Here is a 72,089-nt window from a genome sequence, read left to right on the forward strand (position 1 = left end):
GTGGTCTGCCTACACAATTTTTCCCTTCTACCTGTACTTCAAATATTAAAGCGACTATTCCAGGATGCCTTAGTATGTGACCTATAAGTCTGTTTCTTCTTTTAACTATATTTTTCCAAATGCTTCTTTCTTCATCTATTTGTCGCAATACCTCTTCATTTGTCACTTTATTCACAGCACCACATTTCAAAAGCTTCTAATCTTTTCTTCTCAGATACTCCGATCGTCCAAGTATCACTTCCATATAAAGCGACACTCCAAACATACACTTTCAAAAATCTTTTCCTGAGATTTAAATTAATTTTTGATGTAAACAAATTATATTTCTTACTGAAGGCTCGTTTAGCTTGTGCTATTCGGCATTTTATATCGCTATACTGTTGCTGTTTGGTTCCTGTACATGTTAGCAATTGTTCTTCTATCTCTGTATTTGAACCCCAATTTTTTTTAAATGCTGAACATTTTATTCCAGTCTACGTTATCGAATGCCTTTTCTAGGTCTGTAAACGCCAAGTATGTTGGTTTGTTTTTCTTTAATCTTCCTTCTACTATTAATCTGAGGCCTAAAATTGCTTCTCTTGTCCCTATACTTTTCCTGAAACCAAATTGGTCTTCTCCTAACACTTCCTCCACTCTCGTCTCAATTCTTCTGTATAGAATTCTACTTAGGATTTTTGATGCATGACTTAAACTAATTGTTCTGTATTCTTCACATTTATATGCACCTGCTTTCTTTGGTATCATGACTATAACACTTTTTTTGAAATCTGACGGAAATTCCCCTTTTTCATAAATATTACACACCAGTTTGTATAATCTACCAATCGCTTCCTCACCTGCACTGCGCAGTAATTTTACAGGTATTCCGTCTACTCCTGGAGCCTTTCTGCCATTTAAATCTTTTTTTAAATAATTAAAAAATATAATTCTATATTGGTTTGAAAAACAATGACATGCTGCAATATAAAAATAACTAATGTTTTGCCTAAAAAGGATGTTTTCACTAAAAGAATGTTTCTTATTAGTCGAGTGCGTTTGATTTACTTACTGTGATAACGTAAAGAACCTTGGTTTGATTAAGGAACAAAAAATTTGTTCTATAATATTCAATTATAATAAAAATGTAGTAATTACCTGTTTGTTATCTGAATCGTTAACCTGAAAATCTAAGAATGGTCCTTATATATTAAAATTAGATCTCTTAAATCCCTTAGCTTTTTATACCAAAGGTATTATGAAAAAAGTTTTGTTATACAAAAAGTGTTATGATAGTAACTGAGACCTCAAATTTTATTTTATCGGGTGTATTTTTTAATTACGAGCAACAATTAGATTTTACTACAACATTATAAAAACTTAAATATACATTTAAACTATTTAAATTAAACACGATAAGTAACCTAACATAAAAATAGTTACAAACATTTTGATTCTTTCTATGTAATCAGCGTTCCAGATGTGATAATTTTCTTGGAATAAACTTGAATCTCACTGTAATGTCTATTAATTTAAGTCAAAAGCTGTTCTAGAAGTGTACATTTTCTGGGATGAAGTGGTGTCCTATTTGAATGATCCTTTTTAAATGCGGTGCTATAGGAGACTGTTAAAAATCAGATGGGTGGATAAAGTGACAAATGAAGAGGTGTTGCGGCAAATACATGAAAAAAGAAACATTTGGAAAAATTTAGCTAAAATAAGAGACAGACTTTATAGGCCACATATTAAGGCATCCTGGAATAGTTGCTTTAATATTGGAGGAAAAGGTAGAAGGAAAAAATTGTGTAGGCAGGCAACGTTTGGAATATGTAAAAAAAAAATAGTTAGGGATGTAGGATTTAGGAGGTATACCGAAATGAAACGACTAGCACTAGATAGGGAATCTTGGAGAGCTGCATCAAACCAGTCAAATGACTGAAGATAAAAAAAATTGAATGATCTGCTTATGTTAAAACTGAAGGTTACTATAAAATTTATTTCCTCGATGATCGATTCTAAATATTGAGACTACACGATGCCATTTCTTATACGATTTAATTCCCTGTAGTTGAAGATCACTGTAGCTAAATGTTAAATGTGTGTCTTACGGTAACTAAATGAAGATTTCCACCTTGAATAAAAATGAACAAATGAAACTAGATTTTAGTTAGCAGGATATTTAAATATGGACTACATTTATATTATAATCGCCCGGCTAGCTTAGTCGGACTACATTTATAACAAATTTAACATCGATTTAAAAAAATTGGATTATATACTCGATTTCGTATTTTTCCTGAATAATAATTAAAATATTCTATTGAATAGTATACTGTTTAATATATATATTCTGAATAATATACTACTATATAATATTATTATCAGTATTTTCGGAAACCAAACTGAGGCAAACCTATAAGCAGTTTTATCTATTGAATAAAATTTCGACAATTATTTTCAGAATAAGGTAACCAAGCGTGCCACTATCATAAAGTCAACAGCCTTCAGATTAAATGATAGATCAGATAAGACTAATCCTTACAAAACCACGTCTCGTTGATCTTTATTTATAAAACGGCCTTAATTTCAATTGCATCATTAAAATTACTTTTAACCAATAAGCTGTAAGTATAGCGGTATAACTGTTAAAACTTCTAAAAAATTGATATAAGTAACAATGGGAAACTATTGCATTGATAATTTTTCAATACAATAACCTATATTAAAATGATTTTTTCATATAGGAGTAAACTTTTTTTAAATTATAAGAGCTTACTAGAAAAAAAATTACCATTCATTTTAAATACATTTATTTTTAAACAATAATGCAATGACTTAATCATTTCGACTTTATTCAGGTCATTATTTCGTAAATAGATTTAATAGCAGTACTATTTATGCCCGCCTACTTTCCCTTTTACAATATAAAGTTCTTAACAAATATCATCACCATTTATATAGTAAAGAACATCTGTTATATTTTCTTATCAGACATATCTATTTAAGAAAGATTTATTACTGGTACCTAAAAAAATAATTGTTTTTTACGTTTCAAGTCTGTTAAAAATGAACGGTACTCTTTTCGCACAGTTGATTAATTATTCAGATTCTCTTACTGATTATAAGAATCGCCTGGAATTATTTAATTTAAAATAAACTCTTCTACTTCTTAGCCATTAACATTGACGATTAGGGAGATATATACTATATTCCATTAGTTATCCCAATCTACAGGACTATTAGGTAACAACCTGCTCAAAGTCATCATTTAATAGGTAAAAATAATACAGTATACGTTTATGTTTTTGTTTGTGCACTTGGAAAAGCTTACAGCAAGCAGTTTTGTGTAGGTTATTTATATAATGTATATTGTTGGTAACCTTACGAAAAACATAATAGTAAATTACATATTGTCAAGGTATAACTCTCTCTCTCACTCTCTCTCTCTCTCTCTCTCTCTCTGTGTGTGTGTGTGTGTGTGTGTGTGTGTGTGTGTGTGTGTTCTTTTAAGTGTATTCTTTTATTCTTTCATTTTTTAACATAATTTTTACATCAATGTTTTGTATTTTTTTAGTCAGTTATATAGCGTTTCATTTTAATCGCTCCAGGCTATTTCTCGTAAACTACGCACAATACAAAAAAAATGAGCTAAACAAAAGTTCTCAGATCGGATGGAGACACCTCATGGTAACCATGGATTTGAATTTAACCTTGACCGTTATTTCAAGGTTAATACAATTTTTTCAAATGGAATTCCCTTTTCTGACCCCACAAATGAAAAGAGCAGAAAATTTGACATTGGAATATTTAGTTACAAATATAACCTTTGACCATTTTGAAGGTCATACCATCAGAGATAATTATACGATAGCGTAAAGTAATTTTTATGCTTTTTTTCATAGTTCGCGAGATAAAAATGGCCTGGAATATAAATATTTCCCCATGCGGAATTTAGCCGTCTCTCATCGGTCGTCTCCCGAGGTGGTGGATAGGGAAATGCTCACCAGATATGGTGGATACCAACCCACCGGATTGGTCTAGTGGTTAACGCGTCTTCCCAAATCAGCTGATTTGGAAGTCGAGAGTTACAGCGTTCAAGTCCTAGTAAAGCCAGATATTTTTACATGGATTTGAATACTAGATCGTGGATACCGGTGTTCTTTGGTGTTCTTTGGGTTTCAATTAACCACACATCTCAGGAATGGTCGAACTGAGAATGTAAAAACACTACACTTCATTTACACATACATATCATCCTCATTCATCCTCTGAAGAATTATCTAAACGGTAGTTACCGGAGGCTAAACATAAAAGAGAGAGAGAGAGAGAGAGATATGGTGGATACCGGGTGATCGAATACCCATGGCAGAACAAAACCGACAACAGGTCAAAGGCCTCTACAGCCGAAGAGAAGGAATTTCCCAACGGTGAAGGAGTGGAAGAATGTAGGAGAGTAAACCCTGAATGAAAATCCTGTACGTTTAGAAGCAGAGAAGTTGCAGCCCCGATACCAGTCTTGTGAAATATATGCATATATAAATAAACTTTTGAGCTGACGGTGGATTCGAGGTCTGCGGGTGTAATACGCGAAGATATGTCGAAATTTTCCGGAAGTCAAATTAATAATAATTAATAATTCAATACCTAAAATGTCTAATTCTTTAATTAATTAGATTTCTATAATTGCGTTCTTACGCTACCCGATATCAGGTTGGACTTAATTTATTTTAGAAGTTTAACTACGAACAATTTGATAATTTTAAGCTTAATTTATTATTATAAAAGGCTAATTTCTGTGTAATCTAATTTATAGATTTTGGAATAGTCTGTCAATTTATTATCCATTAGATCTGCTGTGGAACCAGTATTCGATTCCTGGTGTAGTTGTATTTTGTCCAGTATAATTTAATTAATTTTTTATTATATATGAATTACATTCCTAATAAAAACTCTTTAGACATTTTTTTTTAGAAATTCTCCCAAATAATAAAGAAATAGATAAAAGTCTAACGTATTAATAAAATTAAAAATTTGTTTAGTATATTTGTAAAAATTAGCTATTAAATATGATCTGTGATGAAGCAGGTCACGATTCTAAATAACGTTAATGATCAGAAAATTATATAGGCTTTCTTAAATCGTTAACATTAATTAGATGTAATCACTGTTTAAGGAATAACTGAAATTAATAGGAATTTAACCGTACATCTTCTGTGAGATTATAAATATAAAGTTAAACAGTTTAATCTCAAAATAAAGGAATAAAAAAAAAATCAATAAATAAAGAAGTGGTTTAGTAAATAATTATATTATAGGTTTAATTTTTTCAAAATTTGATCAATTTTGACATTTTTTAGTTAAAAAAATTTATATACAGTATTTTTTACTAGCTTATCAATTTTTCAAATTTTATAAAAGTTATTTGACATAGTAAGGTAATTGTTTTTTTTTTTCTATTTTATGTAACTTTTTTTAAGTTACGTAAAAAGTAGCCTTTTATGGTTGGTGAGATTTCGTAAAGTCATTGTTCTAGACATTGATAAAGTGAAATTTTTTCAGTGCAATAGAAATAAGTATAAACCAAGCTTTTATTTAATCATACTATATTCCGATAACATGGGAATATTTAAAAATAAAGAGAATTATTATTAAAAAAATAAATATCGGAAAAAATTTTAGTGTGTTTTCATGAAAAAACCTTTATAATACTTTAGTTTATAAAAACATAAAAATGTGAGAGGTTGTGATGTATTGTAAAATAATAAGTTATATATATATTATTGTACTGTATTTATAAAGTCCATAAACTTTAATTGTGCACTTTCTATTAAAAAAATATATATATATCCATTTTCGTCAACATAATAATCTTGTTTATAAGTCGTAGAATGAATAAAGCAACATTTTTTCATGAAGAAGAAATAGCAGTTGATGCTGATAATTCAATAACTAATGACCGAAAGCCTACGGAAATAGTAAATGGAAACGTTTGTCAAGCACGAGTTCTTCATTACAATGCTACTGTGTTGTCAAACACTTCCATCACAAACCTTACGATGTATACATCATATTAATAAGAAAAACGTATTAAAATAAATAAATAATAATTGTTATTAATTACGTAATTATGAATAATCATTGTAAATATTGTATTACTTTTATTTAAAATTTTGAGTTTATGTAAATACGTTTACTTATTTATATAAATTTTATAAGTGTTAATTGACTGATGAATAATATTTAATAAATAAATCAAAAAATATTGTTACAATACATTTAAATTTAAGAATGTATTTCATACTTAATAGTGAGGTAAACTATGTAATACATGTTATCTGCTATTTTTATGCTCATTTTTATCTTGCCTAATTTAAATGTAAATATTACGTTTAGATTCTACAAATAGAATACAAAAATAATTAATTTACTTTAAAAAGATTGTCTAAGATTATTCTTTATTGTGTTAATCATAATTTTTTTTTTGTTTTTCAATTAATGCAACAATTTTTTTTTTACTTATTTAAAAAATATATAAGTAATAAAATAAATAGATGATTTGATTAATTTCTTCAATTATAATTAAAAAGAGAAATGTATTTTATGCAAATTATGTTTACAATAAACTATCTTCATCACAATTTCGTCTGACACCTAATCAAATTTGTAACGTTCACAAAGTATTTGAAAATCATCCTTGAACAGTTTCGTTGATACATTCTTTTGCAGATTTATTACATTAACGATGACGTTATCACCAACTTTATATTGCTTCATATTAGCAGTTGATTTCAAATGAAGGAAATAGATAAACACTAGTTTTGCCTATTCGGATGCTGTAGTGACCTCACATAAATTGTCCCATACAAAGTAATTTTTTACCAATCTGAATAAATATATTGGTAACGGTTTTAAAAACATTTTTTTAATAAATAAATTTTTATACCTCATCGAAAAGTTTGATGATATTTCCTAAACAGGTTATATCACCTACAATTTAGAACACGGTCAACGACTACGAAATAATCAATGGACGGCTACTACGAAAGATATAAAAACTAATGTAAATGACATTTATGAAAATTATCATACAAATCATAAAACGTGATAATTGAAAAAAACTCTATAATATAAAATTATTCCTTTGTGGAAAAACTACAATATTGGTAAAATTTGTTGACGCATGAAAAAAATCGATAAATGAAATTAATTAAGTTTCATAAAAATTTGTTTTTTTTTGTCTTCAGTCATTTGACTGGTTTGATGCAGCTCTCCAAGATTCCCTATCTAGTTCTAGTCGTTTCATTTCAGTATACCCTCTACATCCTACATCCCTAACAATTTGTTTTACATATTCCAAACGTGGCCTGCCTACACAATTTTTTCCTTCTACCTGTCCTTCCAATATTAAAGCGACTATTCCAGAATGCCTTAGTATGTGACCTATAAGTCTGTCTCTTCTTTTAACTATATTTTTTCAAATGCTTCTTTCTTCATCTATTTGCCGCAATACCTCTTCATTTGTCACTTTATCCACCCATCTGATTTTTAACATTCTCCTATAGCACCGCATTTCAAAAGCTTCTAATCTTTTCTTCTCAGATACTCCGATCGTCCAAGTTTCACTTCCATATAAAGCGATACTCCAAACAAACACTTTCAAAAATCTTTTCCTGACATTTAAATTAATTTTTGATGTAAACAAATTATATTTTTTACTGATGGCTCGTTTAGCTTGTGCTATTCGGCATTTTATATAGCTCCTGCTTCGTCCATCTTTAGTAATTCTACTTCCCAAATAACAAAATTCTTCTACCTCCATAATCTTTTCTCCTCCTATTTTCACATTCAGTGGTCCATCTTTGTTATTTCTACTGCATTTCATTACTTTTGTTTCTTGTTGTAGGACTTCATCTATGCCGTTCATTGTTTCTTCTAAATCCTTTTTACTCTCGGCTAGAATTACTATATCATCAGCAAATCGTAGCATCTTTATCTTTTCACCTTGTACTGTTACTCCGAATCTAAATTGTTCTTTAACATCATTAACTGCTAGTTCCATGTAAAGATTAAAAAGTAACGGAGATTGGGAACATCCTTGTCGGACTCCCTTTCTTATTACGGCTTCTTTCTTATGTCCTTCAATTGTTACTATTGCTGTTTGGTTCTTGTACATGTTAGCAATTGTTCTTCTATCTCTGTATTTGAACCCTAATTTTTTTAAAATGCTGAACATTTTATTCCAGTCTACGTTATCGAATGCCTTTTCTAGGTCTATAAACGCCAAGTATGTCGGTTTGTTTTTCTTTAATCTTCCTTCTACTATTAATCTGAGGCGTAAAATTGCTTCCCTTGTCCCTATACTTTTCCTGAAACCAAATTGGTCTTCTCCTAACACTTCTTCCATACATATTTAAATAAATGGAAATTATAAAAATATATATAGAAATCAGCCCGATTTCTCTCTCTTTTAATTGTTCTATCGCCGCCATTTATTGCTACAAAAAATATATGTTTTATCGTGCTCTCTAGAGATATCATTATGTAATTTTATTCGGCTAAACGAAAGTATGCGGATAATAAATTCCTCCTTTTAGAAACACTTGCTAGAAAACTATATTGTTGATAAATAACTTACTTCTATTCAACTAGAATTATTAGACCGTTTCCATTACGATCTTACTAAGCATCAATTATTATCTTAATTCATGATCAGATGGAGTTATTTTTTTTCATTTTAGAGGAAAAATTATTATTTAAAATAAAAAATTACTCGTTCATCTTCTATCTGATTTACTTATTCCCTTATATATCTAACTTTCATAGTTTTAAATTTATTTTACTCTTTGTTAAATAACAGGATTTATTTCTGGTAACCTTTAAACTAAACTCTACATCATTAATTTGTCTAGGAATTACTCTTTAGTATTATTTATGCTTTTTATAAAATCAGTGTATTGTTCATCTTTAGATATCTCAATTGATTACCATATTATATGCATACGGTTATTCCTGTCATGCTATGTATAACTTACAATTAAAAAAAAAGAAGTGAAATGAATTGTTTATATACAATTTATCTTGCGTGCATACATTTTTTATAAAATTTTTAGCCGTACATTTTAAAAATGATCCTAACGTTTACACGATTTGAAAACCAAAACTAACCGTGAGATATTGTTTGATAAATCTCGAATGTTCTTAAATGTTTAAATTAAAAAAAATACGATGATTTTTTTTGTACTCCAGTTAGTCGACAGATAAAATTTCTGTTGCTCAAGTAATTCCAATTCTAGCCACGAGATAGCAGCCGTTATCGGTTTCTATTTTAGAAGACATTCGCCTACAATTTTCAAAGTTAGTTCCAAATTTATTCGTCGCATTCATTCTTACTAGTAATGGTTTTATTCATTAAGGAAACATCGTGTTGCGAGCTAAAAGTTAATCCATCGTTAAAGAAAATATATATATGTTTATATATAGTATATGTAAGTGTTTTATATAAAAGCTTTCTTCAAGATAAAATATTCTGCTGTTAGTTTATAATTATCATATAAATTAAAATTATAATTTAGCTTTCCTATAATATAATATTCAAATATTATGCTCGCATTGATATTGGTTTCGATTTTAGAATTAATTTTTCTTCTTTGTGCTTAATCTTAATATTTTATTTAGTTTTTATAAATATATAAAGAAATTTTATGACTCGATAGCAAACTTTTTTTATCCTAAATAATTGAAATTTAATTTTATTATTTATCATTAAGTATAGTTGTATTTTAATGGAGGTGTATTATTTGGACAAAATAAATAATAGTTAAAATAAATGTAATGAATGTGAATGAGATACGTTGAAACTTGAGATAGATATTTGGAACGCAACTGATGTAAATTTTTTTTTTTATCTTTGCACGTAAAAAATTAGGATAGGTTTTTTTAAGCGGAATTTTCCTATTGCTCCTGGTGAGATCGTTTTACATACATGTATAGATAAATTATATTAAAAGAAATTTTAATCAAATGCATTTTATTAAATATTTTGTTTTTCATTTTCAATCTAGTCAGGATAATTAAAAAATGAATTTTGTCCGGATAGCGTGTCAAAACAATTACTAAGGTTTACATTATTGTAGTCCACAACTATATCATCATCCATGCAATTAAAATAATTACATTTATTGCTAAAATATGAACTTGAATTATAAAACAGTTACATTCCAAATTTATACTGTGGTATTTTATAATTGGAATCTTCCATTTTAATTGAAAGTAAAGAAAAATAACATTATTGTGAATTTTTAGATTATAAAATCATACTTGATTTGTAACAAATTACTTTTTAAAAGTTCATACAAACGTATGTCCGAAAATTCTTTATTATCGAGTTACGGCAAGCGAAAAATTCCTCCCGGATTTTAAATTTACTCCGTGAAATGAAGTCATACTGAAATTTTTAAGAAATTATATAAATGCAAACTTTAACATCATGTTATGTTTTTGACTTGAGAATTGAATAAAACATGTCCCGAATGTGTATCTTTAATATTTGTTATGATATCCAAAGTAAAGCAGAAAATTTCGGTGATTAAATACAGGTTTTTTTTTGGGTTTGAAGTACATCTTTGTTAAATGACTTATACGTGTGGATATTTTATTATTAAAAATAAAGAATTTAATTCTGAGAAAATTGATCTGATAAAATTCATGAAAAACAAAAAATAAATATCAATTCTCATTATTAAAAACTAAATAAAACAAAACTTAACAGAAAACTATTTTGAATTTGTAAAAATTAAAAACAGCTGTTTTTAGTATAATAGATTTAAACCTTGAAAAAATTATGTTGGCAACACTAACTCTACGCTTCGAAATTAATTTGAATACTACTCTGGTTATGATAATTGTGGTTAAAAATAAACGTTATGAGGTTTAGTAGTTTTTAACGTAACTTTCATTGTGGTTGATTATCTTTGAGAATCAAGTTATGTAGTGGTCTTGTATTTGCTTTACTCTAAACTGTAGCTACATTTTTCCAGTTGAATCTGAATTTAAAAGAGTATAATTCCGTTTTGAATTTTTTTGTTTTGGAAAACTTCGCGTTTATTCACTAATACAGAATATGCTTCTTTTTTTCTTTTTTTTTCCACTCTACTCCCCTGGGCCGGTCCGACTGGTTGGTATTGCGCCACCCAGGAGAGTGTCTGGTAAACTCTAACGAGCCTCCCCGCCTACCGGCTGATCGTCCGGCATTTTTTGCCCATTTGGTAACCACGACACACCTCGAATAGCCGTAACGTGGCACCGGTTCTTTTCTTACTCTTCTTCTTCATCAGAACCAATCTAAACCTGGAGTCCTCAGTGGATCATTGAGAACGACACACCTCAGCGTGCCGTCTCTCACCACTGAGGCTGTCCACCCTACCCTATTCTACACTAGTAACCTAGTCGCCTTTCATCTATATCCTTTTTTGTTAATACTGCTACTATAAATTCCGTAACCTTCTTCCAGTTTATTTCGCTCCTCAACATGTGCTCTAGGACCTCTGCTGGGCTCATACCTATTATGCCACAGTTCCTCCTTTTAATTGCCCACCTCTCGCAGCAGAAAAATGTGTGTTCTGCATTGTCAATTCTCTCACAGTACATACATTCTGGACCTGGCCTTCTTCCAACACGATGGAGGTACTCATTGAAATTGCATGACCTGTAAAAAACTGCGTGATATGATAATTTAACTCACCATGTTTCCTGTCTAACCATAGTGCCAGATCTGGAATCAGCTCCTTCGTGCGTCTGGCTGGTCCATCCTCCTGCCATCTATTTTGCCATCTATGTCCTAAGTCTATCTTTTGCTTCATTTGCTTCGAGACCTTGCGCCCTCTCGACTCTATTTAGGGCCATTATGTCTATTGGTGGCACCCCAAACAACACGCACAACGCCTCATAGGAGACCGTCCTGTAAGTTGAAACAACTCCCATCAACAGCTTCCTATGAGTACTAACCAGTCTGTTCAAATTTCTTTTAACCCTGACTGAGTACCACCACACTGGTATTGCATATAACATCATGGATGTCACTGTGGACGCTATCGCTCTTCGCTTAGAGGGTCTTGGAGCTCTCTGCGAAGACATTATTATATTACAGAATATGCTGAAATGATTTTTGTATACGGCTTTGTTGGGATGGAAGTTCTCCAGCTGTGTTGGAAGAATACTGACGTAGGTGTCATGGAAAAGTAGTTCCAAACTGTTAAGAATTTTGCAGATTGTTTACTAATCTTTATGAGAATGGTACACTTCGGCAGCATTCATGTTTCATCTATATATCAAGCGGTACAAGATGATGAAAGGGAAAAAATTCTTCAGCTGGTACAGTTTAGTCCTACAACGAGCACGCTAAGAATTTCTACACAACTTAACATCCCAGAAAGTACAATATAGAGGATAATAAATACTCGCAGACTACGGCCTTATCATGTTCAGAAAGTTCACCATCTTCAGCTTGGTGACCATGCCACACGATTGCAGTTTTGTCAATTGATTAACGATAATTCGTTCATGATATTTTCAAACAAAGTTGCTATTACCTTAATGGTGTAAAAAACACACAGAATTCACATCGGAGGTTTAAGGATAACTCACATGCTTTGCTAAATCAATCTTCCACCAACGATTTTCGGAGAAAGTTTTGTGTAATATAATCGATTCCTTGCATACTAGAACAACGTGTTACGGGGAGAAATTATTTGGAATTTTTAAACAATGAATTTCTTGCAATGCTTGAAAATATCTCATTGGCGAAACGAGTTGAAATGTACTTTCAATTTCACGGAGGACCAACACATTTCACGAAGGAACTCAGACAATTCTTAGATGAAAAATTTACTGTTAAATTGATCGGACGTAGAGGGCTGGTAAATTGGCGGCCGAAGCATAATTCCTTAGATTACTGTTTATAAGAATGGATGATATACAAGGAAAAAGTAGGTTCACACGATGAATTGATCGCTCGCATTCTCATGATGCTGTCCACATCAAGGAACACGAAGACATTTGATTGCCGACAGAAAATCTAAAAAAGAAGTTGAAAAGTGAATCAATGTCAATTTTTGAACATTTATCTTTAATCAATGTGTATAAATCGCAGTGAGTATTTTTTTTAAAGTAAATTAAAATCATTTTAATTTTTCAACGGTCTCAATTAATTATACTAAAAGAGCTTTTTTATGTTTAGAAATTAATAATATTTTTCTGTTGAGTTTTGTTCTGCTTAGATTTTAATAATTATGTTGATTTTTTCTTCTAAAATTATATCAATTTTCTCAGAATTAAATTTTCTACAAGTTTTAATAATGAAATTTACGCATGTATAAGTCATTAAACAAATTTTTTGTACTTGAAACCAAAAAACCTGTATTTCGTCACCGAAATTCTCTGCTTTACATTGGATATCATAATAAATATTAGAGATACATTTCTGGGACTTGTTTTGTTCGCTTTTTCGAGTCAAAAAATATAACACTCATGTTTAAGTTTGCCTTTATATAATGCCTTAAAAATTTCAGTATGACTTCATTTCACCGGGGGAACTGAAATCCGGGTGGAATTTTTCGCTTGCCGTAACTCGATAAAAACGGATTTTCGGACATAAAATTTTTTGAACTTTTCTCCTTATTTCAAGCTGTAGGACCAGTTTCCAAATTATTTCACTTTTCTCCTGAATCACTCATGTATATTTTTAAATTAAGTAATTTTTTTACTTAAAAATAATTTACTTAACCACAGGCACCATAAGGAAGGGATTACATCACTAGACAACTGTGCAAATATATATATATCACGTCAAGAAAACTTACGAATGACATAAAATATGAGTAAATTTATTTATTTCTCTCTTATAAACTAATGTTTTCCATCGGCCATTGACTCATTGAAATATTGAATCAATATTGACTCAATATTTTAAAAATACAAGCAAATGTGTCACTCTAAATTATCAGGCTGATATATTTAGGAATACACGCAAACTGAGACATTACCAGAAATCACTCTAAATTATAAATTATATTTTGGAATACAAGCCGAATGAGACATACTCATTATTCTAGGACTATCTTAACTACTCTTTAGAAAACTTATAACAGTTATTACGTCTTATAGAGTAAACATTTATTAACTAGCGATCAGAAACGTTTAAAAAAAATTTTTAAATTAAACATCTGATAAATAGTAGGATTTTCTATTACTCGTACACAAAAAGAAATTTCTTCAGTATTTTTCTGCAAGTATTAAGTGAATTTAATCACAACGGCATTATAAAAAGTGTAAAATAAATGTACAAAAAATGAGAGATATTTATAGGCCGTTATATATTGTAAGTAAAACAAGTAGCACGATTGATGAATTATGTAAAAATAATAATAGAGGTAATCGTTTAAAACATATTAATAATAGAAGAAAAATGTAACTGCGTTGATTTTCAAACACTTACATCAAATAAAAAAAATTATTTAAATATTTACGTACATGTTAAACAATTAATCACAAAAGTCTTGTTATCTAAAAAGTATACTATATATCTGACCACCTGCACAATACACTTTCACTAAAACGAAACTTTTTGGTTTGATTTCTAATAAAATCTTTCGAAAGACGTTTTAGATCGTTACTTAATTTATTATAAATAGAAACTGAGTCATAGTACTTCTGTTTGTTTGACTGAAGTATATACTAGTGGTTCCCAAACTTTTCCGAGTCGCGACGCCCTTTTTCAATTAAAATTTTTCCATGGCGCCCTACCCTAAGTAAAAGTATGACTACTCGGAAGTAAAAGATAAAAATAAATAAAACTCGTGTATCGTCAATATTATTTTTTTTTTTATTACTTTATTAACATTAAATTAATAATTAAAAATGTTTTGGTCCAATTAATTAATTATAAAGCTTTTTTTCACAATATTTCGCTCCTGTGAACTGGCCGCGGCCCCCAGGGAGCGCACAGTTTGAGAATCACTGGTATTGTCGGGTTAGGTAGAACTGAAGATTTGTACATTTCTGATTATATTTATTAATAAATTTTAATACTGTTTAAGTAAAAATTCTTGAAAATATTAGATTATTAATTTTATAAAACTTGGCCTAGTCTATGAGATATAACTGGCAAAATATTTATCCTGACAGCTGATTTTTGTCTATACTCGACTCATTCTGTTTTTTGTGAAGTAACCTCAAAATATTTTAGTAATAAATTCATATAAATAATTTATTTTATAATGCTTAATCAAGCTTTGCGATTTGTTAAGAGGAAACAATATTATGATTTGATCTTGGAAAATAAATTAATTCATCATATAGAAATATTACTTTTTCACAATATAAATAACAGAAAACACAGTATAAATATAACTATCATTAATGAACATTTACAGAAAATTTAGTCAAGAAGATAAAGTTCTATTACAGCTATTTGCATTTAGAATCTAAATTGTTTTGTCAGAAAAAAATTTACGATAGTGAAAATTGCAATTATAATTTTTTTTTTTTTTATTGTGAATAAACGATGTACTAATCGTGATTTAATTATAAAAATATAAAATCTTTATAGAGCTAATTGAATTTTTTAACATCGTATTTTTTTTTTCTGTGATAATAAAAATTTCCGTTTCTTTTATCACTTCTCAAAAAAAAAAAAAAAAAAATTAAATAAAAAAGGAATAATTTTTTTTTTTAATGTTTAGTCATATTGCGTGTCAATAAAAGGTTTTTAAAAAATAAATATTAAATTATTCGTATTATTAAAAAGATAAAATTGTTTTGTTAATCAAAAAATTGATATGTTGAATTATTAAAATAATTTAATGTAAATTAATTTAAAAAAAGTTATCTATTATGTAAGTAAAATCTGTATACTCGTGCATACAAAAAGTATAGTTATTTAAATTTATTGTAATATTTTATCTTGCTAATAAAATATGAAAATAGATAATAACCTGCGTAATTTTTTTTTAAATACATTCACTGCAATCATAGTGTAAATGTGTGTGTGTGTGTGTGTGTGTGTGTGTGTGTGTGTGTGTGTGTGTGTGTGTATGTGTGTTTGCGTAAATATATTGCTTTTTTTTGTCTTCAGTCATTTGACTGGTTTGATGCAGCTCTCCAAGATTCCCTATCTAGTGCTAGTCGTTTCATTTCAGTATACCCTCTACATCGTACATCCCGAATAATTTGTTTTACATATTCCAAACGTGGCCTGCCTACACAATTTTTCCCTTCTACCTGTCCTTCCAATATTAAAGCGACTATTCCAGGATGCCTTAGTATGTGGCCTATAAGTCTGTCTCTTCTTTTAACTATATTTTTCCAAATGCTTCTTTCTTCTTCTAAACGTGGCCTACCTACACAATTTTTCCCTTCTACCTGTCCTTCCAATATTAAAGCGACTATTCCAGGATGCCTTAGTATGTGGCCTATAAGTCTGTCTCTTCTTTTAACTACATTTTTCCAAATGCTTCTTTCTTCATCTATTTGCCGCAATACTTCATTTGTCACTTTATCCACCCATCTGATTTTTAACATTCTCCTACAGCACCGCATTTGAAAAGCTTCTAATCCTTTCTTCTTAGATACTCCGATCGTCCAAGTTTCACTTCCATATAAAGCGACACTCCAAACATATACTTTCAAAAATCTTTTCCTGACATTTAAATTAATTTTTGATGTAAACAAATTATATTTCTTACTGAAGGCTCGTTTCGCTTGTGCTATTCGGCATTTTATATCGCTCCTGCTTCGTACATCTTTAGTAATTCTACTTCCCAAATAACAAAATTCTTCTACCTCAATAATCTTTTCTCTTCCTATTTTCACATTCAGTGGTCCATCATGCTACATTTCATTACTTTTGTTTTGTTCTTGTTTATTTTCATGCGTTAGTTCTTGCGTAGGACTTCATCTATGCCGTTCATTGTTTCTTCTAAATCCTTTTTACTCTCAGCTAGAATTACTATATCATCAGCAAATCGTAGCATCTTTATCTTTTCGCCCTGTACTGTTAATCCGAATCTAAATTGTTCTTTAACATCATTAACCGCTAGTTCCATGTAAAGATTAAAAAGTAACGGAGATAGGGAACATCCTTGTCGGACTCCCTTTCTTATTACGGCTTTTTTCTTATGTTCTTCAATTGTTACTGTTGCTGTTTGGTTCCTGTACATGTTAGCAATTGTTCTTCTATCTCTGTATTTGAACCCTATTTTTTTTTAAAATGCTGAACATTTTATTCCAGTCTACTTTATCGAATGCCTTTTCTAGGTCTATAAAAAAATATATTGCATTTAATAAAAAATTTTAATTAATAAAATTACCTGTAATTATGCGACTAATCTAGGAGGATCTGGTTGCGCAATAACAAACAGTCGGACCGGCCCAGGGAAGTAGAATTAATATCTAGGAGGAGGTAATATTTTTGAGTGCTATGTTTAAGCATATGTTTGTTTTTGCCTTTCTTAATTAATGACTACTCCAATTTACATAAAATAAAAGTCATACATTTCATCCGAATTACGCAACTAATAATGAATAAAAGGCGATTTAAATAAAAAATAAAAATTGAATTGAAAAAATTATGATTAGTACATGTCATATTTTTTTACTTGAAAAAAAATCAAAGTTTTATGAAAACGTAGATGTATCTCAATCAGAATAATGTAGAGATTTGTGGAATAAAGAACTTTATGGTAGATAAAAATTATGTAATATTACAGAACAGTCCGTAGGGATGAAAGAATTAAATAAGCATGAAATAAAATTAACACTTACTTTGCTTTTCAAATTTACTTGGCTATCGCAAAGTTAAAACAACCTAAAAAATAAAATAATTGTTTTAATAACACCCTATGGATGGCAACTATTAATTTACGATGTATTTTCACATTTGAGAAAACAATATGCCTCAACAGTGAGTCCCTTACCGAACTCAAGCATTCAGTTAATTAATACAAAACGTTCCAATTACCTTCTAATTATATTAGATGAGAAAAATTTCCTAAAAAAAGAAATCGCATACTGAAGGACATCTGATAGCCATATAACCTTTGCGGGATGACTTAATTTCTAAAAAGAAATGTAAGCAGTAACTAATAGTCTCGTCCCCAATTGTTTCAGCTAAAACAATGAGATGTTTCATGGGATAAATTTTCATCGCGAAGAAAAACCGAATTTGTGTCCTTTTTGAAGCAGTAGGAATCTATGAAAACTATAGTCGTAATTTTAAAAAAACAGAGCAGTTTAAGTCATTTTGCTGATATTACACAGCGCGCTAAGTATCAGTGATTATAGTAAAAGGTGAGGATTATTCATAGCGTAGTAAAGTTTTACATCCATAACCATAACAAGTCGAGTGTGGATACTCAGTCAGAGTGGTTGCAGTATACTAGCTCTGCGTTTAACTGGTTTTTTATACGGGTTTTTCGGATAATTATAAAAGGAAAAGTAGGACAGGTTTTTGTGGTAAGGATAGTGGACAAGTGTACGAAATTTTAAGATTTTTGGACAGCGGACTAAAATTTTACAGTGTTTTTTCTTAATTGTGTGCCTTCTGGCCTACAAACTGTAATAGGTTTTGAAAAAGTGAATCTTGGGCTGGTTTTTTACGAAATAAATTTTGGACGTGGACAGATTTACATTTCTGAGGGAACATGGAATAGGTATGTTAAATTTTGTAGATTTTGGTACACGGATAATTTAAATATTTAAATTTTTAAGGTTATACATATTGTATTGCTGTATGTAAAATATTTGTGAATATCCTAAATCGATACACAGGATTTAGCAAGACCGTTTGTTGAAGTAAACAACAACTTAGAATAATTTCGCTGAAGACTGTTGGGCACAAGAGAGAGAATTTTCCAAAGTCCTGCAGATCGTTTTATAGGAAAAACTTTGATCCCCCATAACTTTTGTCTGGGTGGGCCTACAGGAGAATCCTCCCGGATCTAGGCGAATTGTGGGTCTGCGCATCTTTTGGCGTCAAAAAATAATTTTCCAAAATTGGGAATTTTTTCAGTCATAGCCTCTAGTATTTTGGGAAACTTTAACTTAAAATAACTTTTGACTGGGTGAGCCTAGACCAAAACCCTTTTGGATCTGGGCGAATCAAGACACCTACTTTTTATACCCAAATTTTGGGTCATTGGGTCATTTTGGGCTCCCCCCACGAGTGGGGTGTCGTTGGACTCGAGCCCTGAGTCCAATACAGCATCATGCGTTGACGTGGATCGCTTCCACAAGAGGACAGGCCATCGCAAACACCTACAACATCAAGAGGGACTAATGTAAAGAAAGAGACCACAACAGCAGAGTCAGCTCCCATGGAAACTGGTAACGTCGAACCTGGAAGTTCGCAAGACAAGAAAAATTAGAAGCAAGTTGAGGGGAGAGTGGCAAAACGTGCGAGGCCGGGCACCTCTGAGGAGGAGGAAGAAGCCCCCCCAACACTCAAAGAAGTGTCATACAAACTTGGACAGATAATATCAAAACTTAGACATAACTTAGGAAAGACCAGTGCGATTGCCATGAAGGCTCATGAAAGGGACTTAACACAGATACACAAAGACCTACAGAGGATAAGTGAGGAGATTATAGATACGAACGACATCGGAACTCAGACTGAAGGGCACTATCGAGACGAAATGACTGACATACTTGGTCAAGATTTAACTGATGAGCAACTGTTAGACAGACTTCCTGCCAGGTTAGTACAGTGAAACCTTAAGAGGACAACCGTTATTTCGTGGACCTTGCAAATATAAAAGCAAACAGCCAATTTGCAGAGGCTAGTCCTGGAGCGATGGTGCTCCAAGACTCAACAATACTGGAGGATAAGAAGATTACAACTACGGGAACGAAATACACAGTGTTGTATGACTCCAGTAAAGGAGATAGGGCTATACCAACTCATATTTTAAGAGCTTTAAGGAAGGTTGTGGGGAAATCGGATTCATTGGTCTTCGTAGCCCCCACGGGTCCAGCTAGAATAATAATCAGGAAGATTATATATACAATGAGGAAGGGGAAGACCGTGCCTAGGGTGTTTCTGCCCAATCCGACGGAACAGCCAAGGGCGAGGTCTAGATCGACCTCGACAAGAAGAGGGACTCCACCTGTTATAGATAGCAAGACTGTAGTGGTTAAAGAACAAGGCATAACATATGCGGATCTGGTGAGGACTTTGAAGGAAAAAGTCAGTATGGAAGAGGTAGGTGAGGTCCTTTCCATAAGGAAGGGTAGAAATCAGGAGATGGAGTTACGAATCAAGGGATCACAAAAAGCGGGGAAGTTCACCTCACTGCTTAAAAACAGAGCTGAGGACCTGCATGTAGATGTGCGTACTAGAGGCGACCGCAGAACTGTATTGCATATCAATGACATGGAATATGATACTACTGAGCAAGACCTAAAAGCGGCACTTGAGAAAGTACTAGGATTAGAGGAGAGCTACCAAATTACATCGATTAGAGACCCAGCAGGCTACAATAAAAATGCTACTGTTATAACCACCCATAGGGGGGCAATAAAACTAGTGTCCTCGCGGCTTAAAGTGGGTTGGGTTAACTGTAGAACGTACGGAAATCGAGAAGTGTCTCAGATGCTGGAGGACTGGACATGGCAGACGGGAAAGCACGGGACCAGATAGATCCTATCTGTGTTTTAACTGCGGGGAAGAAGGCCACATTATAAAAGACTGCCGTAAAGCCTCAATGTGCCTTGATTGCAACAGCCAGACTCATCGAACCGGAAGTCCTAGCTGCAACAAGAATGATTCAGAGCACAGAACCGGAAGTCCTAATTGTAAGCAATGATCAGGTTCCTACTGGTTAACAACAATAGGAGCCTCCTTTCAAATGATTTAGTAGAGGAATTTGCCGGTAGACATGGGTTTGATTTCGTGGTGGCTACTGAGCCGAATGTTTATGCTGCTGCTCGAAGGCAGTGAATATCAGACACGGCAGGAACAGTAGCAATTAGAAGAGCCACTGGAAGCAGAGGATATGGGCTCTTTTGCAGAGCTGAAGGAGTCGTAGCTGACGAGCTGGATAACTATGTATTGTTCGGGGTTTACATCAGCCCCAACATAACCGTAGTGGAATATCAAAACAAAATAATACTACTACAACGTCTGGTTATGCAGTCCCCCAAAAAAGTCATTATTTTGGGAGATTTTAATTGCAAGACTGTGGCTGCTGGCGCACATACCAGCAATGCGAGGGGCAATGTTCTGGAGGACTTTCTGGTGACTACTAATACCACATGCCTAAATGACGAGACCCCGACTTTCAGTGTGAGGGGCCATGAGTCCGTTCTGGACTTAATCATCTTGGACGGGAGAATGGCTCTGAACCTAGCGTAGATAAAGGTGCTGGATCAAGAGATCGGAAGTGATCATCGTGCAGTCTCACTGGTCTTAAAAGAACATATGGTGACTCCTGCCGTGTCAGAACCATTTACCGAGAGGCAAATCCAAAGGATCGCTGATGGTGCGGCGCACAAGATCATGAACAATGGAAGGCTGGATCCTGAATCCCTGCAGGAAATCATCAAAGGAGAGATCGCTAATATACCAGCTTCCGCTTATAAGTACCACCCTGTTTATTGGTGGAACCAAGACATAGCCAACCAAAGGACTGAGCTTCAGAGGCATAAAAGAACGACCCGAAGACTGAGGGCTAGAGTAGGGAACACCGTGGAAAGTGTACAAGCAATGAGAGCATATAGGGCGGCGTGTAAAAGACTAAACTACCTGATTAAAAGCGCAAAAAAAACAAGTGGAAAGAGCTGTGCTGCGAGTTAGACGCAGACCCATGGGGGCATGCTTTCTAGATTATCACCAAGCGACTGGGAAGACCTTGCCCACACTAAATGGAGAGGAGATTGCTCGACAGATGTCGATGCTTTTCCTACGGGAGGAAGGGGAAAGACGGGAGGTTGTCTTGTGCGAACGTGGCAGGTTCGCACAAAACGAGGTGATAGCCGCAGTAGACAAATTAAATAACAAAAAGAGTCCCGGACCAGACGGAATCCCGGCAGCAGTGATAAAAGGCCTGATCAGACTCGTCTCGTGGGTAATTAATTTTTTACATAAAAAATTAATTTAAATGTCAGGAAAAGATTTTTGAAAGTACATGTTTGGAGCGTCGCTTTATATGGAAGTGAAACTTGGACGATCGGAGTATCTGAGAAGAAAAGATTAGAAACTTTTGAAATGCGGTGCTATAGGAGAATGTTAAAAATCAGATGGGTGGATAAAGTGACAGATGAAGAAGTGTTGCGGCAAATAGATGAAGAAAGAAGCATTTGGAAAAATATAGTTAAAAGAAGAGACAGACTTATAGGCCCAATATTAAGGCATCCTGCCCAATCAATAGTCGCTTTAATATTAGAGGGTTAGGTAGAAGGAAAAAATTGTGTAGGCAGGCAAAGTTTGGAATATGTAAAACAAATTGTTAGGGATGTGGGATGTGGGGGGTACACCGAAATGAAACGACTAGCAATAGATAGGGAATCGTGGAGAGCTGCATCAAACCAGTCAAATGACTGAAGACAAAAAAAAATGAAAAATTTTATAATTTAAATTGTGAAAACATTGTTAAAATAAATATTTGTAAATTTTAGGTTGGTTCATTTTATTTTTAGACACCCATAATTTGTTACAAAATTAAAAATCCATCAGTATAATTTGAATATTAAAGAATAGATGAAAAATTATAAAAATACGAGTATATAAAGATAAAGCTGTTGGCAGATAGTGTGATTTTTCTAGGTAAGTCTCTCTCCATTATACACTGGAAACCATAAAATCAGCCACAAAACTGAGCGATGGATGTGGTTTTATAAATCGATCGAAACTGGAGAAGGAAAAAATTCGTTATGTTTGTTCCAATTAACGAATTATATAAATAGACTGTTTATCCAGACCTATATAAACGTAGGGCTGTGTGCTCTCTTTTTAAAAACCTTTGCTTTGTAATAAGGGATATAGGATATTTCTAAGTAACAGGAACCATCGACGTATCAATTTTCTTTAGAGCTAAGAGAATTACTTGGGTTACAATGAAATTGTGAAATATTTCAGAAACGTGGTATTGCAAGAAAACATAAATTTTTAAAATGCGTCAGTAATATCAGTGAGAAAAGTTTGTTTTCACGGCAATAAAGTCTCACTTTTCATGCCAAAAGTAAAGTAGGAACCTTTACAGAACAATGTAATGAATTTAATCGAAATTTTCAATAAAAATTTGGATGGAATCCTTATTTGAATCTACCTAAACCTCACCTCTTGGCTATTTTAAGAAATAAATTAAGATTCTGATAACTTTAGAACATATTGGTTACTCATGTTCTCAGAACACTTTATAGGACATCTCGCATTACTATGACAAAAAGTGAGTCATTAATATTTTATAATTCTTAATAAGTTTCATATTTTATAAAAAAATACTGTTTGTAAAGAAAAGTCTGGATGCATTTAAGTTATTAGATGGAAAACTGGACCTTAAATGTGAAATAACTTGCTAATGTCTCGGTATAATAAGTAAAATAGGGTATATAAAAATAAATTAACTTTCATTTATTTGTTTATTGTTTTTATTTTAATTTTATAACGTTTATTTTTATAACGTATTATTTTTCTCCAAATTATCTTACTTTCATGTTCTAATAATTTAACTCTTTTCTCCTCGCATTTTTGTGAATGGTTACTGGCGGTTGAATTTCATTCATAATGCCACTTTACTACTGAATTTTGTTTTTTATTCAAATTTTATAAAGTTTCAGTTTTTTTTTTTAACACAGTATAATTGTAATAAAATGTAATGCTAGCAATGATAGTACATGAAACGGTTTTGTACTCATCGTTAAGTTAATGTCTTTTGTTTTTATTATAGATATTTTGGGACATATGTAGTAAAGCTCTATAAAAAGTTATAAAGTTTTATTATATACATCATACTGTTTTTGCATTTACATATTCTTTTAAGGAATAATTTTTTTTGTTTTTATATACAACTATATATTTCGATATTTTTTCATCGGTTTAATTTCCTCCTTTTCATATTAAGTAACACGCGTATTTTATCACATTTTTATAAGTAAAAATCCTAATTCTAATAGTTAAATCTAATTTTAACACATACGAGTCAAAATATAGTTAAAAGTTGTTTAAACAAAAATTGGCTCCCGATTTTTTGAAGATTGGCCAAGACATTTGAATAGAGCTTAAAATGTATTACTTCCTAGGGTGATGTTTAAAAATATTACTATACTTTGCTGTATTATACTACCCTCTTTTTTTCTTTTTCCTGTTTATCCTCCGCTAATTACCTTTCAGATAGACTTCAGAGGATGAATGAGGATGATATGTATGAGTGTAAATGAAGTGTAGTCTTGTACAGTTTCAGTTCGACCATTCCTGAGAAGTGTGGTTAATTGAAACCCAACCGCCAAAGAACACCGGTATCCAGGATCTAATATTCAAATCCGTGTAAAAATAACTGACTTCCAAATCAAAAACTAACTCTCGACTTTCAAATCAGCTGATTTGGGGAGACGCGTTCACCACTAGATCAACCTGGTGGTTTGCACGGTAAAGCTACTGGAAGGTAACCCTCTGCTGTACTATAATCCTGGCATGGATAACAATAGCTTCTCTCCAATATTCTGGAAATACATTATTAGTTAAATTGTTTTGTAATAATATATAAGTTGTTGAAGACTCTCTTCTGATAACTGCCAATGAATATACTGAGGTTTCCATCCGGCCCAAGGTTTGATGATTTCAATGTTCGGAGCACATTTTGAAGTTCATTCAGATGTACAGAAGAATTCAGGGCAATGTTTAAATTTTTTAAACTTTTAATTTTTAAAAAGTTGTAAAACCTCAAGTGATTTGAATTATAGTTAAAATAACTTGACGTTAATAGAAAATTTAAACGTTTGCCATTTCATAACGGTTGTGGATCAAACGAACATTATCAATTAAGTTATATATAAAATCTGTCGTAAAATTACCGTTGATTCTATTAAATTTGTCCCAGATCTGTCATAGAACTGTGGGTATTAAGTGACCAGGTGAAATTACACCATGATTTTCGATTATTTTCTTTTTATACTCTTTTAGCTGTCGCCGAATGGCTTCGACGGCACGTGGCACTTACTAACGTTATGGTGGCTCGGAAAAGGGCAGTTTTTGTTGTCGATTAGCTTCGACAGTTCGTATTTCATAACCCTGTGGTAGCCCTGAAAAGGACGGTTTTTTGCGTTAGCTCTGAGAAGAGCTGTCGGGTCCAGAAGCTGGTCTCCGGCGAAGTCGGGGAGTAGCGGCTCGTCTATTGAAGTCAGACCGGGCTTTCCCTCAACAGCAGTTGGGTTCCCACTGTAGCGTGGCAGTGATGTACCGCAGAACCCGCAGTGTCGGATCGGCGTCGGTCGTCCTTCGCCGGCGCAGCCGAGGCGGTTCTCCCCGAGCGATCCCACGTTGAGCCGGCTCCTGCGGCTGAATCTGACGTACAGGGCGATTGAAGCTCATTGGAGCGGGAAGGTAGCGTCCGCATCCAGCGAATCCTTTGGAGGCCGGCCAGGCCAACTGCTCCGGCGGGGATGTTGGCATCCGCCGGGAGGTTGTCATCCACCGTTGAGCCGGCCAGGGAACCTTTCTGTCTTCTTCCATCTTCTTCTTCGTCTTCTTCTTCTTGGTCTTCTCCAGGTGGTGGTACGGAACGGAACGCAAGGATATCGGAGGGTCCAATACCCTCCTACTTTTCACAGTATACGGACTTGCGTCCTTTGCTGGTAGGTGATTCTAGTAGATGGCGTTGATTCGTTTCGTGAAGTTTGGATTGAGTTCCGATCCAATGGAAGGTTTATCGGTAGGAACCTCGCGGAACGATGTGTTATTAAGCCTATCTTGCGTGACGCCCTTTCAGCCTAGAATGGGTTAAAATCCTTTGTTTAAGGGGTCGTCCTCTCTTAAGGAAAGGACAACGGAGGCGAATTGGGCCCTGCACTTTTACATTTAATTTAATTTGGTTTAGAAAATTAGAGAAAATGAGTTTAGCAGGATTGTTCTGAGACGTTGTGTTCCAGATCTATCTCGGTCGGTGGGAAAGTGGGTTTGGGATGGTTGGTATGGAATATGATGTTCTGTTGTCGTGTCTGCCTCTGAAATCTTCATAATAACCTTGTAAGAAACCAGTTGGCTCTGGAGAAAACTAGACTGGCGAGAGATAGACTGTTGTCTTCTGTTCTTCTTTTTCTTCTTTTCTTCTTTCTTCGGTGGACAGAAGGGAGGCGGGAAGGTTTCTTGGGATCATGGTACCAACGGTTTTTGGCGCGGGTGTTAGTATATTTTTGGTTTGATTAATCTAAGCGTGATACACCTCTATTAAAACCAAACTGGTCTTGTCTGATCTCCCGCCCCTGATATCGCGTCAGATGTACTCAGATTATTCTTTCGAATATCTTCGACAAAATCGGGAGCAGGGAGATCGGCCTATGGTTTTCAGGAAAGAGTGAGTCCTTCCCTCCTTTTAGGAAAGCATACGACTCTCGCTGTCTTCCAGATGGATGGGTAATGTTGCACCCAGATAATAGAAGTAAACATGACCGCTAGTCATGTGATCACACATCGCGGGACGTTTCGAAGGACACGGGCCTTTATGCCATCCAGTCTCGGAGCTTTGTCCAAGCGTGTGACATTTACGGCCGCATTGACCCCGTCCTCGCATACGCGATCAACCTGAAGGGGTACCGCTGTTGCGTTTTCGGCGTAAGTCATCCAAAAATCTTTGACCTCATCTATATGGTCGTCATCGTAGACGTCGGTGTTCGGGGTAAACTGGTCTTCTAGTGTATCTGCGAAAACCTACATGGTTTTGACAAGCTACATGCTTGCCATCGCAGGGGGCATGTGGACAACGGAAGGGTCTCCGTTAGACCTGCAATAACATTGACCCTGGCCGCCACATCGCCAGCTCTAAGAGTGGTATGAGTCCATTTCCAAAATCGTTTATTATTCCATTTCCTGCAGGTAGCCGAAAAATCCAGTCCGTTTAGTGACCTGAAGTTGGAAACAGGTCAAACGTAAAAAAGCATAACCGAGGAATTAACTCGGAGCCCCGTTAGCCAGCTATATGTAATGTACGTAAGTACAGCTGTTGCCGCCCTGGACGTGGAACATAGATGTTGTGTTCCGGACCTGGGGATTATCTACCTCAGGACACCATTCATGTTGTTTTTCAAAGTACTTAAACAAAGTAAAAGTAGATTCTCAAACATTTCTATCCTACTTCAGTTACCATAAACCATTAATTTCTATGATTAAACTTCAGTGTTTTTCTATGAAATATATGTTTTTTATAATACTAGCTTCTATAACTTCATCTTTGTTTTAGATATTGACCATTAAATGTTTCAGATCAGAGTAAAACGGCGGTCCCAACCTCCATTCAAATTAAATATTTTCGGTAGTAAGGGGATAATTATTCATCATAACATTGAATTTCTTGCTGAAAACGACTCTGCAAACCCTTTCCCAAAATTTCTTCTCGTTACTTGCTTATTCGAAAGGTATCATTATGATATTCGATAACGAAATTCTAACAAAATTAGAAACGACTGATTCATTGTATTTATTGATTTATTATTTAACTAGCCGCTCGGCTCGGCTTCGCCGGACCTTCCAGCCAGGCCTCGCTTCGCTCGGCGCTTTGGTTTTCCAGGTTTCCAAAGTTCTTTTTTCAACTGGAAAATTTTTGACGTTATCAACTTTACTCCAAGTTAAGAGCTTAATATTTTTAGAAAAAACTTCATACTATTTAGATACGTTATCTGATATCAGAAAATGCATTTTTATTTATTTACCGACATGGGGGATGCGCCCCCAAACCCCCCTCAAAAAATAACTACCATATAACAACTGTGAAAACATTTTCGGTAGATAATTTGGAAAAAACAACGTGATTTTTAATTTATTTTAACTGAGATGGGAAACCCCTACTCAACCCACCACCTTCTAATGTTTGCATACAGTCTGGAAAAATAACTTCAACTTTTTACATGAATCACTTTTAAATAAATACAATGCTTTTCGTAGTTAGGGTTCATTTTTACTCAGCTATCCTTTGTAATAAATTTTCAACCTAAATTTTGTAACTGAAAACTTTGGGACTCAATTTAATCGCTTTTATAGTTTTACATTTAATTTAAATAACTTAGTTTGAAAAATTGATGGATTATAGACTAAAAATTCTAAATTTTTCAATGCTACACGGATACTTTTCATGGAGATTTATAAAAATTACAAAAAACATAATCAAGAATAACTTGAATTCCATAATAATACTTAAGAATCATAATTAAGAAAATCATTAATAACAAAGCAATTAAATATTCCTCAACTATTGAGGAATAGTACACAACAAATTTCGTTATATCGGAGGTCCAAAAAAATTAGCCTATGTTCACCGCAGGGCTTCAAAGTTTAGGTGTGCAAAATTTTTGACAAATCTGTCCGGTAGATCTCGAGTTAAGTTGGAACAGACAGACAAACAAACATTATATATATATATATATATATATATATAGATGTGAATTTCATTATTAGTTCATATTTCTTATTAATAAAAGAATTTATCATTTGTGTATATTGAGTAAACGTTATTTTTCACCCTTAATAATACATGTAATATTGCATAAGAAGCTTCCCTTCCGTCGTGTGTCCACGCACCGACGCACTCGTTTTTATTATTTTATTAAAATTATTCTGTAAATTAATAATTCGAACAATAATTTTTATTTTGTTCTTATTGTCTATTTAAATCAAAGTAATGGTTAATTTCATTTACATCTTTAATTAACGATATTTAAAAATGATTGTCAACCGGGGTTATTAGTTTGTTTTTATTCTTATGGTGTTAATTACCATTAAGTCTAAAGTCCGTACTCTAGTAACACTGTTAAAAGAGAGAGGATGTTTTAATGGACTTATAAGGATAAAGGGTGGGATGTGAAATGTATACAATAACTAACTAAGGGCTTTGTCCCTAAATACAAAGGAGATTCAGTCAGACAATGCTTTATAATTATGCAACATCCACTGTTATGTTAATATAGTAATATTGCTGCAAATATATATATATATTTGTATTGTATGTGCGCGCGGACGTGTGTGTGTGTTTAAATGTTTAAATTTAGTAGCCTCCAGTAGGTTACGATCTATCTTATGTCTTGTTTCAGTCTCAAAATAGCAACACAACTTCTCATGCAGAAACAATTACTTTTCTTTTTATTAGGGAATTTAAAAATATGATATTTCTCTATCATAAAATGTAAATTAACTAATATATATATTAGTATATACATTAATATATATACGTTAATTAATATATATATTTTGTATATTTCAAAATATAAATCAACTAATATTTATATTTCTTTATAACAAAAATTATTAATAAATAATTGTATGTGACATAAAATATTGTGGTATATATACAATAGAATGTCGAATTTATTTGTCCCTGTAAAACATTAAAAATACATATAAAAAAAAGAACTAATGGAAAACTAAAGGCAATACCCTTTAGCCTTTAACCTTTAGGTTAGGGTTAACTATTAGCGGCTATTGATGGAACTACAAACCGTTTATTTGACGTAAATGAATTTTTATTAAATGTGTTTTCATCTTCAATGATGAGTAAGCTTCAAACTCATCAGAAATTCCACGATTTCTAATAAAAAAAAAAAAATAATAATTGATGGACATTTTTATTACGTTCCCCAATCACTCATTTGGTGAACTGTTTTAATTGCTAATAGTTTCATAGCTATTTAATTTTAATATTTAACTCAAATTATCCTTTTTAAATTTTATTTAATATTAAAAAAAAAGTTTTGAAAATGTTTTTTATTAATTGCTTCCCATATTAATTACGGAAAATTATTTCCCATTAATTAATTATATAAACTAATTTTAATAAATTTTCTGCTCAGTTTAGTATTACAACATTTTTTAGTGGTAGTTCGTAACTGATTCATATCAATATACATTTTAAAGTAAACTTAGTTTTTCGATTGTTTTTTTAAACGAAAACTTTTAAAAAGTTATATAAATAAGAATAAATGTTTAAAAAATAGTTAATTAATTATTTTAAAAAAATACCACAATAATTTTACTATAATTTTTTTTTTGTCTTCAGTTATTTGACTGGTTTGATGCAGCTCTCCAAGATTTCCTATCAAGTGCTAGTCGTTTCATTTCAGTATACCGTCTACATCCTACATCCCTAACAATTTGTTTTACATATTCCAAACGTGGCCTGCCTACACAATTTTTTCCTTCTACCTGTCCTTCCAATATTAAAGCGTCTATTCCAGGATGCCTTAGTATGTGGCCTATAAGTCTGTCTCTTCTTTTAACTTTATTTTTTCAAATGCTTCTTTCTTCATCTATTTGCCGCAATACCTCTTCATTTGTCACTTTATCCACCCATCTGATTTTTAACATTCTCCTATAGCACCGCATTTCAAAAGCTTCTAATCTTTTCTTCTCAGATACTCCGAATGTCCAAGTTTCACTTCCATATAAAGCGACTCTCCAAACATACACTTTCAAAAATCTTTTCCTTAAATTTAAATTAGTTTTTGATGTAAACAAATTATATTTCTTACCGAAGGCTCGTTTCGCTTGTGCTATTCGCATTTCATTATTTTTTTTATTATTACAATTATTATTATTATCGTAAAATTCTGATAATTTATCATAGGATTATGGAAAAGTAAGATATATGTACTTTCTTCTATTGTTAAAGATCAGTGCAAATAATTTTCAAAAAGAACTACAAATTATCTTACAATTTTTAATTTAAAAAATGCATTTTTAAAAATTTTGTTTCTTGATTCATGCTATTATTATTATTAGATATTTTTTTAAAAAATGGAAAAAGAAACATATTATAGTTTTCCATTAAATAATAATAAATAAAACGAAAATTTTTAAATGGACCTTAAAACATTACTGGTGTATTATTTATTTAATTTTGTATTTTTTAGGCTCCAAGACCACCGTTAGGTATTACTTCAGAGGATGAGTTAAGATGGAAACGCAATGCCTGACCGGGATACGAAGCTGGGACCTCCGAATGAAAGGCCGAGACGCTACTACTCGCGCCACGGAGGCCGATAGTTTTACTTCCTTGTACGAAGTAAAGGAAGTATTGTAATCGCGAAAAATTTCGGTTTTCGGATTTCAACGGAAATATACATTTTGGCTATCCCAGAATCCATTTTGACTAGTTTCGGCGTGACGTCTGTACTTACGTATGTATCTCGTATAACTCAAAAACAATTAGCGGTAATATGTTGAAATTTTGAATTTAGGACTGTTGTAACATCCAATTGTGCAACTCCCTTTTTGAATGCATTCGACTGAAATAAAAGTGTTCAAAAACGCCCAAAACCCAAAAATAATGGATTTTAGACTTTTTATTTACTGCAGTAATAAGCAGTTAATAAACCCTCATTGATAGCTTTTCAACGATATATCATAACTGATACTTATTTCATTGGTTCCAGAGTATAGCCAATAAAATTTTAATTATTGAAATATTTCGGTTTTTGAAGGGAAAGACCATCGGTTCGAATCAGACTTCATCTCCTTTTTTTACGCTTTTTTTAAAGTTAAATATATTGATTTATTAATAACACTGATAAACATGATTTTTGCTTCCTAACATGCGATACATGATTTTAATCTGTTTTTTGATGCTGAAAACGAATACGAACTCTAATCTTTCATCCACCATTTTAGAAAAATTTTTAAATTTTAATTAGAATTTTTTTCATATTTCAACGTATATTTAGCATTATATTCTCCTATACTGTATTTTGTTAACTCATTTTTTTATTAACTTTGTTAACATAATTAGTAAGCTATAAATAAACAATACTAGACAAAGAATTAAATCATATCATAGTCACATACTGTCACATCATATCTAATATTGAAGAGTGAGCCTTCGTGGACAGAATTAATCATGTCTGTGTAGGTCAAAACAAGTAGCTGAAAACACAGCTGTGTTGTTTGTATTAAGCACTGGATTTAGGAACGAATTAATTTTATTCAGTCTTAAGTTTGTTAACAGTGCAATGTCATAATGCCTCGAAATTGTGTAAATGATGTGGATGGCTTTTGTTATGTGTTTGGTGAATTTACCGTAAAATCAATTAGAAAAAACATTACACCTTTAATTAGAAAAAACTTATAATTTGTACTTTTAGTTTGAAATTGGTGATCAGGATAAGACGTGGGCTCCTCATATACTATGCACTAATCGTTCTGTATATTTAAGATGATGGCTGAAAGGTACACGGAAGGCTTTGCCGATCGGTGTACCTATGGTTTGGCGTGAACCAAAGGATCATGTAACAGATTGTTACTTTTGTTTAACAAGTGTGTCTGGAATTTCTAAAAAATCTACACATAATGTAAAATATCCTTCATTGCAATCTGCAATCAGGCCTGTACTTCACAGTGAAGTTATTCCAGTTCCTGAGCCACCTGTGAATGCATGTTTCGAAAGCAAAGATGAAGAATCAGGCAGTACTGAAGAAGACAAAAACGATTCTGATTTTGAATTGTCTTCCAATAAACCCTGGAATAAATCCAGGGACAAGGAATTCAAGGTGGTATGCCGGGGGTTCCCATTCAGTATACATGTCGGAGACATCTACGCCGAACTCACCAAAGTGGGACTTGACGTCTCTTCGGTGAGAAAATAACGACAAGGAACCTGCCTTGTTGCACTAAGGAGGACCCCCGATGTCCGCAAATTGTACGAAATTGATACCATGTTTTGCTGCAGGGTAAGAATATCTGCGTACGTGACAAAGGGCGGACCTCCCCAATGTCATCGCTGCCAGGTTTGAACACTCTAGTAACTTCTGTACGAGAGCCTATAACTGCTTAAATTGTGCAGGGCAGCATCAGACTGCCACTCGCACAAAAACAAGGATATCCCCTGCAGTATGTAACAACTCCCAGAGTGACCACCCCGCTAACTACCGCGGGTGCGGTAGTTAGCGCACCCGCGGTAAAAAATGTTGGCGCTGCCAAAGCCTCCACCAGCGAAAGATCGTGAGCCAATGTGATATGTGATATCAGGAGTGGAAAAGAGGAAACCGATCGCTCCTCGGATTTCTGATGCGGAGAAATCCGTACCGGACGACCCAGAAACGAGACCCTCCACACAGGAAGTCGCAAAACGTCCGGAAAAGGAAACCGCCCAAACGGGCGGCCTTCCCAAAAGCGAAAACCAATACGCTGGCGGAAGCCGACAGCCCAAGAAGGCTATGAAGAAGACTGAGGGACTGAAGCAGAAAACTGCACCTGCTCCTGCCCCCAGGCCTTCAGTGGGCCTTCCCCAAGGGACCGAGAAGCAACAAGCGAGGACTACCCTCAGGACCCACGGAATCACCGAGGACGACGGGCCGGGGTGCGGACAGCGCCTCCCGGGAGGAAAACCGCGACAGTTCGCGATTCTCCTTCGCGAAAATAATACCCGATATCCTGGCTGCCGTTCCTAGGCTAATGCAAGCGGGCAACATTACGTAAATTCTCTACGTAATAATGGAGGCTTTCACGAAGTAGCCCGCTATGCATAAACAGGTCCTTCGGGTGCTAGAGTGGAATGCTGACGGTCTCCGAAGCAGGACGCTGGAACTTCTACGTCTTGCAGAAGACCTTGAAGCAAACGTCATCTGCGTAGCCGAAAGTCGGCTAACGCCCGCACAAAAGGTGACACTTCAGAACTACACGACGTATAGAACCGCGAGGGCGACCTCCCGCAGGGGGTACTGTCCATATCTCTCTATTTGTCCATAGACGGGTAACTCATACAAGAGTTAATATCCAGACCTGGTGCCAGGAACAAATGTGCATTCAACTGGAATTCTCAGGGACAGTATACAGAGTGATAGCGGCTTATAACCCGCCAAATCGACCTGTACCACTGGATGGTCTGGACCTCCTGCTGGACAATCGCCAGCAATAATTGCGGGTGATTTGAACGCCAAACACATGCCGTGGAACAGCAGCAGGGCCAAGAGAAACAGCTGGGCTCTCAGCGAATACTCAGACAGGGTGGGGGTCAAGATACTCGGAAACTCCCACATTCATGCAGATATCAGGGAGTTGTCTGCCTGACGTCCTCGACATTGCAGTAGTGAAGGTAGTGGATAAACCGATGTCCATCACGACAATCGAGGACCTCAGCTCCGATCACTCTCCAGTTCTGCTCAAACTGGAAGATGGTAGGGCCGCCTGATATCCGCCGCCCAGGTGTAAGGAGGCGGTCAACTAGACGAAATTCAATGAAACTCCAGAGGGCCTACCACCGAGAGCCACTAGATCTGCTAGGCATGGCCGAGGAAATTGATAATGAGACCGAAACACTTACCATGGCTATCAAGGCTGCTCTTAGTACTTGTACGACGAAAAGCTCGATAGATCGCCGTAGGGACAGGATTCCTCTCAGTGTGACTGAATCAATAGCCCAGAAGCGACGGCTAAGGACCAGATACAGAATCACCCTGGACCCTGACGATAAGCGCCTGCTTAACATCCAGGGTGAAGAGATTGCTTCAGGTGCATAGGGAGGAATCATGGCGGGATTTCCTTGAGCCGGCCCGGCGGATATGGGGTCAGCTTTTCGCCTTTGCAAGAAGGTGAAAGGACCCAAAACTCCGAAACACTCTCTATATAGTTTGAGTAGTCTGGTTTACTCAGACCAAGTCAAGGCAGAGCTTGTCTTCGTCCCATGCACCGACATACATGGTGCCCATGTATGTCGGTGCATGGGAGCTCTGAAAGCTTCGGTGAGTAGGAGCCTGGAGTCAGTGCAGAGACTGCGCATCCGCTCTCTGCCAGGACATATGCCGGTTCCACCGGAGTACCGGATCGGACCTCCAAGGTTAGTAGCCCTGGAGTGGGGGTGTACCCCGGCAGCTAGCCTTGCTACAGAAGGGATCAACCGCTCATGAATATTGAACAATCAAACGTGGCAGAGGGTGCACGTAAACACCCTCGTTTAGAATCCTCCGACTCGCCACAAGCGAAGAGGAAAAAGAGCAAAGAGTGTGACAAAATCAAGAAAGATGCTGATAGAATCAGTAAAGACTTATGTAAAAGCTTATTTGGCTATAGTGTACCTAAGCCAAGATTTTTAATTATTACAAAGGAGAATGGAAACTTCCAAAAAGTTAGTCCATTCTTAATCGCAACAGAAATTACAAATTGTGCTTGTGGTCCCGTTAAAGAAATTCGAAAGACTTTTAATGGATTGCACGTCGAAACTATCAACGACATGCAAAGCCAGAAAATTCAGGCGTTGAAGAAGATCGGTGAATTTGCGGTTTCTGTTCAACCGCATAGCACACTGAACTCATCCAGAGGAGTTGTTGTTTGTCGACCATATCTGTATATAATGGCAGATTACTGATTCTGCAACTGTAATAAATTGTAACGATCATGTATTTAAAAAAGGGAAGCAATTTTAGGTCTCAGATTAATAGTAGAAGGAAGATTAAAGAAAAACAAACCAACATACTTGGCGTTTATAGAACTAGAAAAGGTATTCGATAACGTAGATTGGAATAAAATGTTCAGCATTTTAAAAAAATTAGGGTTCAAATACAGAGATAGAAGAACAATTGCTAACATGTACAGGAACCAAACAGCAACAGGAACGATTGAAGAACATAAGAAAGAAGCCGTAATAAGAAAGGAAGTCCGACAAGGATGTCCCCTATCTTCGTTACTTTTTAATCTTTACATGGAACTAGCAGTTAATGATGTTGAAGAACAATTTAGATTCGGAGTAACAGTACAAGGTGAAAAGATAAAGATGCTACGATTTGCTGATGGTATAGTAATTCTAGCCGAGAGTAAAAAGGATTTAGAAGAAAAAATGAACGGCATAGATGAAGTCCTACGCAAGAACTATCGCATGAAAATAAACAAGAACAAAACAAAAGTAATGAAATGTAGTAGAAATAACAAAGATGGACCGCTGAATGTGAAAATAGGAGGAGAAAAGATTATGGAGGTAGAAGAATTTTGTTATTTGGGAAGTAGAATTACTAAAGATGGACGAAGCAGGAGCGATATAAAATACCGAATAGCACAAGCTAAACGAGCCTTCAGTAAGAAATATAATTTGTTTACATCAAAAATTAATTTAAATGTTAGGAAAAGATTTTTGAAAGTATATGTTTGGAGTGTCGCTTTATATGGAAGTGATACTTGGACGATCGGAGTATCTGAGAAGAAAAGATTAGAAGCTTTTGAAATGTGGTGCTGTGGATAAAGTGACAAATGAAGAGGTATTGCGACAAATAGATGAAGAAAGAAGCATTTGGAAAAATATAGTTAAAAGAAGAAACAGACTTATAGGCCACATACTAAGGAATCCTGCAATAGTCGCTTTGATATTGGAAGGACAGGTAGAAGGAAAAAATTGTGTAGGCTGGCCACGTTTGGAATATGTAAAACAAATTGTTAGGGATGTAGGATGTAGAGGGTATACTGAAATGAAACGACTAGCACTAGATAGGGAATCTTGGAGAGCTGCATCAAACCAGTCAAATGACTGAAGACAAAAAAAATTATATCTTTGATGTAAATGTTGAACAGCATAGGTAAAAGGCAGCATCCTTGACCTCTACCCACGTAGTAAGTGATATGTTTATTTACTTTCATTGTTGCTGTTTGCCTCAACTGTAATTCTTTAATTAACCTTCTATCTTATCATTTTACTTTTTTGTAAAATGATACGATCAGATCATTTCTCTCCAACCACGCTTAGAAGCTCGATGGCATCTCTGATTTCTTTCCTTCCTGAAGTCAAATTGTTCCTCTCCTACATTCTCTTTTATTTTTGTTAGCAACTTCCGGTTTAGGACTGTTAGCAATATTTTAGCGGCACGTACTATACATTTATTTTTCTGTGTTTTATACATTTTCTTTTATCAGTTTACTTCTGACTTGGTGTCATTACCTTTTTCTGAAATGAAACGGCTAGCACTCTGAAGACGAAAAAAAAATTTTTTTTTTAAAGTTTTTTTCAAAAAAAGTATTTAAGATCATGTAATCTATGACATAATGGTCGATAACCTTAGTGATCTATCAATGTTTTTTTTTTTTTTTTTTTTTTTTTTTTTTTTTTTTTTTTTTTTTTTTTTTTAATTTGGTATAAACAATAACCACATCATATCATATACACCTTCTGTATATCATCTTTTGACACATCTACCTATATACCTTGCTATATAAATAACGACATATTTTCTCAAATTGAAATATTTTTCGATGGTAACAGGTATAAATTTACTTTCATTTAAAGCATTGTTTTTTTACTAGTATATTAAAAAAAATATTTACTGCCTCATATTCTTCAAGTGCTGTTTTAATGAAAGAATAATAAGGATTAATATTTTTTTCTTTAACTACAAGTCGAGAGAAAGTAAAATACATCGGAGAATTTAACCTAAAGCATAAATTAAAAATAAATTTAGTGCAAAAATATACAGTATATTATATGTGTAATTAGCCATAATTAATTTTGTATTTCAATTTAATTTTTTTTTTAATAACATATACAGTGAAATAACAAGTTTTTTATTTATGAATTTTTTTCTGTATAATTCATTAGGTGAAAATATTTACTTTTAATAGAAATGTCTAATTTTCTATAGTCTTATCTTTTTCATATATAATTACAGCTTACCTCACTTTATTTTTTTCAGTTAAGAAAATCATTTATTTCAGTTTTAATTAAAAAGTAATTACAATGAAGAGAATATTTAATTATTCAGAAAAGGATAATGAAAGTTTAACCAACTTCGAGTAAAGTTCTTTAAAGAACAAAGTGAAAGCTTTCAAATAATATACATATTTTAAAACAAAAACTTACACATCAAATAATGAAGCCACAACTTATAAATTCAAAAGAGATAAAGAAAGATAACTTTGATAAAATTAAAATTATATCAATGAAAATATGCGAACATATTTCATGACAATGAGGTTACAGATTTCTTTTTTACGTGCAAATTATTCACTGAAGTTAATAAATTAATATTAAAATAAACTATAAAATTAATTTGAAATTCTAATATTGACATAGCATATTTAAGTTTATGCGAATTGTGCAATCTTATGCCAAATTATACAAAATGAGCACTAAAATAAATTTAGTATTCTATTGTTATTATGGCTGGAAGAGGGAAAAATCGCATGATGAGGATCCATCTCGAGCAAAGTCATCAGCGAGCTAAGTCGGTTGAGAGGGTTCCGGGATCCCCTTCGAAGACTGTGACCGTAAACGTACCCAATAAAAGTTACACTGACTTGCTCAAGCAACTCGTGAGATCGTGTTCAGGGCGATCTCCCGCAGATCTTGTTCCTAAGAAGAGGTCAGGTGGGCAAAGTGCTTAATCGAGTCAAGTATGAAGGCCAGGGGTTGGAAGGTCTTCAGAGGAAAATTGTGGAAGCGGTTGAATGTGTGAAGGTCAATTTCACGACTAGAGGTCGCTCTAAATGCTGTGCGTCAAGGACATTGACGAGCTAGCTACTTAAGGGAGCTAGCATTGACGAGGGAAGAGATACTTAAGAGCTTCGCATTGGCCTAGAGGCTGGACGTGAGCGAGTTCCGTGGTCTGACTCATAGACCAGCGTATGGGAGCACCAAAACTGTCACTCTTTTGATGACATCTAAGGCGGCTGACACTGTTTGCAAGAGCGGTAGGATCAAGATCGGGTGACCCTCTTCACAAGTCGCACTCAGCGCAGATAATGAGAAATTCTTTAGATATTGGATCGCCGGTCATATAGCTGCCCATTGTGACGGATCTGATAGGAGGAACAATTGCTTTAACTACGGCGGGATGGGCCATTTCCGGGCCAGTTTTCCAGAAAAGACACAAACCATCTTATATGATACTGGAGGCTTAGAGTGCCCAGCATTCACTAAATGTTAAGATATTATTGGTCAACACCAATCAACTATTGCTCATTGCATGAACTACTGTTCATGCAATGAAACAATTGCATGAACAATAGTTCTCTAATTGACGACAAAGTACCAAATCAAAAAATTTCTTTACAAACAGTAACAGATTTATCTGGCATTAATGAAGCGAGACCCCAGGAATATTTTGGCTCTGTAACACGGGTTCTACAGTCATCTCTTCAGAGTGAACTCACTGAAATTTTAAAAGTTTTGAAGACAATCTCTGTTTATGAAGAAATTAAGCTACTCAGATCCGAAAATCAAGAACTTAAAACTATAATTAGTACACTTTATAGGAATGCTCCCCTATCATCCGCGACGCACACATCAGAGTCTGCCAGCGCATCTACTCAAGAATTCAGAACGCGCAAGGGACATAAGAAAAATCGTCAATGTAATAAGATGACATCGAGTGACAGTCCTCTATAAGTATACACACGGGCTGCAGTTTGGACGATGATTCTTCGGGTTCTAGAGTCAAGATTCCACTATCTGTCACCAATATTAATAATAATGTTAGTAATGATGTTTCCTTGAAAAATCAAAAACAAAACAAAACTAACAATGACAAAACAGTTAATCACCCATGGATCAGCGTTGGAAAAAACGGGAAAATTTCTTATTCAAGTAGTGCTGCTCACTCCAAGTCTGTCGATTCTATAGTTGAAGACCCTTATAAAAGTAAAAAAAACCTTATCAAATCCGGTAGCTTAAAAAGCAAACTTAATTTTGTCTCCTCCCATTCAAAGAAGAAAAAGCCCATCCGACTCAACAATTTTCTATTAATAAATAAATAAATATTTTTATAATTAAAATCAGTTAATATTGTATGACAATAATATAAATTTCTTTTGTGTCTATTTTTACTTGCACATATATATATATATATATATATATATATATATATATATATATATGTGCTATATATATATATATATATATATATGTGCTATATATATATATATATATATATGTGTTATATATATATTCACAGTGTTATATAAGTACCTGAAATTCTTATTAAATGTAATTGGATGAAGGAGATAAGATGTAAATTTTTGAATTTATAACTAATGTTATTAAACTATATTAATTAAATTTGTTTTCTCAATTAAGTGTACATGTTTATCTGTAATCTTGTATTTACGCAACGACATATAATAATATAATTGTGTAACATAATTAAAACACCAGTATTACTCTTATTTTTGTGAACTAATGATTATATGAACTAATGATTAATAATTATCATGAATTAATGATTAATTTTATATTTTTAATTTATGCTGAAATTTTTAATTTATATTTAATGTATATATATATATATATATATATATATATATATCTTTTATGTACTATTGTGTAATATACAAAGGCTATAGGTAGCTGTTCTATTACACAAAAAATACAAATAAATAAAATGTAAATTATTATTATTATTATTATAAATAGAATTAATTAATTATATAATTATTTTGGATTATTAAAAATCTGATTTTAAGATTTACTGTCCACATTCAATTTTATAGCCATTCCTAAACTGATGGCTACAAAAGATCAAATTATTCCATACATTTCTAAACAAATACTTCCTAAAAATACACATTGCACGAACACCACTTTCCTTCCAAAACCAAACTTTCTAATAAAATCGTTGAATACTGTTCATAATTATATTTCATCGTAGCATATTTATTTAAATAACCTTAGATTATATCGTTTATTTATTTGTGTAGTGTCATCATTGATTGTTTTCTAATATTTATTTCATCGAAGCACTGCTTCTTATATATTTCATTTTTATTTAAGTTTTTTCATTGTAGATTTTTTTAAACCGTCCAATTATCTTTATCTTTATTACTAAATATATTTGAATATATTCCCCTAAATTATTCTCTTGTCTACTCATTCATAAAATTCTTCCCAATATTTTCTTTTTTATTATTATTTTTATTTATTTATTCATATAATTATAGTCGTATTGCTTCTACGATCTTGATATGTTTTCTTAGAAGAAATCAAAATACGTAACACTACATTCAAACTAAATCATTTAAAATCTTTAAATTCATTTAAAATATCTGAAATAATTATTAATTTTTTTTTTTGCAAGTAAAGTTATTTTTATTTATAATCAGTCTTAATTAACGGAACCATAAGTAAATTTGATTAAAATAAACATTTGACATCCAAAAAAAGCGCTCCATTGAAGCTTTTAATAATTATAAATGCATGTACATTTATGCATATGTAAGAGGTCTGTTCAAAAAATTGGTCGACTAACATCATAAAACAAAATGTAATTTATTTAGAAGTTACTTGTTTCGGTTCGCTTCAAAGTACTCTCTTCCCCTACGTACAAACTTATCCCAACGGTATTTCCACTTTTGGAAACAGTCCTGAAACGCTTCTTTTGTGATGTTCTTCAGTTCCTTCAACGCATTTTCCTCAATCTCGGGAATCGTCTCAAATCTTCTTTCTTTCAAAGGTCTTTTGAAATTGGCGAACAAGAAGATGTCACAAGGAGCGAGTTCAGGTGAATAGAGTGGGTGGGGAAGAACAGTGATCGAGTGTCTGCCCAAAAACTCGCGAGGTCTGAGGGCTGAATGGGCTGCAGCGTTGTCGTGATGAAAAAACCAGTCACCAGTCTCGTAAAATGATCTCGAAATCTCGTAACATGATCCAACTGATATTCCACACTCTTCAGCAAGCTCTCTGATGATCAGACGTCGATTTACCTGAACCAGGATGTTGATTTTGTCTACGTGTGAGTCGTCAATTGATATGAAAGGACGTTCAGGACGCTCATCGTCTTCAATCGATTGACGACCATCTTTAAAACGTCCATGCCATTTAAACCAGTGGCGTCATCGCCATACAATGACGACTTACGGCGACATTGCTATGAATAGCAATGTCGCCGTAAGTCGTCTTGAGCATATCAAATGTTTCACTTGCACATTTTCCAAGTTTAACACAAAATTTCAGAGCATTTGCTCGTTCAAATCACTCATTCTAAAATCCGCCAAACAAAAAACACACTTCACAAACAACCGCGTAGCTAAGCAAACAATAATGATATTTGCAATCAAAAAACTGCGTTGTAATCAGCTGATCTGTACGAACATGGCGATGTCAAGCGGATTTGACTGGAACCAACTGGACCCGAGCAATTCAAACAGTCTAATACATATATATATATATATATATACATATACCTTACACAATACAATTAATTATATGACAAAGATAAACAATTAAATGCAATGCTGAGTACAAAGAATATTGATCAAGTTCATAACATAAAAAGAAAACACCAAAAAGTATATCTTACAGTTTCTCAAACACGAGAAAACTACATCGAACGAAACGAAGAAATACCAGAAAGAGAAAAGAAAAATTATGTAGGTACTCCTAGATAACCATGTATGTCAATTTTTGTATAAATCAAGGCGTCTGAGTTATACTTCTCAATAATATATTCTGAAATCGTTGAAGGATGTTAATATTACTTTCGCTTGTATTAACCTATATCTCAAATAGGTTTCCGAAAGCCTAAATAAGTTTCAGGATTGTATTATACAATGTTTGTTCGATAATAATTGCGACCCTCTGCCTAAGAACTAGTACATCTTCTTGAACTTAACGTTAAGCTGCATCCGTTTCTCCCTGATGTGTGTCCTCCACTTCAGACGGTGATCCAGCTGCAGACCCAGGTATCGCAAATTGTTAGAAAGAGGGATGAAAACGCCATTCAGTTTAATTCGAGGGCAGTCACCCCTCCTCATCGCAAATGCAACTTGTGTAGACTTTGGCAAATTCATCTTCAATTTAAAAAAGCCATTCGCTAATTAGAACCGATACAGTCTGCAGCTTATTAGAAGCTGCGATAGGGTCAGCATCCACAGCCAGAAATGGCGTGTCATCCGCAAACGATGCAACTGTGAATTCCTCAGGAATCTGAAGGTCCGCCGTGAAAATCGAAAATAAAACAGATCCTAGAACCGACACTTGAGATATATCCGATATGGTATCACAGAATACTGACAATCCCGACTGTACCTCGATTGAAAGAAACGTTCCTCCAAGTAGCTTTGCATGATCAAATAATATAACTTATGAAGGCTCCTTTTCAACTTATATGTAGGCCAGGAAGACAGACGCCATCAGACTTGCTGGATGTCATGTCTAAAAAAACAGCCATGCAATACATCTTCTCTTCTAGATACTTGCTGGTAAAATTCATAATCCGTTGTGTTTGTTCGATCGTCGAGTGACTACCCCTGAAGCTGAACTTATGGTCCGGAATAAGAAGTCTCTTTTTCAGAATCGGCCGTAATCTCCGAAGAAGTAGTCTTTGAAATAACTTCTATAGAATTAATAATAGGTTTATTAGCCTGTATGATACTACATCATCCTCCGGTTTACTCGTTTTTCGGATCATTAACATTCATCTTCCATTCCATCGGGAAACAGGTAGTCCCAAGAATGCCATTAAAAAGATGTATTGTATATCGGATGGCCTTGAAAGGAAGCATGAACAGCAATTCGTTAGTTATCAAATCACGTGATCATTTGTAGAACCTTTACCGAGAAAAGATTTTTACAGGAAGATTTAAAGGAATTCATGTATTCATGTATTTCTTATTCACCAGCTCCTCGTTTATCAAAAGGCTGAAAGATCTAGCCAAGATACGTAGCGAATACCTCTCATGAATGCCTTCTCATTGACGCTCCGAGCGCATGACCCATCCAACTTTTTAGAGGCGTGATCGTTGGTTTTGCCCTCTTGAACCCCTCGTGACCTTCCATAGCAAGAAATTATCCTTCTGTAAAAAAGATAGGTTCACTAGGAAATCCCTAAACGTCTCGTTCTTAATAGATGTCACCAGCCGTTTTAATTTACGAGCAGCCCTGTTCATCGATGCTTTATCCTTAGGTCTTCTGTAAGATTACCACCTCAGTCTCAGTCTCCTCTTGTCAGAATAAGATTCATGACCTCCCTCGGGTAGGTCGCATCTTCCTTTCCCCTATGTCTATCCTCTGGTATCGACACTAGGCCGCCTCGTTCAGAAATGATTGTCTACTATCTCTCAAAGGAAGAGATAGCTCCTCCTCCACCCAGTTCTGGTACGAGCCCCAGTCAGTCCTATTATTGTGCCTGCAAGAGTAAAGTTAATCCTGAAAGATAATAAAGGAATTATGCTATTATATAAACAGATTTTTATACTGTCAAAACTGCAGAATTGTTATGAAATATTTTATTTTGTTCAAGAAATAATAAACAAGTTTTGAAGTGATAAATAAAAATTAAATTTTTTTTTAGTAAAATATTTTATAAAAAATTGTTCGTATTTCTGAAAAATGATTAACTTATTTTGAATTTTTTTTCAACAAATTAACAAATTACTTTGATTATTTGAAGTACACTTGGTTATTTATTAATTATAATAATTGCCCTAGCCCCGAAAGTAATAACAAATAATTGTGCATATATATTACTTTCATTGAAATATTAACAAAAACCACATATGAAAAAAGGTTTTATAAAAATATTTTTCTTATAACAAAAAAAAAATAAAACATTATACAGTTGTAGTTTCTAAAATTTTTATCAAAACTTAAAAGGTTGATTTTTATAGACATAGTAGACTGAATTCAGAATAACTGACAGCAGGAAACGAAGTTTGTGACAATACGATGGCACTCAACTCAGCCGAATCAGCGAATTGAAAAATAATGTAAAATGTTTCTCATGCAGGAAAATAGATATAAAATGTAAAGAGAAATAACTTAAATATTTAAAAGTGCATCACGTGTCAATTTTTTATGTTAAATATTAAACGCAGACTGAAGGATCTAAATGAAGGTACCTGTATTAGAGTTTAAAATCGTCCCGTATTTAAAACACCTTCGTAAAATAAAAATATAAAACTCGTAATTGTTTTTTGTGTAAAACTTTATTCATCGACTATTTAATTATCAATTCTTCTAAAATATACTAGAATTACAGCAGGTTTTTTTTAAAGAATTTTAACTTTCAACATTTTTAATACAATTATATTTAAAGATTAACGAAATCTATTTATGGTCCCTTTATTGTTCACAGATTAGTATAAGTTTAATTATTATGTTGATTATCATTCTTTCTTTTCAGTTTTAATCATATATATTAAAATAGTTTTCATTATAAACTCTTTAACTTAATATACTATATACGAGTAAGTGTGTTTTTAACTTACAAATATTTTATTTATATATTATTACTATTTTTTTATGAAAAAATAAAGAAATACGAGTTCTTTTAATTATATAAATTAAACTGTGTTAATAAATATTTTTTTATTTTTTATTATATATTATTATATTTTATATACACCGTACACACCTATGTAACCAAAGACACCATTTTGTTGAAATGACAGCAAAAATAGCCTACTTTTGAATGTTTCACATTGTCGCTGACTAACATTAAACGTATGAAATGTACGTCAGTCTGGATATGTGATTTTTACAGAAATGTTTCAGACGAAAGCTCTGGAAATCTCGAATCATTAAATATCTGTAAGGATGAATTTAAAACTAGTTTTAATTGGAAACGCCATTTCTTAGCCGACATAATCTTTCCATTCGAAGAAGGACTGTAACTATACAGACTGTATTATTAAACTGATAGCTACACATAGTAGCCACTGTGTGTACCACAGTAAGCTACCAGAAGCACCAAAGAGAAAATGACAAAGTTATAGCTATGTTATAAATTTACGAAAAATAAAAAATTATTCCTTTGCTTAAATTGGGACTGCGGACTAGACAGCGGTGACTTTCGAAATGCCAACAATAACAACGATTGAAAAATGTAGGTGCAATGAGTCATCAGTTACGAAACTTTCGATTACCAAAACAATGCTGCTTGGTGGTACAGACAATATTTTCGGACGGGAACTCTCTTATGTAATTTTTAAAAGAAAAAATTTAAGGAAATGAGAAAATTTTCACCCGATATTGTTATATATGAACAGAAGTAAAGAGATGGATGAATAATGAATTAATACTGGATTAGAACTGAATTAAAGATTAGAATTAGGACTGGATTAAAGAGTTTGTGAGCGTCGACCAGACGCTTTATTACGAAAACTTTTCATTTTCATACTGGTAATTGACAGTTTTAGGAGGTCATACAATTACTGATGTAAATCGAAGTTTGAACACTTTATTGCTGGAAAGTGTAATTAGTTTATTATTCCTGGTGAATGACATCTACTGTTCAGTCTCTAGATATCTCCGTAAACCGACAATCTTAAACCAAACTCCGTATACACGATACAAAACTGGGTTAGTGAAACGACGCACGAGAATCTGTTAAAATAAAGAAATCCCCTAATAATGAGGATTTGTGATTGGATTATTGTAGTCTGATGAGAAATCAATGATTTCTTTAAAAAAATCGTTTAAGGAATGTTGATTTTAGAAGGCTCTTGATGGAAGTGAAGACGTTATTTGTGAATAAGTGATTTCAAAAATAACTGCATTTCTACGGATGATGGAAACTAGAGAATTGATGACAGTAATTAAGGTAAATAATTACTATTCTTTTATAGTTTTAATTAAATATTTAATGTACAAAATGATTTACTGATACGCAAATAACAAATTTTTTTATACGTTCAATTCTCTTTCGTGATTTTGTTAATAAAATGCAAAAAAGCAATATTTTTTATTAACTTTTTCAATTTTCTTTACCTGGGTGCTCGTCTTACATGGGTGCGGGTCGTACATGGGTATATAGTGATTATTTTATATATATATATATATATATATATATATTTATTTACATATAATGTAAGTTATGAATATACTTTGTTAAATAGATTAAGAAGAAAACGTTATTATTTATTTTAAAAGAATAAATTGAATCGTTGCTATAAAATATAAAACAATGTAATTGTAAGAAGAGATAGCCTACTACGGACTAATAAATTATTACTTTAGGAGAGGAAATGGTGTTTGTTATGTACAGAGACTATAAAAATGTAGCCTATTTGTATTCAATTCCGCAATATATAATTCTTCCCTGCGTAGATCGTATTGTTCAATAAGATCTTTTCTTTTTTATGTGTGTGTTTTTTAGAAAATAAGAATTGGATTTAGAACCAAATAGGCTGTCTTTTTCTCAGAATGATGAACAGTAGCAAATAATTTTGGTTAAATAATTAAATTCACTTAAAAAACAATGCAATATTTATTTTCTCTTGAATTATATTGATATTTCAGCGTTTTATTCATGGAGATCTTATTAAGGAATTATTGTTAGGCACCTAACCAAAGAGACTCTTAGTCAAAAGTAAATAATAAATTATTAAGAAAATGTAATTATATATTAATGTAGTTAGCCATTGATAGATATAGAATCACTAAATTTCAGGTAATTTTAAATTAAATTTCAGTTTGAGATTGAAAACAAGCAAAAAATCAGTAGAATCGTATTTTAGGTTTAGAATTTTTTATAATAATCCAATTTCTCAGTATTCACTAATTTATATGTAAAACAAATATAACAATTTAATTTAAGTAGCTTTCCAGTCAGAGTATCCATTTTACACCGATGATCCGACCAATTCAATAGAAAGTGGATAACTCGCAAGTTTAATGATATCTTTAATCTAGGTGCATACAGGTTTCTTCGACAGTTATAAATAGGATAGCTGGATCAATTCACACTACGCATAACACGAGGGATTTCAAATTACTTTTACCGTACAAGTAAAATTCAGGGTTTTATTTAAAGTAAAGTTCATGATCAACAGATTTAGTAAACTTGCATTTTATTCTTGATCGGTGACAACTCTAGCGACGATCAAGTAATTACCAGTGAACAATATTTTTTAAAAGTTACGCCTGTATTAGAATATTTGCTTAATGTCCATTTTATATGTCGATAGTACGAAGTCGCCTGAGCTTCTAAAAAGCAGAAATTTAATTCCAACAATAGTTTACATAGTTATTAAATGGTTTAAGCGAAGCGAAGTTTAGCAATGATTTAACCTACTACATATTTCTTTTAAAGAATATCGTCTATTAAACTGTAAATTTCTTACAGCGACACTCGTTTATCATTTTTAACTTCAAATGTTAAGACTGGTCACTCAAGGCTTCAACGTTCAAGTTAAAAATATTATATCAAGCATGCAGTTGTAATGCGTGGCAAAAGTTATAAAAAGTTTTGCCTATTTTAGAATAATGGACTAAAATATTACCAAAAAAAGTGGTATATATTTATATAGTCTGCTGATTTAAATATCAGTCAATTAAAAAAATAATAATAGTAAATATATAAATAGCATTAATTATATAATTGTGTAGGTGCATTGGATCATTTATTTGATTTCATGAGCCCAGTCAAATGTAAATATTATATATATAATTACATAAAATAAGATTATTACTTTTAGTCATACAAGCAATCTGAGACATGAACATTACTCAAGTACAAATTAACTTCTCTGAACAAAGCCTATAACAAACCCTACAACATTTCTAAATATGACAACTATATTCGCTAGTGGTCAGAAATAGAAAGAATTAAAAACTACAACAATTCTGAAATGGTCGGTGTTTATAAATACTTTTTCTTAAATATAATGTGAAACGTTGATCAGATCGAAATTACTAAGATAATAAAATTATTACATTATTATATATTAGAAAAGTATATAAATGTTCAAAAAGCATAAAATAAACAAAAAAGAGAAGTGTTTACAGCAAATATGTATAAATATAAAAATTTTAACGTATAAAACGTTTAATTTTAACATAAGCAAATTAACATTTTACTTAAATTATGCTTCATTTACAACTATTTTAAATTTAACAGTAAATATTATCAATAAGAAAAAGAAACATAAGAAAGAAGCCGTAATAAGAAAGGGAGTCCGACAAAGATGTTCCCTATCTCCGTTACTTTTTAATGTTTTCATGGATCTACCAGTTAATGATGTTAAAGAACAATTTAGATTCGGAGTAACAGTAAAAGGTGAAAATATAAAGATGCTACGATTTGCTGATGATATAGTAATTCTAGCCGAGAGTAAAAAGGATTTAGAAGAAACAATGAACGGCATAGATGAAGTACTACGCAAGAACTATCGCATGAAAATAAACAAGAACAAAACAAAAGTAATGAAATGTAGTAGAAATAACAAAGATGGACCACTGAATGTGAAAATAGGAGGAGAAAAGATTATGGAGGTAGAAGAATTTTGTTATTTGGGAATTAGAATTCCTAAAGATGGACGAAGCAGGAGCGATATAAAATGCCGAATAGCACAAGCTATGTGTCGCTTTGTATGGAAGTGAAACTTGGACAATCGGAGTATCTGAGAAGAAAAGATTAGAAGCTTTTGAAATGCGGTGCTATAGGAGAATGTTAAAAATCAGATGGGTGGATAAAGTGACAAATGAAGAGGTATTGCGGCAAATAGATGAAGAAAGAAGCATTTGGAAAAATATAGTTAAAAGAAGAGACAGACTTATAGGCCACATACTAAGGCATCCTGGAATAGTCGCTTTAATATTGGAAGGACAGGTAGAAGGGAAAAATTGTGTAGGCAGGCCACGTTTGGAATATGTAAAACAAATTGTTAGGGATGTAGGATGTAGAGGGTATACTGAAATGAAACGACTAGCACTAGATAGGGAATCTTGGAGAGCTGCATCAAACCAGTCAAATGACTGAAGACAAAAAAAAAGGTTGTTATGGGTTCACCCCTTTCGGCTATCATGGCATATATTTATTTATATGAATGAGTTTGAAAATTCACTATTACTGAACATTTTCAGCAATCATGAAATCCTCTTCTATAAAAGAAACGTTGATGACATTATAATTATTTTTAACCCTAATATTGATGATGAAAAAATATAATTTTTAATAAAATTAACTCACAAAAACATAAAATTAATTTTAGAATAAATCATGAAATCAATAAGAGCATTAATTATTTAAAAAATGTGTGCTCGGCAGAATCGACTGCTGCCTTGCAATACACGCACTCACGGGTGTCTCTCCTCCCCCTCTCAAAAAGATTATGTGGACACGGGAGTTAAAACACCCGTGTCCACTAAAGATCTGGGTGAGATAGAAGTCCAACTCCCCCAACCCTCTGTCCACCCAGTTTTGGACGCTAGACAGCAGTCTTTCTGTCCATCGCCCTTTTTGGGAATCCTCCCATCTACTCTGCAAGCAAACCAACAGATCTCGCCTAGTCTCGTTACGGTTCTTGCCCCCCTTCCGCTCCTTTCTCTCCTTGGCTAGCAGGTCAAGAGGAGGAAGCCCGGCAAGGACGACGATAGCTGCCTCAAACGAATCGGTACGGTAGGCCGAGACCACACGTATCGCCATTCTTCTCCAGGATATATCCGCTCCAGTATATCCCGGCCTCTGGCAATGCACAGCCCCGCGTCCCACACCGCAACGCCATAGAGCATTATCGAATCTACCACCGATGCCACCAGACGTCTTTTCGACTGACGTGCCATAATGCCGGATGTTAGCCATAATGCGGCACAATGGCGAATTATTCAGCCTTGCCGGCAATTTCCCTAATGTGTACCTGGTACGTCAGTCTCTTGTCTAGCCAGACGCCGAGATACTTTACCGCCGAAGCCGGCACCACGACAGTGCCCCTAACCAAAAATGTCACATCAGCAAGTCTCCTCCTCCCGGCAAAGACAATGGCTTGCATCTTATTGACAGCCACTTGCAATCCGCTGGCGTCGAACCAGTCCATGATTCTGTCGATTGCGTCAGCGGCTTCGGCAATCAGTTCCGCCTCCGTACGAGTAACCTCCAGTATGTCTAGGTCATCGGCGTACGCTATGGTTTTTGCATCCTGAGGCAGCTCCAGCCTGAGAACCGGGTCGTAGGCCAAGTTCCATAAAGAAGGCCCAAGAACAGAACCTTTCGGCACGCCCGCAGTCATCACTCTTGTTACCACGTTACTGTTCGAATCACAGACTATCTCCCTCTCGCTGAGATAGTCGTGAAGAATTCTCCTCAAATAGTCACTGACTCTCCTCCTCTCCAAGTTATATCTCCGCCTCTTCTGTTATAAGGCCTCAGGGCAACGTGTTGAACGCGTTTCTGATATCGAATAATATGAGACCCGCGATCTTCCTAAATCTATGGGTGCCACTCAATGCCTCCTTGATGATACCAACTACCTTAGAGACTGCATCAATAGTCGACTTGCCCTGACGGAAGCCGTACTGACTATCTGCAAGGCCGCCGCTGGCCACGATCTCCTCTTCAAGCCTCGAGAGTGGTAATCGTTCAAAAAGTTTTCTCCTGCGTTAAGCAGACAAATCGGACGGTACGCCGCAGGCTCCTCGACTGACCTACCCGGCTTCTTAAAACCAGCCTCGCTCTCTTCCATTCCACTAGGAATCACTCGGAGAACAGAAGGCCGGTCATAAGGTCCGCGACCAGCCGAGGGGCTACGTCCACAAGTACCTTTATCACCTCAGCTGGTACCTTATCAGACCCCGGGTTCTTACCGCTAGTGAGCCTGCCCGCCGTAGAGACTACCTCATCCACAGTGAAACGCCTGAAGTCATCCGCGACTAACTCTGCTCTGGTCACAGTATCTCTGACCGGGAACAGCTCCTCCACCACTTTCCTCAGGAGCTCGGCCGGCAGAATGGGAAGAGACCTACCAAACTTACGAGTCACAATACGGTAGGCGTCTCCCCAAGGGTCCCTGTCCAACTGCAGACACAACTCCTTCCACTTCTGCTTCTTGGACTTCAGGATTGCGTCTCTGAAGGCTTTCTTTGCACTGCGAAGAACATCCAGGGCCTCCTGTCTGCCTCCCCCACCGTTCCTTCGACCATCCCTAACGTACCTCCTCCTAGCCCGGATGCAATCAGCTCTTCTAGCTGCCACTTCTGGGTACCACCAATAGACCCTCCTCCACCTGGTGTTCTCACTACGGGTTTCACCTCCTCGCACGCCTTGCTCAGGAGACTACACGAATCCTCGAAGGAAGGAAGAAATGAAAGGATCTCTGTATCCGCAACCTCCCTCTTCAGAACTTCCTTTATCCGCTCCAGCTCCAGCGAAGTGGGCCTCCACCTCTTGACCTAACTTCCTGCACAAAGTCGGGCAACAGTACCTGGAAAAAATAAATCTGTAATCGCTCACAGACTCCTCTTCCAGTATCTTCCATCCGTCGACGAACCTGAGGAGATCCGGTGATGCAAACGTGACATCGAGGACGCTGCCATAATCCCTTCTAACAAAGGTGGCAGCGTTCCCTCGGTTAAGGCACAACAAGCCGCAGAGATCCACGGCCTCAATTAGCCTCGTACCCCGGATATCCGTATTACGACAGCCCCAGACCACGCTCTTTACATTAAAGTCTCCAGAGACGATAACCTTCTTCCGCACTCTGGAAATAGTGTCCGTCAGCTCATCAAGGAAAACCTCAAACTGATTCAGTGGCACGTTAGGAGATATGTAGCAACTGTAAACAATGAATTCTTCCAGTTCCACATACACAAAACCCCCGCCCACACCACTGTTAACGACAGGGACTCGGGACACTCCGCCTACCACGCTGTTGCAATGGATATCGGAGACCCAGTCATTGCGAATCTTCCTGGGGTTTGGCTCACTGATGGCACTATATCCACCTTTTTGTCTCCCGCCACCTTTAGCATCATGTCGTGTGCCGGGACGCTTCTATTTGTATGATCAACCGTTTTTTTTTTTTAGGTCTAAAGAACATATTAATAGTATAAAGAAAGTATTCACATAAATCCAGTTATGTTAAACACATTTTACAAAATAAACGTAATTACAACCCTGATAATTTTATAAAAATAATAGATTTTTCTAACGATTTTTATAAAACCAGCATTCTCGAATAATTTCATATATATTATTATAACAATAAATTAAGCAACGAACAAATAAAAATTTCAAGATGATACGCTATTTAAACAAATAATTAATAATTATCAAGTTACCTACCCTGATTATCTCCCTCCAACGTTTATGCATAAAATTCAGGTTTACTTAGTAAGTATATTAAAAATTTCATCAGTAGAACAATATTGCTTCTGTAGAAATTTTATTAGTTTAAGTTTTTGGAACGCTTAATACAGGTAGGTAATTTATTATAAATAGAAATAGCAGCGTAATAAATTCTATTTGTTAGACCAAAGTATTATGGTTTATAACGTAGAAGATAGTTCTGTTGTCTGGTTAGGTAAAACTAAATACTACCATTTTTCTTTGAAATTCAATGGCTACATTTATTAATAAATTTAACTCATATATAATTATAAAATGTATGAAAATGTTAGAATATAATTTTACATAACTTGGTCTGAGAATTACATTAGTGACAAAAATTAGACCTGATAGCCGGTTTCAAGAAGTTCGTTAGAACTTCACCTGTAAGAGTCCGCAGAACTGGACGGCACGGCGAAGTCAATGAAATATTTTTACAGTTCTAAACATGACCTACCTAAAAGTGAAATGGGGTAAAAAATTAAAAAATAAGCATGAAAATATTATATTTCAGTTCAATTAAATTTGTAATAAAGAATATTTTTTTAAAAATACCTCGAATTTTGTTAAACAACGTTTTTTTATTCCATTTGATGAACCGCCAGACTCGATTATGTTACTTTTCCTCAAAAAGGTGGGTTTACAAATCGCACCGCTAGATAGCAGTATTTAACAAGTCCTTTGAATTTACCAATGATCTCGTAGAAAAACTTGATAATGTTTTTAAAATAATAAAATTTATTTAAAAGAAAATATACTACAGCTTGTTTTAATAGTAAATCCTCTTATATAAATGAAAGTACTGAAGATAAAACATTTTTTTTAATTCCAATCACTTCATTAAAAAAAAATAATAAAAGTATTAGTTTACAAGAGATTACAACTGCTAATAAAACACAAAGAACACCAACAATAGAAAAGTTTTGCAACTGTAGCAACAAAGATTTGTTACATAAAACAGAAATAAATTCGATTGGTAAAATTTCTATTCTTCAATTACAACTATTTGAAATAATCGATGAAGAAATATAAAAAAGTTCATTTAATAATAATATAAAACGTATCTCCACGGATACGATAAAAATCGAGGGTTACACTTACAAAGTATTTTTTTTTTTGTCTTCAGTCATTTGACTGGTTTTATGCAGCTCTCCAAGATTCCCTATCTAGTGCTAGTCGTTTCATTTCAGTATACCCTCTACATCCTACATCCCTAACCATTTGTTTTACATATTCCAAACGTGGCCTGCCTACACAATTTTTTCCTTCTACCTGTCCTTCCAATATTAAAGCGACTATTCCAGGATGCCTTAGTATGTGGCCTATAAGTCTGTCTCTTCTTTTAACTATATTTTTCCAAACGCTTCTTTCTTCATCTATTTGTCGCAATACAAAGATGGACCCTTTGTTATTTCTACAACATTTCATTACTTTTGTTTTCTTCTTGTTTATTTTCATGCGATAATTCTTGCGTAGGACTTCATCTATGCCGTTCATTGTTTCTTCTAAATCCTTTTTACTCTCGGCTAGAATTACTATATCGTCAGCAAATCGTAGCATCTTTATCTTTTCACCTTGTACTGTTACTCCGAATCTAAATAGTTCTTTAACATCATTAACTGCTAGATGTAAGATTAACTCCATGTAAAGATTAAAAGGTAACGGAGATAGGGAACATCCTTGTCGGACTCCCTTTCTTATTACGGCTTCTTTCTTATGTTCTTCAATTATTACTGTTGCTGTTTGGTTTCTGTACATTTTACCAATTGTTCTTCTATCTCTGTATTTGAACCCTAACTTTTTTAAAATGCTGAACGTTTTATTCCAGTCTACATTTATTACAAAGTAATAAATGCAATATTACATCACGGAAGTTTGATTAGTAAAGGTCATTATACTAGTTTTATTAAAAAAAGAAAAATATGTTATGAAGTGAATGATACGAGTATCAACAAAAAAAATTGACCGAGAAATTAAAAAGATACGTATTTGTTTGTTCTAGAAAGGCAATCAATTTTAATAATAAATCTATAAGATAACAACAATCAGTAATTCATAAAAAAAAACAAATAATAATAAAAAAAATAATCTTAATAAAACGCAGTGATATCCAAAAAAAATTACAATGAAATTATAAACCGTACGGTAAGAGTCTCGCCAGATATCATTTCTTCCGCTCAAAAAACAATAATTTCTGTAATATAAATAAAACTGTTTTTAACAAAATGATACTGGTATCAAAAAAGGTAAGACACTACATTTCTATTATCAAAATCTGTTATTAATTTAGAATTTTGTTTAAAAAAAATACCTGTTAAATATATATAATAGACAATAGATATGCAATAATAAATAATAAACAATGTTTAAGCGTTCCATATAATAAGCAGATAATAGAAAAATTTGTTACAAAACTTTTACTGGACCGATTTCATTTATTAAACAAAGAATAATCATGAGAATTGTATTATTTCTGTAAATGTGATATATATTACATATAAATGAAATGGTAAGAGTTTTGTAACAATTTTTTCAATTTTATGCTTATTATATGGAACGCTTAAACATTGTTTATAATCTATTATTACATTATTATTATTACTTTATATATATCTATTGTCTATTACATATATTTAAAATGTATTTTTATTAAACAAAATCTAAATTAAAAACAGATTTTGATAATATAAATGTACTACAAAAAATTTTGTTTTTTGAGCGGAAGAAATGATATCATTTAATTGGTGTGACAGCTAAAAATGTAGATACTTTTCCCATATGAGTTCACAGTACCACATGTATATTTGGGCTATTAAACTTGTCTGTAATCTTGTTATTATAATTATTACACAAATGAATATAGCACAATCATTCACTTAAAATTTGATGTGCAACTCTCACTGACATGTCCATTATTTTTTATATAAAAATATAATCATATAATCATAAAATTTACAGTGATTTAACGTAACAAAATATTTCATTAATGAATTATAGTGTTGTTTTAAGAGATTTTTTCTATTGTTTGATCTCGGAAGTGGCCGCCAAAAGTTCCAAATATTATACAAGATTCCTTTATGGGTTTTTAAAAAATGTGTAGATTTATTAGAACAATTCTTATACATTTGAATAAAGATAGCAAGGAACCTGAACATTCAAAACATTATTAAAAACCAAAATTGGAGAATTGGCTGTACATACTATGAGATGTTTAAGAACTTATATTTAAATTAAAGAAAGAAACCAATTTCGACATTTTCTAGGAAATTAATGGCATGTATAAAATAAACATTTTTGAAATTTGAGTTATGAAAAAATAATTAAATATATATATTCAAAATTGTAGTAGTGTCATTGTATTTTGAAACTCTCTGAATGTGTTAAAAAAAAACAGTCTTAGTTTAAACTGAATGTTAAAGACTCATTGGAAAATTTACAAAAACATGCAAAGAAACATAATGCAAATAAAATGATTGAGCTAAGTTCCCTATGTAGAATTCAAAATTCTTAATAGACAGACGAATTTGATAATCTGAATGTAGCTAAACGTGATTTACTAGCTACTTCGGGAATTCAATTGAGATTCTGATAATTACGGAACACAGGAACAACAATAGAAGACTTGTTAAATTTTAACACAGTACTTTAATAAAATATCTTCCTTTTTATTGACAGAAAGGTTCGAGTAAGTACACACAGTAAAATACGGTATGTTAAAAAGAAATTAACTTTATTGTTTATTTTTAACTTATAATACTCGTAAGAATTATCGTGTATTTATTTTATAATAATTTAGCTAAATATGAGCAAGCTTTTGTGTAATTGCTTCAGGACGTTGTATTTCATTCTTAATGTTATTTTACTACTGAATTTTATCTTTTATTCATATTTTTATCAAGTTATAGTTTTTATTTTTGTCTTAACATAGTATCACTGTAACAGAATGTACTGCTGAGATGATAGTATATGAAACTGTTTTGTATTATTATTAAGTTAATTACGTTGTTTTATTACAGAGATATTTTAGCGCATATGTAGTAAAGCTTTATTAAAGTTATAAAGTTTTATTATGTATACATTAGAGTGGTCCAAATAGGGCAAAATGTTTGTCGAAAAACGTGCACCCCCTGATTTAAAAGTACTTTCAAAAACAAAATTTTTGACGCGTTGATGAACCCTTTCCGTTCGAAAAAAGTCATCCCCCACTCCACTTGAATTTTAAAGGGGGATTTAACATGGGTTTTAGGTTATTTTCAAGTCGTTACGATATAGCGCTAGCATGTTTCATCACAAAACTTCAAAAATAACGTATATAAGGGTTTTTGGGGTCGGAGAACACGAATTTGAAGTAAAAAAACTCATTTTGGCTAGCTACGCTAGCTCTTTTTGATGAATACATCTCATCTGAACTAACTGAAAATAGTTGAAAAACTACCAATTTCGGGTGAAACTTACGAAAATTTATTATCTGCGACAGATGATGATTGTGATTATGATAACGAACCTGCTCACACGAAACGCTACGAAACTAAAAATGTTAACGAATTGTTAAACAAAGAAATCGACTTTTTTGTCAACACGGAGTCCTTGAATTTTTTTAAACGATTCGAACTTGCGACTAGCTTTCTAGAAATTGATCCATGTAACTGGAACGAAAACGAAGATTATTTGGCTGCTTTGAGTTGTGTTAAAAATCTAAAGGTCGTCAATGACTGCTCAGAAAGAACGGTTAAGTTGGTGAAAGAATTTAGATGTAAATTCACTAGAGATGAAAGTCAATTGCAATATATACTACAAATTATAAATGATCATCGCAAAAAACATCCAAATGTATATAATTACATTACATATGTAATGTAATATAATAATAGAAATAGAAATCATAAAAATTTAACATTATTTGAATAATTATATACATGAATATAAAATTTTTAAAATAAAATGAGAGTTGATCTTTTTGAATCTATCCTTCAGATTTTTTTTAATTGACAACGACTTCAACAGTTTTAATGTGTCAAAACAATTTTTTCACTTCAAATTCATGTTCTCCGACCCCAAAAACCCTACTTAACGTTATTTGTAATGTCTACCATTAATTTTTATACATAAAAACGCTAGTTGTCAATTGATTGACAGCAATTTTGACAGTTGTGATGTGTCAAAATAAGTTTCTGACTTCAAATTCGTGTTCTCCGACACCAAAAACACTTATTAACGTTGTCTGTAATGTCAAACATTGATTTCCTTTCATAAGAACGCTAGTTGTCAATTGATTGACAGCGATTTTGACAGTTACAATTTGTCAAAATAAGTTTTTGACTTCAAATTCGTGTTCTCCGACCCCAAAAACCCTTATATACGTTATTTTTTTAAGTTTTGTGATGAAACATGCAGGCGCTATATCGTAACGACTTGAAAATAACCTAAAACCCATGTTAAATCCCCTTTAAAATTCAAGTGGAGTAGGGGATGACTTTTTTCGAACGGAAAGGGTTCATCAACGCGTCAAAAATGTTGTTTTTGAGAGTACTTTCAAATCAGGGGGTGCACGTTTTTCGACAAAAAATTTGCCCTATTTGGACCACTCTAGAATACATCATACTGTTTTTACATTCACATATTTTTTTAGGGAATATTATTAATGGTTTAATATTAAATTACACTGTTCAAGGAGATCTTAATTCACTGAATTTACTTTCCATCCTTCTTTACATTTATTACGGATGTAATTTTTAATTTTTTTATGAGTAAGAATCCTCCTTAAATAATGTCTAAAAATTTAACCTAATCTTAACAAATTTGAGTGATATAATGATAAAAATTACTTATGAAAAAACTGGTCACGATTATGTTCAACTTTCACAGCGTTTGAATAGAACTTAAAATTTATCCCCTTTTACCTTTGAAGTTTATGACTACTGCTATTTTTTATGACATCATACATTTTTATTTACCAGTATAAAAAATCAGATAAATCAATATTTTAAAACTATTTTGACATAATGTATCTTACTTATATTGAAAGAATAACTTACCTTTGTATGATTATCTAAAATTTATTAAATTAAATTTAGCCATTTTTTTTTTGTCTTCAGTCATTTGACTGGTTTGATGCAGCTCTCCAAGATTCCCTATCTAGTGCTAGTCGTTTCATTTCAGTATACCCTCTACATCCTACATCCCCAATAATTTGTTTTACATATTCCAAACGTGGCCTGCCTAAACAATTTTTTCCTTCTACCTGTCCTTCCAATATTAAAGCGACTATTCCAGGATGCCTTAGTATGTGGCCTATAAGTCTGTCTCTTCTTTTAACTATATTTTTCCAAACGCTTCTTTCTTCATCTATTTGCCGCAATACCTCTTCATTTGTCACTTTATCCACCCATCTGATTTTTAACATTCTCCTATAGCACCGCATTTCAAAAGCTTCTAATCTTTTCTTCTCAGATACTCCGATCGTCCAAGTTTCACTTCCATATAAAGCGACACTCCAAACATATAATTTCAAAAATTTTTTCCTGAAATTTAAATTAATTTTTGATGTAAACAAATTATATTTCTTACTGAAGGCTCGTTTCGCTTGTGCTATTCGGCATTTTATATCGCTTCAGCTTCGTCCATCTTTAGTAATTCTACTTCCCAAATAACAAAACACTTCTACCTCCATAGCAAGTTTCACTTCCATATAAAGCGACACTCCAAACATATAATTTCAAAAATTTTTTCCTGAAATTTAAATTAATTTTTGATGTAAACAAATTATATTTCTTACTGAAGGCTCGTTTCGCTTGTGCTATTCGGCATTTTATATCGCTTCAGCTTCGTCCATCTTTAGTAATTCTACTTCCCAAATAACAAAATTCTTCTACCTCCATAATCTTTTTTACTGCTTTATTTAACCTAAAAACTATTAATAGATGTATTGCATTTGATTCATTTTTATCTATCCATTTCTACTTTGTGTCTTCATTTAATATCTCAAAGTGAGTATTCCATAAAATTGTTTATTATTTTAAATTTTACTCAGGTACAATCACATGGGTAAATCAGCCTAATTGTCCTTTTCACGTTACATTTTTGCAACAATAAATTATTATCACGATTATTTTTGTAAATTCCTAACCTGGGTCAGTCTCACAATATTTAATTAATAATTAGCTAACTTTTTAATCGCTCCACAAGCCTGTAATATTATTAAACTTTTTATTTTATTTCCATAATATTTTTTTTTTTTTTAATTTTCCTTAATTATTAGTATTTCATACCAACTAAACATGTTTATCATTAACTAAAACAATTCTGCCATTATGCAACCAAAATTGTATAAAATTTACTGGTGTACTCTAACAATCACTTTTTTATTTTTGTAGGTTTTTTTTTTGTTTCGGGGCGAAAAACGGCTGTGCGTTATCATCGCCCGTAATTTTCTTTAGTAAAAAGGTAAAATAACTCTAAAATAATAAAACTTATAAGGTTTATAATTAATATTTATCATATAATAAATATTTATTAAAACAAACGTCTTAAAAGTAAAATAAAATTCAAAACTAATATCGCCGACGGAGTCTTTAAAATATAAAAGTTAAAATAATCGAATAAAGAAACGATATAAAACTTACCTAATTCCGATAGGTTGTGCTAAATGCTCCCTTCTCGGATAATAAAATTAAAGACATAGAACCACCAAAATCAAAATTTAAAGTAAAGGAAAAATTTATCAAAAACTCTTGTAGCATAAAAATATATATGATAATATTAAACTTTTTTGCAGTAACCTGGTAGTACGTAAAAACAGAAACATCCGGTTCAAAATTTCGTTATTATTGTATAAGATACCATTTGTACGTGTGATATTTAACTATCTACAAGTATACTTACTTATTTTATACATCAGTCTTACAAACTGCCTTGCATTCATGATCATCTAAACTTTTATTAAAGTACGAGCCGGCTGATGATTTAACATTGTTCATAGGATTTTCATCCCATAAAAGCTTAATTAAATATGATTATTCCATGATCAGTTTTAACTAATTTAATAAAAAAAGTCATTTAATAATTGATTTTAGATCTTCTTTTAAATTTATACACTGTTTACAATACTGTCCTACAAATCCAATTGTTGTAACATCCGAAAGCAAGGTAATATTACTTAGTAATTTAATGTTGTATAATTCATTAATATAGATTAGAAACAATACTGCTTATAGCATAGTTCTCTGCCAGGTGCTACAGCATCTAGGTAACCAGTCGCTCACCCAAAAATTTCATTCTTTATACATTGTAATCTACTTCAAAGTATGATTTTTACTTTAATTACACTTATATGTTGCTAATAAATAAATTTTTTTAATCCAAAAAATTTTACTTATAGATAAAAAATGAATTACCAAACTAACATTCTAATAAGTTTAGAAAATCATAGACCCCCCCATAAAATTTTATTTAAAGAAATGTAATTGTAAGCAGTTAAAAAAACTTTCTCAAGAATCTTACTCGTATAAATAACAGAATTTTACAAGATTATAATTTTTACAAGCTAAATAAAGCGCACGAGCTAGATCTCTATAAAACCAACCCATCTTTACAAATAGAACCACATTTCTTTTAGTTTATAAAAAAATATTAAAATAATTCTCCTAATCGACACTATCGCACCTTACCTGAGCTAAAGAGTGGTCCAGTAGATTCCTTTTAAATCATATAACCGTATTTCTCAGATTAAATTGTTAAATAAAAGAGCAATATATAATTCGGTTTTGTTTTCGTGTAAAGGCTGGTATAAAGTATTATCCTGAATTCTGTTGTAATGATAAAATTAGTTTATTCTGTTATTCTTCAAATTTAAATTATGGAAAAAAATTTATAATTTTTTAATTGCTTTTTCACTTTATCAAGAATGTATCATTGGTACTAACTGCGAAAATTGGTATTAATCTCGAAAATTAGAAAACACAAACACTTTTTGTGGGTTTGACGTAAATTTATAAAGTTAAATTACCAATAAACAAATAAAGTTTTAAAAAATTTGTAAAAATATAATTTTTATAAAATTAAATTTTAATCTAACGGTTACAGATATTGCTTATTAGTAACAAGTAAAATTTTGCTTTCGAATTTTTTTAAAACATATCGATTAAAAGGAAAAAAAATTTATAATTTTAAATCGAACTAAAAATATTTTTATATATTAACTATACAAAATAAATTGAAATGAAAGAAAATTACATCTAAATTTGATAATAGATCGCAGAATTTCACAATCACCTGTAATCAAACTTGATTAGATATCTAATCACTTTCAGTGCAATTTATCTATTTCCAGAGTTTTTTAATCTTTCATATCATTTGCTTGTATAAATTCCAATTTTAGGATTGCTTCTTTTACTTCATCAACCTCTATTACTTCCTGTTCTTCTACAAACTTCTTTATATATTAAAAAATATATAATTTTATATCTAATTATTTTAAATGGTATTCGTATAACCTGTATTATACTGGCAGAAATAAAATAGGTTTTTAATATGGTGTATAGAAATTTAGTTCAGTTTAATTCTCCTGTTCGATTTGATTTCAATATTTCAATCCTCTCATTTGATAAATTAAATGGAAAATTGTAATATTTTCCTTCAACAGTTTTAACAATAAGTATACTCTTAATGCTACGTATCTGAAATGCGTAAATTACTGAATAAGATGTAAAACCACGAAGTAAAATGGAATATTTTAATCCTTCCATTCTTTTACCAATATCATACCAATAATTAACTACAAAAGTTGTAACATTTATAAACATACATGATAATAATTTATTATATAGCCTTGATCCCAATTTTTTTTTATATTTTTATTATTATCTATCATAGTATACACCTAATTAAATTATAATCTTATACAACTGATCAGATGTATTCATTACGATAATTTTAATATTTCACCTGAAAACAAGCACATATTTACTTAAATAGCTTATCAAGTAACGTTACATTGAAATATTAATTTTATAAAAACTGCAATACGTAACCATCCGTTACATTGTCGTGTCGATGATGATATATTTCTGAAATTGACGACAGTTCTTCTGCAATAAGACTGGTTGAAATATCTTTTCAGGAACGCCGTTTAAGGTCTTTTTTTAATGAAATAATACATTGCTGTAGTGTACTGAAGATAAATCTTTATCATTGCGAAAAGCATTATCAATTTAATGATATATTTTATATTATCAAAATAGGTATTCTTAACGTAAAAACATATATAAAATATCCCCAGGATATTCATTATTTTTAATGGTAGATCTGATTTTAAAAAATTAGAAGATAAGGATCGTATTGAAATATTTTTAGATTTTATTTCATACATTATTTTTGTATTAAAGAATTACAAAAATTATAAAAAATTCTCTTATAGAAGTAATAATGTCGCTTAAAGGCGATTACGCAATACCGTTGAAAGCTACAAGGTTTTAATCTGAATATATTATATAAGCATAATAAGAAATACAATTCCACCGAAATTTTTAAAATTATTTCAAAGATTAAATTCACCGTCATTAAATTTAAAGAAAATAAACACGCTTCTAAATACCTTATTATTTTTAACTCGTTAGTTCAGCAATTTTACTTGTGGCATGTTACTTAATTCGTTTTCTTTTTAATTTATTTTAACAGATTATAATAGTTAGTTGTAATTTTGTAATTAACGTTAATGGTTAAAAGAAATTCAGGAGATTTAACTTTAGAAGATGTCACATAGTGTGAACAAGAAAATTAATACGTTAACAACAATTGACTGATAGTCGAAAAACATTCTACGATCAGGAAACCAGATGAAACCTTGAAAAAGACTTGTGGCGTGATCGGGCTGTTAGCACATATAGGGTTACAAAAAAGAATATCAGTTATAAAACTATTTATTATCCCTAATTTTTTTTTTTACTCAAGGTCCATCACTTAAGATAAGGGATTTTTCCTGGACGCACAACGAGGTATCGTTATCAGCACCCGGACATAAAATTACTGTGTAAATTATTATAGTTAATCAAATTTTTTAATCCAGCTGTTCAGCCTTAATAAATCTTAGAACGTTAGACAATATCGATACATTATCTGCCTGCCTAAGAGACACTACGTATTTTAGTCCATATTTTAAACTTCCGACGCAATGCCGCATAACAGACACATTCCAAAAATATGTGGTGTACTGTCAGTTGGGAGACGCAGCGAACAGAAACGGGTGAGTCATCAGATATCCATAACTGAACCTAAGTGCCCTATTCACAAACGGCAATAATAATCTCCTCATGACGGTTATTCATTCACGAAGAGCTCTAAGTGACACAGTGTCCTTAACTAGACAAAGTCTATTTTTGATTGTAACACTCCACTGACTTTGCCACTCATCACGAACCACACTCTTCAAATAACCGACCAGATCATGGGGAAGTATGGAAGGGGAGAAGAACCAAACTCGTAAAAAACCTGAGTCCATCTGGCTCCGGATGGCAGCATTATTATTTGACCCCCACTTGGGGTTACACGTGACAACCGGCCAACAGTCTTTATGGCGCAGGAGGTCATTTCTCAACGACATTGTAACGAAAAACCTAAGATGTGAATTTCCGAATGAAACTCACAATAAATCCAGGTGCTGTAATGTGGCTGCCTCGCCACTAGTCTTACTTGCACTGATGATAGGACTATCAATTACTGGCAAGCATAAAGTTAACCTCAAAACGTTGCGTGGGCTTAACCATACCTAGACAGCATAGTCATGAGGCACTCTATTACGGACTGAATACAGTCCTTGAGAGATTTTGCCTGGAGCGACGTGGCAAGACCACCACGATATCCGGCAGGACATCCCTCCCTGTCATTTGTGTCAGGAAATCCATGCCGGTACTCTCCTTCGGGGTGGCCGGTTTTGGTTTGCCGCTGGAGGCGCCTTTTGGTGCGGCCGCCCTTTTTGTGGGGCGCGGGACCTCAGGGGCCGCGGTTTTCTTAACGGCCTTCTTGGCCTTCCCCGCCGGAGCAGGCTTGGCCGCAGCTTTTTAGCACTTTAGCCGCCGGTTTTGGCTTGGCGGGTGTTCGGGAGGGTACCTCCCCTTTTTCCACTACCGCCTTAACCACAGGAGCCGGCACCTCCGGTTTGGGAATTAGTTTTCCCTTACCGGCAACGCGGGCCCAGCTGCGGCCGTCAACTGTCACGGGCTTTTTAATTTCCTTGATTTTGTTGACTTGCTCCTTATAATAGGGGCAGCCCCTTACAGTTCACATGAGGCTGGTTCTCACGCGGCTTAGTGCATGTGGCAGTGTCACAGTGTCACAGTGTCACAGTGTGGCAGTGTGTCAAGTGTGGTGGTTCCCACCACACTTGACACATTCCTGTCAATTGTGGTTGGCTCTCCGGCAATAATTTGACGAGTGCCCAAATTTCTGACATCTGTGGCGGCCCCCCTCGTGACACAAAAGCTATCACTGCAACCTTGCAGTAAAAAAATACTGCTATGGTCGTAGATTTGTCTCGAATTGGGGGTCCTTTTAAGGGCCAGTAGGCAGGTTGGAGTTTCCCGACCGTCCCTGGTGAGGAGCTTGTTCACAGAAGTCACCTCAAATCCAAGGGAAGTCAGTTCCTCCCGTACTTCCTCCGGGGTAGCTCCATATGGGATTCCCCGTAAGAAGGTTCCCCGTATGACAACTTTCAGCTCCCTGTCCTTCGGGAGCTGAAAGGAGTGAAAGGCAACGCCCTTCGAGTGCTCTGGGAGCTCTGCACGCCCGGTAGTCTGCCTCGCTGCAGCCTTATTGACAACCCGGTGCTTTTGGCAACCAGAAATCAGAAACAAATGAAAAAGTTATATGAAAAAACATAACATAAATCCGAATTCGGTATCAATTTTTACAAGGACAATACCACTAAATAACAATAAACAATAAATGAAAGAAGAAAGCATTTTCCACTCGTATCTGCGTGTGCAATTAGAATACATAAATGACAACGAGGCACTTTCGATGAAATTGTTTATGAACGTGGCAAAATCCATTCTTTAGAATTAGTATATCTGGCTTTGTCAAGAGTTACTCCTATAGAACGGTTATATATTGTAACGAAAAATAATAACCCAATATTTTATCATGAAAGAAGAAATCTAACACCAGTAAAATCATTGCAAAAAGAATTCAAAAGGCTTGCATTGAATCCACTAACAACAATCAGTAAAACATTGAGTGATTTCATTACGCAAAGAAGAGATTTATCTATATTGTCAATTTACTGTCAAAGTTACGAGCACACGCACAAGATCTTAATGACTCTATTGCACAACAATCAAATGTACTAATATTATCAGAAACTCATATGAACGACGAATAACCTACAGGTACTCCTAATTTTAACTGCATTGTCAAGTTCAAAAGACCACAATTTGCAGCTGCCAGAGTGGCTATTTATCACAATGCACAAGACACTACACATATGAGTTCCCATATGGACAATCATCTAAAACAAACATAAAATTTTGGCTTCAATGTATCTGAAATTGGAGTATGCGCAGCGCATTGCTAAGATTCCAATGAAAAATAATTTTGATAATGGCCGTATATATTTCATCAAGAAATACTGTTCAACAAATTTTATACAATTTTTACATACAAATTTGCTTATATATACCGAAGAAGGATCAAAATTACTATACGAAAATTTTCATGAAATACCTATAATTTTGAGTGAAGATTTCAACATAAATTTTGCTGAAAAATCATCAAAGCCACTCGTAGACTTTTTAAAAGAAAAATTAAACTTAATAATGTCTAATGATAAAAATATAAGTACAACATGGTATGGAACAACAGATGCAGTATTGACAAGATATTTAGATAGATTTCATTCAAGAGTATTTATTTCATATTTTAGTTATCATAAACCAATTGTTTCACTTTCAGAAGAATCAGATAATACAAATAATATAAATATTACAAAAAAGAAATTAATACAGTAAAAGAATATATTGTAAAATAATAATATAATGTAATAACATATTGTAAAAAATAATATAATTCATTATTAAAATTAAAATGTTTTCTAAGACTTATTTAATAAAGAAAATAAATTTATATAATTTTATAGTTATTATTGAATAATTATTTACTGTAATTTTTTTACAATCACGGGTTAATATTATTGATAAATCAATAAATTTAATTTAAATTTTTTTTTTTTTAAATTAATTAAAAAAAAGTTAAAAAATAAAAAAGGAGATAAAGTCTGATTCTAACCGATGTTCCTACCCCTCAGATCTAAATTTTTCATTTATTAAAATTTAATTTCGCCACAACTCTGGAACCAATGAAAGTAAGTACCACTTATCAGATATCGTTGAAAAGCTCTCAATGAGGGCTTATTACTCCAGTTAAGAAAAAATTCAAAATCCAATTTTGTTTTTGGATTTGGGGCTTTTTGGACACTTTGGTTCAGTCGATTGCAATCAAAAGGGTAGGTGCACAACTAGATGTTACAACAGTCAGAACCCCGACGGGGAGTCTTATTCTTTAAGACTTTGGGGGTTGGCGTCCCCACGGGCCTAGCCTCCGCAGCTTTTCTTCCCACTATACAATGAGCTGCGGAACACTTTACATTTTACACATATACTACACCAATAACACTACATAAATTACAACATACACACATACACAATTACACAACAACAACCTACACTGATATTTCTTACATTTACACTCGGTGGTGTTGCGACATCTTACGAAACGCAACCGTAACCCAAGGTGGGAACAAATCGTGCCGATGGGTGAATGGCTCTACGTAGTGAGTCTCGAACGATGTCCTCTGGGCACCAGGGCGAACCCAGTTGTATTTAGCTCTAGCTCCAGTACGCGTGCGCTCTGCTGGAGTGGTCCATTTTTCGCCGGTACTCGTGGGACCAAAATTTCAGTTCCAATAACAAACACAATGATGGTTGGTGGTCCATCTGAAAAAACCACCAATTTAAGTCTTGCGAAGAGACCTCGATCAGCTTCGTCTGACGAGGATAAAAGTCCTACTGAAGAGAATTTCTTAAAATCAAAATATAAAAATATCAGATTCATTGTTCTCAGAAATAGTCAGGAAGGTGGCTCCCTTCAAAAGGTTTCACCTTTCTTAATTAACAAAACCATAACTGGTGCAAGTGGCTCCCCTAAGAATATCAGGAAATTACGTGACGGATCGATTCTGGTTGAAACATTCAACGATGAACAGAGTCGATCTATCTTAGGTCTCCGTAATATGGGTGGCATAAATATAAGTGCAGAATGCCACAAAACGTTAAATACGAGCCGGGGTGTAATTTTTTGTAGAGACCTCTTAGATATACATATCGATGAAATAGTTGACGAGCTTTGCCACCAAGATGTTGTAGAAGTGAAACGTATAATGAGACGGCAGAACGGAACAGAAGAACCGACACCGTCTCTTATATTAACATTCAATCTCCCTGTTCCACCAGAGAAGATTAAAGTGGGTTACCTCTCGGTTCGGGTACGACCATTCATACCCAACCCACGGCGATGTTTCAGATGCCAAGGTTTTGGTCACACTACAACATCTTGTACAAAAACCGAGATCTGTGCTCGATGTGCTAAAGAAGATCACAATGACACTAACTGCGAAGAGAATGAAAAATGCGCAAACTGCAGTGGTCCACATACAGCTCGCTCCCGAGATTGCCCAACTTTTAAAGAAGAAAAGGCAATTCTCAAAATCTGTACGGAGCAAAAACTATCTTTTCCGGCTGCACGTAGAGAATATAAAAAGATAAACAATTCACGGAACCTGGTTAAACCAGACGTATCTTTTGCCACCGCTACATCTAAACAAATTCCTGCAAATGCTAATAATCAGCAGTGCGGATCCTGCAATGAACTTAAAAAACTTGTTCAGATGCTATCTGATCAAGTAGCTTCACTTACAGCCACTACCTCAGAGCTGACAAAAATGAATAAAAAGTCCTCCGTCGTAGCTAGTCAATCAAACAGTATGATACATACGAAAGTTCCTATTCCCAAAGTCGTAACGCCACGAATAGCGACTATCACAGCTGGCAGTAAGCCACCTAATAAGCTCCCCATAAAGGGAACCAATATAACTATCTCCTCTGGGATGTCAACTACAACATCCCATTCAAATAAATCTCCTCCACCATCACCTCATATACTGGAGGATATGGTTGAAGAACCACCCGACCCTAGGGCATCGGAGTTCTTTAAAATAAAAAATACAAAAAATAAAAACCGAATCACATACAACTAATTTTTATATAATTTCCGAAATTTATTTTTTTATTTATTTTTTACACTTATGAACATTATTCAGTGGAATGTTAGAGGTATTCGGTCCCGCATTGAAGATATTAGAGTACTAGCGCACACACATGATCCACTAATCATGTGTTTCCAAGAAACTCACCTTCTACAACATGACCGAATAACACTTAGAGGATACTTCTGCGAGAGATACGACTGCCTAGTAGACAGTAGGGAGAGTGGTGGAGTAGCGATTTTCATGAAGAATGGGGTATCAGCTACAAGAATTCAACTAACCACTGTCATTCCTGCTATTGCAGTAAAGATCTCTATTCCCTTCAAATTGCATATCTGCAATCTGTATCTCTCACCGAACACTGAGTTCAGTGCTTTAGATGTCTCAAATCTCCTCACACAAATACCATCACCATCGTTAATAGTAGGAGACTTCAATGCCCATCATATTTCCTGGGGCTCAACCTTCTGCTCCACTCGAGGAAATATGATAAACAGATTGAGACAAGACTTTGACCTTTGCCTACTGAATAATGGATCACATACATTCATGTCCTTATCAACTGGTACTGTATCTAACCTTGATCTTTCCATATGCTCACCGAATGTGCTCCCTCATTTTAATTGGTTGGTTTGTGATGACTTTCACGGCAGTGATCATAGACCAATTATTATTAGTTTCGGTGTAGACTGCGAGATTAAAAGAAGGCCACGGAGATGGATTGTTGAAAAGACAGATTGGAACGGATATCATAAAGCATTCCAATCTCAGTATGACGATGGAGCGAACATCCTCGACCAATATTCTTCTTTTACGTCCTTGATACTTAAGAATGCCAACAGATATATCCCACAAACATCGGGTAATCCTAGACGTCCTTTCGTTCCATGGTGGAACGATGAATGCAAAAATGCTATTAGGAACCGACGGCAGGCACTACGTAAATTTAATCGTAGGCCTACAACAGAACATCTAAATTTATACCGCAGGGCTAGAGCGGTGTGCCGTCGAGTATTCTTGGACGCTAAGAGGAATTCATGGACGAAATACGTGAGCACTATCTCACGCACTACTTCCACGTCTACTGTATGGAAGAAAATTCGTGCAATCTTCGGATCACCGAAACAATCTATTCTTGGTCTTATTGATGAAGGAGAACTCCTTTCATCATCCTCGGAAGTGGCAAATAGTCTAGCAAAATCTTTCGGCTCGGTGTCTCTCACCTCATCATATAATAACGATTTTCAACGGTACAAAATACAAATGGAGGTGTTGTCGTTAAACATTGGTGATTCGGTTGGTGAATTAAACACTCCATTCGTATTTAAAGAATTGTCACATGCACTTAAAAATTCACGGGACACTTCCCCTGGACCGGACAACATTCGCCTTTCCATGCTTTCACACCTTCCTAATTCGGCACTACAACAACTTTTGAATATTTTCAACGGTTTATTCTCCGAACAAGTCTTCCCACCCGGCTGGTCAGAAGCATTTATTATACCAGTACTAAAACCTGGTAAAGACCAGACGAACCCCTCAAGCTATCGCCCTATTTCATTAACAAGCGTTTGGTGTAAAATAATGGAGAGAATGGTAAACCGCAGACTTACATGGTACTTGGAGAAACATGGCTTTCTATCTCCAGAACAGTGTGGTTTTCGACAAGGACGATCTTCCATTGACCATTTAGTGTCACTAGAAACAGCCATACAAAACGCTTTCCTCAATCGGCAACACCTCGTCGCTATCTTCTTTGATATAAAAAAGGCGTATGACACAGCCTGGCGACGTGGTATTCTTAACACTCTCAAAAAATGGGGAATCAAGGGCAATATGCTTGCTTTTATCCGGGGATTCTTAAATCACCGAACGGCTCGTGTTCGTGTGGATGATTCGTTCTCAGATAGTGTCATCTTAGAGAATGGAGTGCCCCAAGGTAGTGTATTAAGTGCCACCTTATTTTCTGTAGCCATAAATGATATTACCAAATGTGTTCAGGCTCCTGTCTCATGCTCTCTATTTGCTGACGACTTTGCTACCTACATTGCAAGCCGTTCGGCACCTACAGCAGAGAGACTACTGCAGAACACTATATATCACCTTGAAGCTTGGTCCAGGACTACTGGTTTCACATTTTCATCCGAAAAAACAAAATGTGTAGTTTTTTCTCGGCTACGAAACCCTTCTATTCCGCAAATTTTTCTGAACGGAGAGACTATTACTATCTCTACTTACGTCAAGTTTTTAGGTTTATTTTTTGATAGTCGTCTTACTTGGGTCAAACATTTAAAAGAATTGAAAACAAAATGTTCCAAAATTCTAGATATGATGCGAGTCCATACTAACACCAACTGGGGAGCCGATAGATCATGTATGATACGTTTTCACTATTCCTTTATTCGCTCCCGTTTAGATTATGGTTGTGTCGCCTACTCTTCAGCTCGTCAAACCGTGCTTAAAATGCTGGATAGTGTACATCATGCTTTCCTTCGGCTTGCCACAGGCGCGTTTAGATCAAGTCCTGTCGCAAGCTTACTTGTAGACTGTGGTGAACCATTACTTTGGGATAGACGAGACCAGCTCTTATTATCTTATTTTGCTCGTCTCAGAG

The sequence above is a fragment of the Lycorma delicatula genome, chromosome 1 (genome assembly GCF_047948215.1).
Source record: "Lycorma delicatula isolate Av1 chromosome 1, ASM4794821v1, whole genome shotgun sequence".
Taxonomy (NCBI): Eukaryota; Metazoa; Arthropoda; class Insecta; order Hemiptera; family Fulgoridae; genus Lycorma; species Lycorma delicatula.